The following is a 72,089-nucleotide window of genomic DNA, read 5'->3' as shown; positions in this document are numbered from 1 at the left end:
AGGCGTTTTTAGATTTCCAGAAATTGTTCGCTATAAATTCTTTTGATTGTGGACACCTGTTCCTTGATTAAACAAATATTCCTCTAACCCAATATGGCGCCAGTATTTGAAAGACGGTACCGCTTGCCTCTAGTGCAAATGGAATCAATCAAGGAGATTTACAAAAACGTGTAATCCCATGAGATTATTCAACCAGCACCTTTAAAAAACAATATTAGGAATGTTCAACATACTTCTTTTCTGGTGGATTTGATTGTCAGAACATGATGATGCTGACAGAGATACAGCTCACCCCAAAGAAGAGTCCCAGATCTTGGACATCTTGTATTTCTATTATGTACTTTTTCTGATTATTGTTTTCACAAAAGTTAAATTGCATGTGCTTTTCTGAGTTTAGGTAATTGAGGTTGCTTTCTGGTGGGGGGCCTCACTTGTGTGGCCCGTGTATCTAAGGTTGTCTCTGACTTGAGAGGCGTACCATTCTCACCATTATGAGAATGGGATGGAAAAAGGTCTAACTTGCCCTGTGCTAAGGTGGGATTTACCTACTGGAATGAATAAGGAAAGTCTGAGTCAAAGAATTCAGCCTAGGAATCTGTCTGTGTCCAAAACATATACTTACCATTGCAACTAATCTATACAATGTGTAGGGATGTCAGCAACCAAAACAACAGTGTCCAACATACATTTCAGATCTTCTTTCAGCTTGCAGATTATTTTCAGCTCCCTTCAACACATGTTTAACAATTCCAACTAAAAGCCTCAAAGTTACTTTTAAGTTCAGAATGATACAGTTTTAGCCAATACTCTTGGTTCCCTTCCCCAAGTTCGAAGCAACACAGTTCCAAACACAAAAGCATCTTGAGACTCCATCCTCAATGCAATAAATGGTTCGAGTCTCAGGGTTCCCTTCCCCAATATTTAGTTTTAATACCACAAAATATCCTTTGTCTTCTTAGGGCTCTTTTCCACACTTGCACACTCTTTTTATGTTTGGTTGTAAATATCTTGACTGAATTAGATTAAACTTCAGGGTTCCCAATGTTTATTTCTGTTATGGCTAGTTTTCACACAAGTTGATATTCAATATGCCTCTCTTGGATTCCATGTAAAAGTTCTACTCACTTTTCGAGCTCAGCATACTATGATTTTGCCTGGATTTAAAATTCATTGTTAAAGTTCCATTTTAGATTTCATCATATAGTACTAGTTTTACTTGAAATTATTATTCTGTTTTCTTTTTAAACTCAATATGTAACAGTTTTGCTTATTTGCAAAGTTTACCAATAAGTAAATAATATCATTGAGCTAATATTACAGATTTGTATAGCTTGCAACATAATGGTACAGTACTGAAGGGTGTTGTGCCCCCTGATAGCTGTACTAACTCCACTGCTATTTCTTGATGAAGACCTACAACACGTGCCTCCACATTTGTGGACTACAAATTCACACAATGTGGGACTACTTAAAGATGTGACCCTTGTGCGTATAAAATTGAAGCCAGGTGCAGTGCTACCCAGGGTAAAACAGTACCTGTTATCAAGGGAGGCAGAGGAGGGCATCAGAAATATGATACAGGCCCTACTAGATGAGGGGATCATTGTGTCATCCACGTGTAACACAGCGATATACCCTGTCAAGAAATCGACAAGGAGCAATTGGAGAATGATTTAGGACTCACGCTCCTTTAATGATGTTCTACAGAAAGAGTTTCCAGTCATTCCCAATCCTGTGACACTTCTATGCACTTTCCCCAAAGAAGCCATACACTTCACTGTAGCATTTACACATGGGCAAATGCATTTCAAACATACTAGGTTACCTCAGGGGTACTGTGAGAGCCTGAGCATCTTTAACAGAATACTGCATGCTGATTTAGGGAACATTCAGGTACCCAGCATGATTATCCCGTATGTGACAATCTGTTAGTGTGTAGTGACTATGAGCAGCACTGCGGAAGGGATTCCATTACACCCCTAAAATTGCTGGCCAATAAGGGGTACAAGGTCAACAAGGCTAAGTTGTAATACTGCCAACAGGAGGTGTTCTATCTGCGGGAAGTTCTTATCAATTAATCGTAAAATAATACTACCAGATAGGGCAGCATCAGAACACGCCACCCCCAGATCCTCCAAAGTTAAAGAAATAAAGAACCTTTTGGGCTGTGCAACTACTGTAGAGGATGTATCTTCGATTACGCGGCATACACAAGACCACTTCTGCAGACCCTTAAGGTAGCACAAAAAACAAAGGATTATACGCTACAGTGGGCTACAGATATGATCAAACAGTTTGAGGATTTAAAAGAAGTTATTTGTTCAGCACCCGTACAGACCAACCCATATTACAACCATGAATTTTACTTGTTCTCACATTCAGATGGCCAACTCATGACTGCCGTGTTCACACAGGAAAGCACTAAGGTCCATAAGCCATTGGCCTATTTCAGAAGCACACTGGATTCAGTGATGCAAGGGCAGTTTGTGTGTGAACAAGCATTAGCAGCTGCTACATTTGCAATAGAAAAAAATTTCTACTATTGTAATGGGTTGCTCAGTTACATTGTGTGTGGGACACTCTCTATTTGCCATCCTGGAGAGGTTGAAATCCACTGTAACTACACAGAGATCTGTGTACAAGATTTTTATTTCAAAGCCCCACATTCATATGGTTAGATGCAAAACAATGAATCCTGCTGCCTTCCTAACAGATATGCCCCTGCCGAAGATCTAATGGTGCACAACTGTGCCAAATATGAGGTGGAGAAGGATGACATCCCCAAAGTGAAAGATTGTGCATTGACGGAAGGGGAGGTACTGGTCGTTGATGGGTCATCCATAATTGTGGACAGAGACATAAAGGGGCAGCGGTGGTATGACTTGACGAAGGGGAGTATGAGACAGTGGTTATGAAAATATTGCCCCTGCATTCTTCTGCACAGGCAACCAAACTCATAGCGCTCATCGAAGTATTGAGAGTGTCACACAGGTGCCATGTCACAATATATTCAGACTCAGCATACATCACAACTGTGCAGGCTGATCTCTCCTGTTGGAAAAGGAGGGGTTTTTGGATAGCAGAGGGGTCTCCAGTGCAGCATGCTGCACTGCTAGAAACCCTGATAAAAGCATTATTCCAGCCAAATGTTGTGGCTGCCGACAAGGGCCCAACCCAATTTAAAAGAACAGACAAAATATCAATTGGGAACGCAGCTGCCTATGCATCAGCCAAAATGGCATTATATCTGCCAAATAAAATGTCTGCTGAGTACATCATGTCCACCCCACCAGCAATCGAACATCCAATACCTTATACAGCATTACCTATTTTATCTATTTATTTACACACCTGGATGTTTGCATGAAGGATGGAGGAGTACAGGAGAGTGACTGGTTCACCTTAACATTTAACTGGGCCCCATCTCGGTTCTGAGTGATCATGAAGATGTTGATGCCCATAATCGTTTTCACCCTAGTTATCTTCTGCACCTGCCAACTGGGCCTCCGATGTTGTGCCAATGTGGGACCCAACAGCACAAGAATTGTGGTATTTATTGGGATTTCAAAAGCACCTTGCAAGACAAAAGATCCTGTATGGAGAGGAAGTTTATCACCTATACCACACTATCATTACACCACCTCTGGATCTAGAGAACTACACAGAGGTTTGGGTAGACCAGGGGGGTGTGGGGGATGCATCTACATGACTTGCTCACTTGAGAAACAAATGCTCAGGGGGAAGAGTTTGCGATTAGGATGCATGGCTTGGATACCAATAAAGGGAACATAGCCATATGTGGAAGCAGAGAGGGGAGAACGGGAACACAGGGGTATTAAAGAGATTGTTACTGTAGAAATAATGAAAGGGGGAATGTTGGGAAGGGGGTGACCCTGTCGCACCCCCTAAGCTCTTTAGAGTAAGTTGAACAGCATTCAAAGCACTATGATGGGTCAAGGGGAGGGGGGACAGTGGTAGGACCCCACCTCAATATAATCAGGCCAAATAGTGTAGCCCGGGACACGAGCAAGACTGCATTTCTGTGTTGATGCTAGTGCATTTTGCATTGATGTTAGTAATCATAGTTAGGAGACAACGCCTGCACAGCGAATGTGGCATTTCATGCAGTAGGCCCTAATAGCAAGGCAAGGTAAATCTCCTGCCATGTCCAAGCTCCCATGAGGACAACCCACAGCCCCAACCACCATAAAGCTCATTCATTGTTCTACCAGTGTTGCAAAGAGGTTTTTCTACTCAAGAGGACTGTGCCCTACAAGGCAGCGATCAGAGACCGGCACCTGGTGTGCATGTTATCTCATACTGGCCAAAGCATGACCCGGCCCATCCCCAGGCGACGATGAGTTGGAATTCCATGGAAGCATGTGACCTTCGACCACCAACCCTACAGTAACAAGCCTTGAATGTTCAAAGAGAACGGACATTGCACGTCTTTGAGCTGCAATCATATGATGTGTATTGTGAGGTGCTGGGGGGATACATTATATGGTCAAAATGAGGGTGGAGACCATACAGCCGGATGGCGTGAAGGAGAGTGAGTGAAATGTATATGCAGAGGTCAGAGTGCTCCAGAACCTCTTGTGTGCCAGTCTTAAAGCCTGCCAGGTGCACAGTATTATGATGAAGTAGCATTGTGCTAGGAGTTTAGTTAATTTGTTCTTTGTCCTTTGTCGGTGAGAAGATGATCCCCCCAGCACCCACGTGATGGAAAACGGATGGACTGGGCTGGAACCGATGACCTAGCATCCCTTACGGAACAGTCGGATCCTGTATAGGTGCACACCAACCAGCCGTGCCGGTTTTTACTGTATGTATTGCATCACACAGATGATGTGTCTCCTCTTAAACCTCTGCTTGTACCTTTTTTTGGCAAAATATTCTTGGCAGCAGAGTTTTTTTACTGTTGCTCTCATCATGGTGTGAGATTAAAACGTGCTATCCTGACAAGATCGACTTGTGATTTCTTCACTAGCGGGTTGTATTCTCTCTGGTGTGAGCATTCTGGCGAGTTCCTTCAAGCCCTATCTCCTCCCCACAAAGTATATCGAAGCATGGTGTATGGGTTCAGAGTGACATAATTAAGTATCTGGGAATTTATATCACTATGAAGCTCAACAAGTTGTACAAAGCTAACTACCTGCCCCTGTGGGATACATTTAAAAAAAGATCTAATGACATTGTCCAGAAATAACTTTTTCCTGGGCAGCCCGCCTTACGACTATCAAAATAAATATTCTTCCATGCCCATTATTCATGTATCAGGCTCTCCCAGTAATACTACCATTCCCATTCCCTGATGTAATGATTGGGACACTCTTTTCTTTTATAGGCTTATGAAAGACCATGTATAGTGTTACCTAAGGAGGAACGAGGAGCAGGATTCCCAGAGCTATAACAATATTAATGAGCCGCCAATAGGGTTCTGGTGGACCAGTTACGTGAAAATAAATATGAAACGATCATTCAAATTAGTGAATTGCCCTGGTCACTTTGGGAGAATGGTTATGTGCCCCTTATAATTGCCTCCCTCAGCAGATCCGCTCTCACCCTATACTCTTAGTACTCTGGCATCTCTGGCGGAAGTTGAAGAATCTGGTGAGGATAACAACATGGCCATCACCACTTAGTTGAATTTGCCGCCCCCCCACCATTCAGTACAAGATAATAGACACTCCTCAATTCCAAACCTATAACGAATCTGGCCTGATAGGGGTGGGTCAAGTATGGAAGGATGGAAAACATTTTCCCATGACCGACCTGGTGGAGGCTATACATGTGACCACTATTCCTCCCTTACAATACCTATAACCTAAAGGAGTACTAACAGACCGGTGTTGGGAGAAACATCTAAAGTGCCCCAGACAGCATTTGAGCAGGTCCTCAGCATGTACTAAGATTCCAAGGGCCTTATTTCCGCTTTGTATAACACACTATTGATGACGGGTCACATGGGCACAAAGAACACTTCAAAGCTGTAATCTAGAGACTTCCGTCTCAATGACGACACAGATATCTGGCTTGCAATTCATTGAGCAGTTTGCTCATCATCAATATCAGTTCAATATAAGATGCATAATGCTAGACTACTGTTTAGATGGCATCTGACCCCTACAAGACTTTCCAAAATCTAACCTGGTGTCAGTCCCTTATGTTGGAGAAATTGTGGAAAGACTTGCACTTATTTGCACATGCAGTGGCACTGTCCCTTGGTATGTTGTTTCTGGAAAGATGTACTAGGATGGGTAAGAGATGTTGATGGCATAGCAAGGGAGTTGACCCCATTATTGGTCTTGTTTGGCATTGAACGGCAGGATGAGCAGTGTTCCCATTTACCCCATATGCAAAGAAACTTGTTTCTAGTGGCGATAGTCTGCCTAACCCTTCACTGCAAGAGGAGACACCCCGCTTCACCAGCAGAATGATTGAAGAAAGTGCTTGAAAGAAATGACATGGAAAGCCTAACAGCAATGTTGCTTGAGGCGCACACAGACATACACATTGTATGGCTTCCCTTCTTGGAATACTACTCTTTACATAAATGGCAGATAGAACACAAGATGTCAAAGGATGAGGATTAACATACCCTAGGGCCCTGCTCACTCTGACTCGATAATTGCCCTTCTACATGTCTCAACTAAACCTCCACTTGCTGGATTTGTTGCTCAACCTATGTACTTGCAGATTCCCTTTGCCTTCTGTACCCTGATATTATGTTTTCCATTGAGGGGCATGGAGTGGGGAGAGGGGTTCATTTTCGACAAGGGACACCCAAGATGCAAAATGTGGTGATTTTATTACCTTGTTTTGAACAGGATTTATGCTGCAGTGATGCCTAATGTCAAATGCAAATTTAGTTTGGAACTGTGTTGGTAACAGTGCTGTTCATTCTTTTACTGCATCGTTTGTGCTGTTGTTCTCTCATAAAACCTTTAATAAACACTACTAAAAAATACATGTTCTCCGAACGGGTTCTGTAGACTGACATGATAAGAGTCTCACCAATTGTTGAAAATCAATGATACTGTAGGTCGCTGTTCCGATTTGCTTATCGCTTGATGTGCTTTGCACCCTGAAGTAAACTGCGCTGAGAATGGGCGCATGTGGCTCATAGACCGGCTCCGTAATACCCTTGGCATCATGGACCTGGCACTGGACTGGTTGACCTCCTTTCTCTTTGACTGACCATCCAAGGTTCAACTGGGCCCTTTTCCCTCCTCCATCATACTCTCCACCTGCAGAGTCCCTCAAGGCTCCATCCTCTTGCCGTGGCTCTTCAACATCTATCTTGCCCCTGTAGCACATTTGATCTCCACCTTCTCTCCTCTCTTCCAGTGTTAAGCAGATGACATGCAGCTCTCCTTCAAGCTTCCCTCCACTACCTCCTTTTCTTTCTCTCTCATTCTCAACTGTATGACTGCTATTCAGGCATGGTGTGCTGCTAATGATCTTTGTCTTAATGCCAGTAAGACTGAGATCCTTCTAATTGGGACCCCAAGTCCCTCCTTCCCTCCTACTCTCTCGCCGCCATCCATGGGCCCCTCCCCTCACCCTCTTGTGAGGCAAAACATTGTGGGTTAATCTTCGACTCCTCTCTCTCCTTCTCTCCTCACATCACAGACCTTGCCAAGAACGCCCACTTCCAGCTACACCTCCTCAGAAACATTATCCCTTTTTTCACCTTCCAACAGAAACTCAATGTCTCCAGAGGTCTGGTCCTCTCTAGGCTGGACTACTGCAACAGCCTCTTCCTCAATCTGCCAAAATCCTCCTTTCAACCCCTTCAACTAATCCAGAATAGAACTGTGAGACTTATCTTTTACCTCAAGCCGAGGGACCGCATTTCTCCAGCACTATGATCTCGCCGCTGTCTCCCGGAAGCTGTGAGAATCAGGTTCAAGACCCTCTGCATTGTCCTCAAACATTTCTGGTGCCTGGGATCCCGCTACATCCAACTCTCTCTCCCTAAATACCTCCCTGCTAGAGCCCTTCCGTCTTCCAGCTCCAACTATCTGCAGATCAGATGATTTTTCCAAGCAGAAAGTGGGGGTAGATCTCTCTCTTTCACAGGTGCCTCCCTCTGGAATGCCTCCCTGTCTCTCTCAGACTTTAGCCATCTCTCTTGAGTACTGGAAGCTTCTCAAGTCCCTCGTTTTCTCTTCCTCATCCCTCTCCCCTATCCTGCTAATGCCCGCCTCTGCCTCTTTTTGACTGTCTGTCTGGTTCCTTCTGATTCCTACAGGGCACCATACCCTCCTCAACCACTCTACCTCTGCATTTGGTCTCCCCTGCCCTGAAGCCCCCCCAACCTGCACTTGCTGTTCCGGGCTCCATCCCCCTGCACTAGCCTGGCTGGTCCTGTACACATTGAGCCCATCAGCCTTGTCCCTCACACTTAGCACGTGGATCTTCTTTCCTTGCAATCTCTGTATTGCCCTCACACTTTTCCACCTGGCCTCCCATAGAACTCACATAATTCATGGGCCCTTTTGCACCCTGACTGGCACTTCCTCCCTCCCCTCTACCCCGCACAGCTTGTTACTGCACTTGCACGATTCAAATAACACAAGGCGCAGTAGGACAGTTTTTTGTTTTTCTTCATCCCTGTTCCCCCTGCCCCTCTTTTGCCTTCTGGCGCTTTGAAACACCTTTTTCTGTATAGGCGCATTATAAATACCCAATAAATAAATCTGTTCAGAGAACGTATACTTTTTGGTAGTAATTATCTACATTGCTGGATCTATGGGAGTGCCACACATTTTTGGTTACCCAGACGCTACAGAATAAACATAAGGATGTATGATTAGGACACTAAGCTGTAGAGGGTTATTGTAAAAAATATAAGTAATATCTTAGCAGCATTTGGACAAATTGTAATATGATTAATGGAATATATATTATGTTTTCACACCAAATGGGGGGGTGTGGCTTGATGGCTACGTGATAGGACGTTCCTTGGAGGAGCTCCCGATGATCCGATCCTGATCCTGGGAAGAAGTGACGGTTTTTGGCGGACCTTCGAGCCCACGTTGCATCCAAAGGTGTCTGAAAGTGGGGGGCACACGGTGCGTGCCCTCCCCACCAGCGAGACTGCATATCCACGGAACTAGACCCAGAAGAAGGTGGCGGTCGCGCAAAGGAAGGGAAGCACCCAAGATGGCCGCCTGTGGACAATGGGCCATAAATGGTCCGACGAGCTGAGGAAGACAAGGTTGGTCGGAACGTGGGCGAGCCCAACCAGATAGACCGGTTGCATGCGCCTCGGGCTGAAGGCAAGAACATAAGGGCGAGCCCCCACTGAAGAGGCCCTGGATCGTGGCGGGCTAGCAGAGTGAACCCGGGTTCAGCGAAACCTCGCTGTGAAGGGGCCGGCGAGCGAACCCCGCGAGGATACAGCTGGGCGCGTGGGCCCAACCGACGGAGCAGGATGTCCTCCAAGGTGGTGCGACCCCGGATCAAACAGCCCACGATGGAGACCTATGCTAGGTCGCCCTCGGGCGCGGAAGGGGGCAAGAGCAAAGAAGCCCCCGTGGCGGCGACGGACCCACCGGGTACTATCCAGGAGGTGCTGGCAGCAATTGCCGACCTGAAGGTGGCCTGGGAGACGAAGCTGGGCCTTGTCATGAGAGAGCTGCAAGAGGGCCTAAACCTTAAGATAGGAGCGGTCCGAGAAGAGGTGAACCTGTTGCGCCAGGATGTGCGAACGATCGCGGAGCGCACTGGGGAACTGGAGAAGGAGTTGGCCCCGACCGCGGAGGTGTGCAATACACACGCCAAGGAGCTTCATGCCCTCGTGCAACGAGTAGGCAATTTGGAGGACAGAGCAGAGCAGGCAGAGGGGCGCGCCAGGCGCAACAACATTCGCGTAGTGGGGGTACCGGAGGGAATGGAAGGATCGAACCCCACGGATTTCGTTGAAACCATGCTTTTGCAGGTGATTACAGGCGGAGAGCTGACCCAGGGGTTCGCGGTCAAAAGGGCGCAAAGGGCCCTGACCAGGAGACCGGCCCCAGGAGCCCCCCCGCGGCCATTGATCGCGAAGATCTTGAACTATCGTGACCGCGAGAAGATTCTCTAATTTTTCCGGAAAGGAGGCACGATAGAAAGGGGGTCAGCGAATATAACGGCGTATCCGGATTACACGCTGCTCGTACAACAGAGTCGAATGAACTTTGGAACGGTGAAGAGGAGGCTTAGAGAAGCAGGCCACCGCTACATGTTGCTTTACCCCGCCAGGTTAAAGGTGTTTTATAAGAACAGATCCCTCTTCTTTGAGACGCCGAGCGAAGCGATGGAATGGTTGGATATGAAAGTTCAACCTCAGGAATCGGATGCCCAGACAGAAGAGGCTGGTGATAAGTAGCACGTTGCAGTGGCACCCGTGAGGCTTTAACTATGACATTGGGACTGGAATACAGTTTGATATTGTGCTTGTGTGGGGGAAGTCACGGCATCTGCCGGCGGGTCCCCTTGAATTCACTTCTCCTAAATAGATGACTGGGAGCTCCTGGGGAGCAACCTCTGCACCCGATAGTAGTATATTTAGTTAGGTCACTGTTAGATTGGTGACACCCCGCGGGGTCCTTGTTCTTGGTCACGAAACGGGTCCAGACGTGGGTAGGCCTGAGATCCAGGGATGGAGCTGGGCTATTGTTGGAGGGGAGGGGGGGAGTTGTGTGGAGTGGTGTGAGGTTGGGGAAGGGGGAGGGGGGCACGGTTCGTCAATAGAAGGGAAAGAGCCATGGAACGACCCTACATGGGGAACATTATGGGAAGGGATGGGATGGAGATAGACCGACCGGATGGCATCGGGTAATCTCAGAATTGTGACCTGGAATGTACGGGGCCTCAACAGCTACCTTAAACGTAACAAAGTGATGTTGTATTTAAAGAGGATGCGTGTAGACATAGCCCTTCTGCAAGAGACCCACCTCACTAGGGAAAGGCTGGGTGGCGCCCCATGTGCCGTTTCGGGTGCTTGATACTACGGTGGACCAGGAGGGTAGAATGGTGGTGGTAACGGGTCTCTTGGAAAACAGAGAAGTGCACATCATAAATTTGTTCGCCCCCAATAAGGATAAAGCGGCTTACTTTAGGACCCTCTTCGGTAAACTTGGCCCCCTGGCAGGGGGTACGGTAGTGTGGGGGGTGACTTTAACTGTACCGTAGACCCCAAAATGGATAGGTCCAAGGACAGGGCCAGAAAAACGGCACCGGCGGCTAAAGCCCTTAGTACCTTACTGAAAGACCTAGGCCTAGTGGATGCGTGGAGAAGGCTGCATCCCACGGATAGACAGTACTCACACTACACAGCGCCACATGATTTGTACACAAGGTTAGACTACATGTTTGTAACAGCCGGGATAGTGAGAGACATAGAAGGAGCGGAATACAAGGCCTGAGTGCTGTTGGACCACTTGCCCTTGGTGGTAGACTGGAGACACCAGCCCCCATGACCGCAGATCCCTACATGGAGACTTATGACCAAGGCTCTGCAGGATGAGGGGTTTCGGAAGGGCCTGAGGGATGCCATTGAAGAATACTTTGATACAAATACGGGAAGCATAAGCTCTGTGGGCAAACTGTGGGAAGCGTTTAAGGTGGTGGTGCGTGGGGTAGCTATTTCCCAAGCTAAGGGGCTACAGGGGGGGGTCGAAAGGGAGCTCCAGGAGGTGGAAAGGGAGCTAGAGGAGCTCACGCGTTGCGTGAGCACCGCTCATGTTAACAGAACCAAAGTAGAGGAGCTACAGTTGTCCTTCAGCGCACTCTGGGATAGACTGTGCAGACTCAGCTACAGGAAATATACGGAGAGGATACACACAGGGGGCGACAAGCCGGGCAGACTGCTGGCTTGGCTGTATAAGAGTGAGACCCCCCCCGCTCGGTGATTAGTGAGATTCAGGGCGAGGGAGGTTGTATATGCAACACCCAGAAAGAGGTAAATGAGGAATTCCTTAAGTTTTACAGACACTTGTATGAGGACACGGGGGAGGATATGGGTCAAGACATACTGGACATATTGGGGGACATTGAGCTGCCCACCTTAGATGATCTAGAACGTTCTGAGTTGGACGCACCCGTCACCTCGGATGAGCTGGAGGTAGTGATTCGGAACTTGCCCACTTGCATGGCGCCGGGTTCGGATGGGCTGCCCAGCGAGTTCTACAAAACATACCAGCAAGAGTTGCTTCAGCCACTGCTTGCCACTTTCAACGAGGCCTATGAGCAGGGAGAACTCCCGTTGTCCCTCCGTGAGGCTGTAATCATCCCACTCCTGAAACCAGGCAAGCCGGCCGTGGAGCGCGGGTCTTACAGACCGTTGTCCATGCTTAACCAGGACAGCAAAATACTCACGGTGGTGCTGGCTAATAGACTGAAGAGGGTGATTAAGAAACTGATACACCCAGATCAGATGGGATATGTTCCAGGTAGGAACATCACCGATAACCACAGGAGGCTACACCATGTCATAGACCAAACTGAGGAAGACACGGGCGAGCTGGCTATAGTGTCGTTAGACGCGGTCAAGGCCTTCGACTCGGTACGATGGCCCTGGTTGAAAGCGGTCCTGAAGAGGTACGGAGTGGGACCTGGATACCTCAGATGGGTCCAGTTGTTTTATAGCACCCCGATGGCGAGGGTTAAGACAGGGTCCACAGTCTCAGATTCTTGGCAACTGTGCAGGGGGACCAGACAGGGATGCCCCTGGTCACCTATGCTATATATACTGGCATTGGAGCCGCTGGCAATATGCCTGTGACAACAATATGGGGAGGTGGGCATAAACACTGCCAGTGGAGAGCATCTGATATCATTATATGCGGATGATATGCTCCTTTATTTGCGCTACCGAGACGAAAACCTACAGTACGTCCTTGAGGTAATAGAACGGTACGCCATCCTCTCGAGAATATCGGTGAACCCTGGAAAGTCCAGTCTATTCCCTTTGGGCAGATATAGGAATGTCCCAGTGCAGAGGCTGCCTGTCCTGCCAATACCATGGCAACCCGTGACATTTAGGTTTTTGGGAATAAATATTTACCACAAGATCGAGGCAGAACACAAGCACAACACGGAAAAGGCGATAGAGGGGATCAAGAACAGCATGGTATTTTGGTCCAGATTGCCCCTGACCATGATGGGGAGGGCGGCCTTGCTCAAGATGCTGGTCCTGCCTAGACTCTTCCGAAACCCAGGAGCCTATTCGCGAAACTTCACAGCATGTGTAGGGGTTTCGTGTGGGGCAGCTCCAGGAATAGGGTGGCTCTGTGGAAGCTCCAGAACCCGTGTGACAGGGGGGGATAGGCCTGCCTAACTTCAAACTCTATTACCTGGCGGGGCAGCTGCAGTACATGGCCAGGTGGCTCTCGGCTGAAGACTCAGCGGAAGCCAGGCTCCTGCGCGGAGATACAGCCCCATACTTTCTGATGGAAGTGGTGTGGTTGGGCAGAGATAAACTGCTGGGCAAGGGGCGGCTACTGAGGCTGGGCTGGGAGTTCTGGCACAGGACATGGAAGATTGGGTGGGACTCGGAACCGTACTCCCAGCAGGCCCCTTTAGCGGCGCTGTGCGGGAGCGACCCTCAACTACTTGAAACGGTCCGCAGATACTGTGAACAGGTAGGCCTAGCCACCCTCGGGGACATATGGCAGGAAGGGGAGGCAGTGGACTTTCAGCGGTTGCAGGAAGAGACAGGAGTACATGGTGGCCAATATATAACCTACACTAGGCTGGTGAAAAAGACTAGAGAAAGATGGCCTGAGACAGTGCTAGCGGAAGACCCAGACGCCTCCCTGGAAACCATGTATGATGTATCGGAGGGCGGGCACGAAATATCGAGGATATATGAGCTCCTGCGAGTAAGGACAGGGAAGGAGTTGCTCCAATTGAGACAAGATTGGGAGGAGGAGGTGGGAGGACCCATGACGGATGGGCAGTGGGAACGGGCCCAGAGGTACCACAAAAAGGTGTCCCGGAACGCGAGATTCCAACAGCTTCAATTGTATGTTAACCACAGGGCTTATTTAACCCCCGGGAAGATTGCAAAGTTTGGGGGATCAGCTATGCAGCAATGCCCCAGGTGTGGGGAGGTGAATGCGGGACTGCTACACATGTTTTGGGCTTGCCCGGAGGTGCATAGATTTTGGGACGAGGTCAAGACGAAACTGGCTGGTGGGGGGGTGGTGCTGGATGTGGAATCAGCCTGGTCATGCATGCTTGGGCTTTTCCCTAGACCCCGGCATTTGAAACACATAAGCAAGATGAAGGACCTGGCTTATGTCTTAGCCAAACGTAGGATTGCCATGGGCTGGAAGGCGGCCCACTGACCTAGGGTGGAGCTATGGTGGACAGACCTCTTGAGGTGGGCGGAAACTGAATCCGTAGTCTGGTTTGAAGCGGTCACCAGGGGGGGGGGCGAAGAGGAAGTAGGGCCCTTGCTGGCCTGGCGGCAATTGGTGGCCTTGTTGGCAAACCCTCACCTGGGTGACAACGAAACAGAGGAACCGGATGATGGCTGCCTAAGTATTGTGCCACCCAATGATGTTCACGTAAACGACATGTGAGAACCGGCTCTAGTTTAAAGGGGGAGGGGGGAGTTGGGAAGTTTGAAAATGTGTTAGAATATGATGCTTTATATGTTTTGAAACAGTTGTAGTGTGTTTGTTTGATCTTAAAAAATATTTAAAAAAAAAAAATGTTTGCACACCAAATATCTACCCCATAACTGTTTATTGAATCTGAATTCTAGGTCTGTGTCAGACTTACCTGAGAAAAACAGATATTATTGAGATTAATTTACAGTCTGTCCTTCGTATTAATACACCATGTAGCGAGGTTGCAAAAAGGTTGCCAATTTTGAAACGTATGAGATCATATGTATTAGTTACATTGTTCAGAAAACTGTGAGCATCATTATGTTTGGCTGTACGGTAAAAAAGTGGCAGTAATTTTGTGACCGACACTTTTACCACACCATGAAATTACAAGAACAGAAAAATGGTGGTAGTACCCCAGGCGCAAATTCCACTGGTGGAATTAGTGCCGGCAGAATTACTGACAAGAAACCAGTGGTAATTTCACTAGTGCTAATTCTGCCAGCAGAATTACTTTCAAAATAAGCAACAGTAATTCCACCAAATTATAAGGTGAAATACTGTAATTTTACCACCAAAAACAGGTGGTAATTCCACCATAAATGAATTTCAATTACCTTCCCCTTAGAGATGGAGGTAAATGAATGTAGGTGTGGAAAAAAGGCCACAGGAGCACCCAATCCACTCAGGAAGGGTATGGGATACACAACCTGCTACTGTATATTGAGCTACAGCGGCATGTAGGAAACAAGAAAACATCTGGCGCAGCACCCGACCGGGTGCATCTAAAGGAACTCTGAGCAACCCGCCGACATCTAATCAACATAGCCAAGGCCTCCTGCTATCAGAATACCATAGTAAAATCTGACAACAAAAGCAGAGCCCTTTTCAAAGCGATCAAGCAGTGCATCAACCCACTACCTAATCCTGTCATACCGCACTTCATCAAAAAATCTGCCGCCATCAACACCTTTTTTATTGATAAAATCAGGCATATTCGACAGCGCAAAGATGTCAGCTCTGCAACCGCAGACCCACCTCTGCCCTTCCTCACAAAATCTCCACACCCTGGACAACATTCAAGACACTTGACAGAGGACCTGGTAGAAACCCTGGCGGCCCTCAAAGCCACATCCTATACACATGACATCCTCCCAGCATCCATCCTCAAGACCCTCGCCGCCGAAACTCTCCTTCCCTACCTGGAAATCATCAACAGTTCCCTAACTCAAGGGACCTTCCCATTGACCCTAAAAACTGGACAAATCCTCCCTCTACTAAAGGCACCCACTCTGGATCCGGACAACCTAGGTAACTATCGCCCCATCACCCATCTTCCCTCCTAGGTAACATAATTGAGAAAGCGGTAGCTGCACAACTGTGGCAATACATTGACACCAACATTTTCCTCCAAACCTACCAATCCAATTTAAGACCCAGATGCAGCACAGAGACAACAACCATACTGGTGGACGGCAATGCCCTCAACATTCTTGACAATGGCCGCCCCTGCCTCCTATTTCCACTCGACCTCTCAGCTGTTTCCAACACAGCAGACCACCAGGAACTTACGGACACCCTACATCAGCACATGGGAATCAGCAACCTTGACCTATGCTGCTTCAAGTCCTACCTCACCAACCGTAAGCAGTTTGTTCAGATGGGCTCTTCTAGATTGCCAATGCTACCAGTAACCTGTGGAGTGATGTAAGGTTTCATCCTCTACCCAGTGATCTTTAATCTATTCATGGAGCCACTGGGGACCCTCCTAGCCATATAAAACATCCACATCCAGAAATACACGAACAACACACAGCTATACCTCAAAATGGACTCAATCAAGGACATCCTTAGGCTCAAAACCTGCCTCTCACTGATCCATTCTTGTATGTCCAGTGCATACTGGAAGCTCAACCCCTCCAATACTAAATTGTTACTTTTCACAAACAACACTGAACACCCAGACATGCAGACCTGGTTATCAACCATGAACTCTGAAGACTTCAAACCTAAGCTGACTTCCTGTGCCAAGTCCCTTGGATTCCACATCGACAAACACCTCTCCTTCAAGACACACATAGCTAGGAAAACTCAGACAGCTTGGTATCAGCTCTCCTTCCAGTGAAACATTAAGCCCTTTCTCCCTCCGGACAGCTTTGGATCCACTGTTCAAGCACTGGTCATATCCCACCTGGATTGGGGCAATGCACTCCTCGAAGAACTCCCATCATCCTCCCTTTTGTCCCTGAAAAGTGTCCTACACATGGCTGCATGCCTCATCAAGGGTCTACGCAGAAATGATCACTTCACCCCAGCCCTCATCGAACTCCACTGACTCCCACAGCACACACAACTCCCTTCAAGTCTTGCTGCATCATATATAAGGCAGTCGCCCTCAAGTCATCCAGCAACGTCGCCAAGATACTCTGCATCTCTGGCAGACAGCACACCACCAGAAGCCAGACACGTGCAAACTGGAAATCCGCCACTGCCAAAAGGAAAGGACCAGAAAGCAAGCCTTCTCTGCTTATGCCTCAAGACTATGTAACCTCCTCCCCGTCTGCATCAGACTCACCCCCATGCTCCCACAAATCAGAAAAGACCTCAAGACCCATCTCTTCAAGGACTCTCTCCTCCTCCATACCTAGGCCATCATGTCGCCCCTCCTGCCACCTGACTCACTAGATGCCCTCCACCCTTCTCCTCCCCCCACCTGGTGCAGCTGTACCCCCTCCTCTGACCCCCTCTGTATCTTACCCCCGCTGTATATCTGTTCTATTGTTACCAATGAAAAATGCTCTATTTTGCATCTGTATTGTTGGACACCTATGTAAAGCGCTCTGTTAGGTTACTGTATTGGTGTATACCTCTGTCAAATGATCCGTTGCTTCTCAAAGCTAGGTCAACGCTCAATGAATACCATAATAATAATACAAAATAAAAAGAAATGGAAGGAAACAGCAGGTGAAGAGACAGGCACCACAAAGGCGTAGGAAATGTGTGCTGCGGATGCCAACCATACCATGTGTCCGCCCATCACCTTGAACACTGACTGATGATCAATTAGTTACACTCTATTGCTTGAACCAGCACACAATATCAGACCTACTGACCCTGATCAAGGCCAGCAGAACTGCCATCAGAAATATAATCTAGATACGTATGCAAACATTTGTATAATGTATATGAGATGCTGTTTTTGTAAAATAATTAAATGATTGTGAAAAGTTCTTTGAACTAAAACACTATAAAAAGTCAAAGAACTGCCCTCCCACCCTTGGTAAAGCTGCTCTCTGCCCTATACTTTTGTGCCACGAGCAGATTCCACACACTGTTGGGACACTGCATGGATTTCCTAGCCAACGTTCTCCAAAGTGCTGAAACAAGTCTTGGGTGCACTCATGAGGCATGCCCATCTGTACATCTCTCTGCCCACCATCCAGGCTCAGGTGCATGCTGCTAAAGCACATTTCAATGTGATTGCCCATTTCCCCAATATCATGGCAGTATCGTCAGAGTGTTGTATTCTGAGCCCGCTCTGCATACCCTAGAAGACACCAGGGATCAGTAAGCATGCACTGCAAACCAAGCACTGATACTTTCCGGATCTGCGCGATAATTGAAAAATGAAAAACAAAAAACAAAATTCACTGCGCTCAATTTGAACTATGAATATGACAGTGCATTCGACTAGGACACCCATTGGGTGCAAAGAGGAAATTGACTTCCCGTTGCCTTCGGGAGCAGTTGGTAATCCAACTAGTTGACCATGAGCCAGATGAAGATAGGAACTCATGTGTAGTGACCCAAGCATTACAATAAGCTGTCCTGAACACGTAGTGCTGGAAGGCCTGATGGATAAATTCCATTGTTGACACTACCCCCATCATATATATACGGGAGATATGTACCGGAAGACACTGTTCACCTAAACATTGTATAGACCAGACTAGAGTTTAAACCTGGTCTGATCCTGAAGAGGGTTGTTTAATCATAGCCACTTATACGACTGAAACATATGTAGATCTAGCAAATAAGCTGTGGAGCTATTTGGCAGGTATACACACAAAAAATGGACACTGGTGTAACAAAAAATTGTACATTGATGGATGTTATCAGGTCGACAAGAAAATTCTCCTGTAGTTGCTTTGTTGAAATCAATGAGTAAGGGTATGGAATGAAATAGTGTATGGTTGCTGAGAAGATTGAAAAGATGTCAAATATTGTTATTATTTCATATGATTTATGAGTAAGCAATATCATACATGTATCTTGAAACGAATACAATTTATTTTTTGCTATAAAGAGTGTTTATTGTTTATGGAGTAGATTTCTCTAGCCTCATACCAGGGTCCATTTGCAATTTTCCTATATTTAACTTACCTGGAGGACCTTGGCTTTACAGGTACCCTTATATTTCGCCCATCACCTTGGACACTGTCTGATGAATAATTAGTTACACTCTATAGCTTGAACCGGCACACAATATCAGACCTGCTGACCCTGATCAAGGCCAGCAGAACTGCCATCAGAAATAAAATCTAGATATGTATGCGATAATTTCTATAATGTATATGAGATGCTGTTTTTGTAAAATAATGAAATGATTGTGAAAAGTTCTTTGAACTAAAACACAATAAAAAGGTCAAAGAACTGCCCTCCCACCCCTGGTAAAGATTATCTCTGCCCTACACTTCTGTGCCATGGGCAGATTCCACACACTGTTGGGACATTGCATGGGATTTCTGTTAGTGAGAATTCTCACACTAGTGCTAAATTCCCTCTACCTTACAGCCCTTTTGCTATATTTCAGGGCTTTGAACTTTTCATTTTCAATGTGTTTTACTTTTGTGCTCTTTGGTTATGGAGTTTTAAAACAACTCAATAGCCATCATCTTTTTCTATGTGTCACACAGCACCTTCAGTGCAAGGGCACAGGGATGTCTTTCAGACTTCCCAAGGTTTAAACACCTTTTCTGGGACTGACTACTGTCTCCCAGAGCATGTAAAGTTAAATTGACTTTACTAGTCTCTTTAAATGTACTGACCCAGCACACACTATCTTCCTATAGAGTGCTGGAGGGGTTGCCGAGCTTGCCCTGCGTCAAAACATTCATGTAACAGTAGTCAAATGCTACCTTTTCCTACTTTAAATGGCTGGTGGCAGTGGTTTAGATGAACTACCATGATTTTTCCCGACCGCTAACAACGGTACCTAAAAATTGCGTCAGCCATGTTTTTCAATATGGCGACCCAGACCTATCTGTAAAAACAGACTCTGGTCATCTTTTTTCCCCATTTCTTTTAGGAAAAGTCCTTCTTGTGTTTGTCTCTGCGTGCCAAACCAGGTTTGGTCCCTTTGTGTGTTGGCATTTGGCGGGCTTCAGTGCTGAAGCCCTCCTCTGGCGCCTGAGTGTCTGAGGTGGACAGGATGTGAGGGAGGTGCCTGAAACTCCCTGTACTTAGTCCCCTAGGAGACCTGAATGCACTCTGGCGTGATTGGCTGGCTGGCTATCCGGCAAGAACAGCCATCCTGCTGTGTGAGTGACAGCAAGGCTGGAATGAATGGGGGAAAACTGTTTAAAAGCAGGTTTCTGGGATTTGGAAAGCAGAGTTGACCAATGGAACGAAAGAACCAAAGACGAGCTGAAGGAAGAGGACTGCTGCAACTCCTGGACGACCAGTGAAGCCCTGCTGCAGGTCCGACTTGCCTGAAACTCAATTGAAAGAGAAGCCCTTCAAGGTTAACTTCTTCCCTTCATTTTGGTGGGAACAACCAACTCGCAAGCTGTTAGGCAGAATTATATGCAGTACCCTTTGGGAACACCACACACAATTAAGACTACAAGTGACAGTACAAATTCACCTTTGGTACAAGCCTATACTACACAGTAAAAGTGATAGCGATGGCTGAGCAACCAGACGTATCTCAAGAGTAAGTGAGCAGTATCAAATAGTTACACAAAGGACAGCAATTACAATGATTCAAACAAACACTGACTCAAGGTTTCTGAGTAAAAGAATATACATTTATTTACACATCAGTTGTATAACTGTAAGTGATTTCAATCCAGCACTCCAACTAAGTCAATGCCTAGTATGGGATACCCAATGGAAACCCTTATTTATATATTTTTATGTCAAAGATCTTTTAATTCTGGATGATGTACCCTTATATAACGCCCCTCTCTTTTAGATTACACTTCTATGAATATGAATAATATCTGAATATCGCACTTATGAATATGAACAATGATCAGCAATGGGTCATATTACAATATCAACAATCTCTTTAATCAATTAGGAGTAGAAATAGGAAGAATACTGTGGCAGATAATACTTTGTATGGTTCAAGGAAATGCAATGATAGGAAAGAAGGCAACACAGAAATAAAACGTGATATGACTTCAATCAACAGATAATAGGATCACTCTTTCCCCCTGTTACTCACTCCCCCCAGTATGCAATATGAAGAGGTGGAAGAGGGCACACAGGTTTTAGGAATAACAACCAATAATGCAGTTCGATCCCAGTTCCCCCAGCAATCTTAAAGAGAACAGGTTTGAGTTTAAAACAGATCAATCGCTTTTAAATGAATGGGAAAAATGCTAAAAATGATTTTAATTTGCTAAATGAGATTCAGAACTAGTGAGAGTTACTTTGGATTGGTTCAGGCCAACACTAGCAATGACTATAGAATGATTATCAGATTGAAAACGAAATTCAGCAGTTGAAAACAAGAAACAGCTATTTTGACATGTGGTGAAATTGAGCTAAATTGCAAATTCAGAGCAACTTTTCCGCGGGGTTCATTTGAAAGCTGAGGATGTTAGCTTCCAGATGATCTTTAATTTGGTTCTTGGACTTATGGGCCAAAAGTTACAGAGGTTTTAATAAAGGTAAATTTTTCTGAAACAAAGTCAAGATTTCAAAATGAAAGATGCGCTGTTGAAGATTTGGAACAAAGATTTCTTAACACTACAGAGTCTATGGAGCCGCAAACAACACGACAGCCCAGCCACCTATCCAGAGGCGCCTCCGGATGGTTTCTGTCTGAACGAGACAATTGCCTTTCTCCAGAAAATATATATTAGCGCCAAGATGATTATCACTACAATTATCAAGGATTATGTGGAGGAGAGAAGAACTTAGGATAGAGAACAGAGATTCAATAATGCAGTTATGAATAGGTTGGAATGGTTAGATTTGGTTACTTAATACTAAGAGGTTGGTTATGGACAGTTCTACACTAAATACTTACAACTATGGCTTTGAAATGGAATGGGCACGTCAAAGATCTGGTCAAAAGTTTGGACTTCACTCGCCACCGGACAGGTCTCAGGCACTGGGTCCTGCTTTCGGCATGGCACTCTGGTCTGCGCGGCCTCTTGGTATGGATCTGACGGGTTCTGGCTACAGCTCTGCTCTATGGGTCTGAATCTTGGTTCTAGCACAAGGTTCTTATCTAGGACAACAAAACAGCACAGCCTGGCTGTTGAATTCGAATTTGAGCCCCTTGGAAGTTTAGGGGTTAGAATCAAGTTACAAATTATTCTGAGGCCTGCTGAAAAAGGGTTCAGCTTCTTGGGTTAGGCCTCTGTGCTTCAAAGTTCTAGAGTTTGGTTCTAGAGTCTGGTCTCTGGATCTGTGTCTGGAGCCTAGATCTTCCTGCAGGGTGCTTCGACAAGCAATCAGTTGAGGAGTGGAAAAGTGTGTGCCCCTCCTGTCCTCAGTAGTCCCTATTTATGTATTTCCAAAGTGGGTGGGGAGGCTGATTATCTATGCCCAACCCTCTAAGGATCTGATAGGTCAGAGAAGTTCCTGTCCCCTGATTTGAGAAAGGAGCAGTGAGTCATCCTGTGTCATCATGTGTCATGTTTATGGCTTAGGGAAAAACCCTCCCCTTTGTGTCTGTACAGTATATCTTATTTTTCATAAAACACATATTTACAATATGCACAACTTGTTAATATTACATATCCACATCACAAATTAATTAAGGCACGTCTCTGTTCAAGTCCCATGTTCCTACGAGCTTTGGTTCATAAATCACAACTTTTTCACACTTTTGGTGTGTTTCTCAATGTTAGTTCTGCACCAATTTTTATCCATGTATACACATCCAACCTGGGCACATTTCTGTAAGTTTTCATGTTCCTAACATAAACACAATGGCTACAATATGAATACATTTCCGGGGTTCAGCCTGAGAACATCGCACAGATTCCAACTTAGTCTTAAACTGTGAGTGAATTTTTCATTTTAACAATCTCTAAGTTTCATATTTTTGTCAGTTCTGTACAATATTTTAGAAGTATTTTCCTTAAACATATATTTAATCCAATGCCAAATCCACATTTTCAGTCTGGTCCGGCCCCAGAGCTGGGCTGAGTCAGAGTGTCACACGGCTTTCTTCCTGCCAGAGCAGTTTGTTGTCAGTCACACCCGAATTAGCATTCCTATTCAGCTCAAGGACTCCATTGTCTGCACTGAGAGCAACCGGCCAGGGGGCCCCTCACAGTTCCTTTTCACACCAGCCTGCCATTCTCTTAGCCAAGGGCAGGGGGAAGTTCCCTTTGTTGAGGGAGAAGGTGTGGAATGTGTTTGAAGCACAGTGTGGGAAACTTTAACTCTTAAACCCAATGTCTGAAATTGTCTTGTCTTAAAATATAACTCACGTTTTTCACAAATACCTTAACCAATTTCTTACTTCAAGCCTTTTCAGAATATAGTTTTGAATTGTATCCACCTCTTAGGCTTCTGATAGCAAGTCTTTCTTTGGCATAGTTTGAGTTTAGTGTTCAACTCTATACAAGATAGGTTTTACACCAATTTTTGACAGGTTTCTTCCAGCAAGCAATCCTCAAAAGTGGACTTTGTTCAGATAACATATACTTCTGTGGACATTATATTTATGTGGATTCTTGAAGTAGAATGATATTCACCACCCAACAAGGAGGTTGGATCTTTTTGGGTGGTTTGTGAGCCCTGATTTTTGCCAATCAAGAAAATGGATTCCCAAACAGCTCTGTGTTTCTTTTTGGCAATCAGCATTGCTTTTTCAAGTGATTTCAGGCTACTTTGTGGGTAGCTCGTTGGTGGGTTTTGGCAGTGATCTCCTGTGCTCACTAAGATAGGCAAAATTGGATGGCAGCCTATTTTTCAGATATTTTTACTGTGCAATTTTGGGTGGTTTTTAGCGACCAGCATGCTTTCCAGTGGCCATTTCTGAGGTTTCTGCTGCCAGCAATGCACAGTAATGTTGCAGGGCCTGGACCAGTGGGTTGAGACATCCCACATAACATTTCACTAAAGTAAAGCAGTTGAAAAATCATGTTACCAATACACCACACCATTCCCAATAGTTTCCAGACACGTTAAGCTCACAAAAATGAAGTGGGAGCAAAATGGCACTCTAGTAAGTATAAAAGGGAGGGAAAGACAAAGTTAGGGAGAAATTGAGCGGCACCAACAGGCAAGTAAGTCAGGGCAATCTAGAAAGAAGAACTACCGTAATGGAATAAAATCAAATAGGCTTAGAGCCAAAGTCAAAATGACAAAAGTCTTTTGCTCAACATCACACAATTCAGGGTAGTTCGTGGTTAAGTCTTTGCCAAGAGTTCCGGATGAAGTTGGTCAGCAGAAAAGTTATTTTAAAGAGAAAAGAAGCACAAGCCCTCGAATTGGTGAAATGTCTCACAAAGCTTCGCCAAGGCTGAACAAAACGCACAACCGGATTTGCACAGTACCTTTGAATGGAGAAGAAGCTGTAGCTGAGGCAGACGTTCCTGGTAATTCCTGCGGCTCACAGTTCCTGAAGTGACTGTCGGACTGACACGAAGTAGGAAGACTGGAGGGTCCTGCACTACACAGGGAAGAAACCAGCAGCAGAGTAAAGCAACAAATAAAAGGTGCGCTCCTTAAAACCCAAGCAGGATCCGACCTTCCTGGCTAGCCGGCCCAATGTAGCTCTGTACAGTGAATTCGACCAGAGGAGGGAGTCCTGGCTTGCAGTTTGGGTGAACTGGTCAGTCCCACCAGCTCAGGGAAAGACGATTCCTGGAGGATCTTCTCTGTTGTTGGAGTTCGAGGATTTGGACCTGCAGCAGGGCTTCACCGGGCGGTTCAGTCATGGTAGGGGTCCTCTTCCATCAGGTCCTCATCAGTTCTTTCGTTCCAGTGGTGAGTCTACCTTTCCAGACCCAGAGACCTGCTTTTTATGCAGTTTTCCCCCATTCACACAGCCTGGCTGTCAATCACACAGCAGGGTGGCTGTCCCGCCGGGACAGTCACCACAGCCAATCATTTCAGAGTGCAACATGGATCTCCCAGGAGACCCTGTGCAGGGAGTCCTAAACCCCTCCCTCACATCCTGTCCCCCCAGTCATACAGGTGCCTAAGGAGGGCTTCTGCATAGAAGCCCGCAAAAAGAGGGTGAACAAAGGAATCAAACCAGGTTTGGCGCGCAGAGTAAAACACGAGAAAGACTTTTACAAAAAGAAATGGCGAATAAACCCAGCCAGAACCGTAATAAAACATATATGGTCTAGCACATTTAAGTCCGAGGCTACCAAGATAGCCTAAACAATACCAAGGTTATTTAAGATAACCGTGGTAGGAAAAATAGGGTAGTTACCACTGCCACCAGCCAAGTCTTGATGAAAAGGGAGCGAAACAATGCTCCAAGAGAAACAGACAAAAAGGGATAAGTATTAGCCCTTTCCAGTACTCCATGGAAGATGGTTTGTACTGCATCTGTGGTTTTACAGAGGCTAATAAAGTTAATGGCAACTTTATATGTTCTGGGAGACAGTAGTCAGTCCCAGAAAAATTGAGTCTGAGTTGGGAAGTCTAAAGGACAACCCTGTGTCACTGCGCTGAAGTAAAAAGATGATGCCTGTGGAGTAGGTGAGGCTCCACAGTCTGTGAACACAAAAAATGTTAAACACACACAGCAAAAACACAGTTAAGAGTGGGAAAAAAGGCTCACACTCTTACTTGGTGAAAAAAATAAATCCTATAAATACAGCAAAGCTGCTGAGGTAAGGGAAATTAGCCATTCTGGAGAATTCTCCCTAACACAGGTGACCTGGACACCGTCCCCATCTGGTCGAATTTTCATTAGAGTGCTGTTGAAAACCGGTTAGCCAGAGGGAAGGAAACCAGCTTGTGTAGTTTAAGGCACTCACACCTTAAACTGACGTCTTGCTAAAGCTTTTGGCCTCATCCTTGGGCAGTGCAGGAACCTCCCGACGTCCTCCTTCTTGTCCCCACGGCTGAAGTCCAGGAACAGCAGAATCTGCTCGAACTGTCAGGAATGACTGCCTCAACTACAGCTCTTCTTCTTTAACAAGCTACTGTGCAAACGCGGTCTGAAAGTTTGTGGAACTTTCCTCAACTTCGAAGGCTTGTCCTTCCCTAAACATTCATCAAACTTTTTGCCTAGCCTAATTATTCTAAACTCTGTGGCAAAGACGTAACCGTTATCTACCAGAACTGTGCTATCCTGTACAAAGATTCTGAACCATTGATTTTGGCCCAGGCCTATGAGAAGAATTGCTGGTTGTAGTTAACTGAAACTCTTTTCCCTGCCTATGAATGTATTTGGGCTGTCTATTCTTATTACCTTGTCTTTTCACCCCTTCAATAAGTATCTGAAGTGCCATTTTGCTACCATTCCAGGGGCGCTAAACTTGTTGATTTACTTACCGGTTGTATTTGTGTCGTTTATTATTCTGTGATATTGAGCTGCTTATGCTAGTGTAATGTTTTCTAACTGACTGAGTAAATAAATGTATATTCTTTTATCAAGAAACCTTGAGTAAGTGTTTGTTTGAATCACTGTATTAGTTGGTCCTTTGTGTAACTTGTTCTACTGCTCACTTAAACTCTTGAGATAAGTCTGGCTGCTCAGCCATCGCTACCACTTTACTGTGTAGGACAGGCTTGTACCAAAGGTGAAATTGTGCTTACACTTGTAGTCTTAATTGAATGTAGTGTTCCCAAAGGGTACTGCAGGTGATTCTGCCTAACAATTTCCTAGCCAACATTCTCCAAAGTGCTGGAGCAAGTCTTGGGTGCGCTCATGAGGCATGCTCATCTGTACATCTCTCTGCCCACCACCCAGGCTCAGGTGCACGCTGCTAAAGCACATTTCTGTGCCATTGCCCATTTGCCCAATATCATTGTGGTACTGGATTGCGCACATGTGGCATTGGTGCCCCCCAGGCAATGGAACAGGCAAATCGGAACTGGAAACAGTATCATTCTTTGAACATTTAGATGATATGTGATGCAGACCTCACCATCAGCCACTGCTGTGCCCGATTCCCAGGTGCCACCCACGACTCCATGATACTGAGGAACAGCAGCCTACCAGCTTACATGAACGTACACAGAGGACAGAGTACCTGTCTTGTGGGTAAGTAGACAATCTGACAATGATGTAGCACAGAGACACACATGGAGACCGGATTGAGAACATATGTGAGCAAACTGTATTGTTCAACAGTGCACTTTAAATTTGTTATAAGTGACTCATGCTTAGAGCATTGTCCTTAGCCCACACACTCAATACAGTTCACATGGAGAAGGGTGTGGGTGTTTCACATGTAATACCAGGGACTTGCTGTCTTTGTACCATGCAACTATTGAATGCATATTGACTTCCTGAATGCAGTAATTTGTGTGGCCCTGAAGGGATTATGTAGTGGACACAGGGTGATCATGGCAGTGAGGCTGGTTGCAGCGTTTCATTGTGTAGGCTTTCGCAGATGTGTGTAACACCCCTACAGCCCCTCATGTGACTTGTTTGTGTGTGGATAGGTGATATATGTCCCACAAATGTCTTTTTGCTAAATAATCTTACATATTCCCTCCTTTTTTTTCTGAGAATTTGGCAGTCCAAGCCATAATTAGAGGAAAATCAACTTACTCCCTTCCTTCTTTTAAAATGTAGCAATCCAACAAAATGAATATTCACATTCAAAAACGAAAAAGTTGAAAAACCACTGTCCAATCAACTTAATATCAAAATTCATCTTTGGGTCCATATGTTCCTTCCCAATGAAAGTGTCCATAGTCCAGTGCTTCAATTTTATACTTGAAGTCAATCAAAAACAATAAGATGAAACAAATAACTAAAACAAAGAATTAACATAACAGATTAAAATAATTAATTAAAATAATAAATATGTGGAACTCCATAGGCCAGGACACTTGTCTGCCTCTGATATGTCCCGACCAGCGATGTCACATCATTTGGTTCATTCGGGTGTTCTTCCATCTTGGTACTCTTGGATCCTTTTTTATAGAAGTAATCTTTTCTTTGGCATTCCGGTTATTTTGTCTTCACCTCCACCCGGAGGCAGGCATCATTCGATCTTCATCCAGGGGACTCCAGGACTTCATCGTCTCCCGTGACCTCCGTTACAAATATGTTAATATTCTAAATCAAATAGAAAAGAAACAGATTAAGTATATAGCACAATACTAACTTCACCCTTTTACCAAAAATAAAACATGCTTTGTAAAACAATTCGCCCTTTTTCTTTCGCCTTCTGAAATTAAGCACAGGTTAAAAAGAAAACAATCATACATAACACAGCATTCAGTATTTAATACATTTTCATTTTGCACACCAACTCCATAAACTTCAGCTTCTATTTTTTTTATATTATATATATATTTACATATATTACAGTGTTTATGTGTCATTATAATCAACCATCTTTATTTAACTTCTCTGTCACTGCCTCCTGACTGTACCCATTTATTTTACCTTTTTGTGTTCAAGGGACCTTATCTGTTTCTACACGCTCCAGATTTTTTATCTCATGTCTTGGATGATTTGGTTTACATGCACAAACTGTTCTGTTGCTGTTTCACCTTCAGTCTTTAAAATTTTGTAAACTACAGGAGAGACTTTATCTATAATTCGGAATGGCCCCTGCCAGGCCGCTAGGAATTTGGAATTTTTCTGTTTACTTTTTCCAAAATGAAATTTATACACCTGATCCCCCACACAATATTCCTTTACTGTTGACTTTTTATCATAATATGTTTTAGCACTGTCAGCAGCCCTTTCCAGATTTCTCTGTACAAAAGCAAATGCATGTTGTAAATGCTTCCTCAGCCCATCAATGAATTCATGAACTATAGATGCGCTTACAAGTGTATGCTCATGTGTTCTGTATAGCAGGTGTTGCGGCAACACCATTTTCCTACCTGTCAAGACCTCATGTGGGCTAATAGCTGTTGCTTTGGCAGGAGTTGATCTGATTACCATCAAAACCAACGATAACCTAAATCCCAGCTGGAACCTGCTTCAGCTACAAATTTCTTTAAAATGTCCACAACAGACCTATTACCCCGTTCAACTCCACCTAAAGAAGCCGCCCGATATGTGATATGTAGTTTCCTTTTCACACCCAGTATTTGCCATACCTTGCTCATTAGAGCACTTGTGAAATGACTTCCTCTGTCTGACTCAATTCTTTGTGGCAACCCAAACCTTGAAAACACATGATTCACTAGCAATGTGGCTGCTGTTTGCGCACTACAATCTGGTGCAGGAATACATTCAAGCCACTTCGACATCAAACATACCACACTCAAAATATAACGGTTTTCTCTGCTTGACCTTTTTAAAGGCCCTACATAGGCTATTTGCAAATCTGACCATGGGAGGGTTAGGCCTCTTTTCATTAGTGGAGCTCTGTGCATTGGTGAAGCAGGTTTAAATTGGGCACAGACTAGACATCCTCAAGTATACAATTCCACATCTTGGGACATATGTGGCCAATAAGCATAATCTTTTAGTATTTCCAATGTTTTTTATGAACCTCTGCGGCCTGCAGTTATGGCATCATGTGCATGGTGTAGCATTAGCCCTCTAAATGAAAGGGGTACCACCCATTGTATCTGTCCTGTTATGGACTCTCTAACCATGAGTCCATCCTGTAGTCTAATTCGTTTTTTATTCTTTAATAGCACCCTCAATTCCTCTTTTCCCACACAATCATCTTCTGTTAAAGGGTTTTGTCCAGGATCTATCAAATGGTTATAATAGATTCCCAAAATGTGATCATTCGTTTGTGCCTCAATCAAATCTTGGTCTGGGGTGTTGTAACTCCATTGTACCACTGATTGTTCTGTCTCCTTTGGTGCTTTAGAACGTGTTACTGCATCAATCTGTATTTCACCCAGTAAATGTTCAATAGGCAGCAATTCTCCCATTACAGCCCCAATTTTAGCCAGGTGGTCTGCCTTATCATTCCCCTCCTTATCCTCTCCTGGAGTTTTTAAATGCCCACACATTTTTCTCCAGTATATTGTCAAATTATTTTCTGACACCAATTTGTCTATGGCTTGTATCATTTTTCCATGTTTAAGTGGCTTTTTGTTGTATGTAATCATGCCTCTCGCTTTCCAGCCAGGTAAATATTCCACAAAGCTGTTTTGTGCATAGTCAGAATCAGTCAACAGGACAATTTCACTGAATTTATTATCAATTGCAGTAGCAATTGCTTTATAAATGGCTACCAATTCCGCTACTTGACTGCTCCTAGCTCCAATTCTCATCCCTATGCTGGGGATACCTTCACATTTCAACCAGACATTTCCTATTCCTGACACTAATTGTTTATTACTGTCATTTTCAATGTGAAAAGCACAACCATCAACATATACAGTTGGCAAGTCCTTGCATGTTTTTTCATCAAAAGCTTTGTGTGGTGATTGTTCAAACTCCTGTAAATTAGGTTCTATTTCCATTTCGTTTGTTGCTTTTTCAGCTGCACAGTCATGTAAATCTGCTAAACCTTGAACAATTGGGCTATTTTTATTTTGGCCATATCTCACTTCTACAGGAAAACCTTGTAATGCTAGCGTCCATGAAGTGATTCTGGACTGCGCTAGATTACCTGACCTAATTCTTTTACTCTCTAAGAATTGCAAAGGTTGATGATTTGTTTCAATAATCACCTTTTCTCCCTGAACAATGGGGCGGAAATGTTGTAGCGCCCACACAGTTTCATTTCAACTTGGGAAAATGCTTTACTTGCATAGGCAATGGTTTTGTGATTCACATCATGTTTTTGTGATAACACTGCTGACGTACAATGTTCAGAGAAACCTATTTCTATAAAGAAATCCCTATCCTTTATGGGGTATGCTAAACATGGTGCCTTTACAAGACATTCCTTCAATTTGGCTACTGCCTCAGACTGCTCTTTCTCCCATTTCCAGAGCGTATTTAGTTTTAGCAGTTTAGTCAATGGTTGAGTGATTTAGAATAATTTTCAATGAACTTTCTGTTATAGCCTGTCATTCCTAATAAACTTTTCACCCCTTTCACATTTTTAGGGTCTTTTAGTTTTTTTATGGCCTCTATTTTCTTCTTTTGTGGATTTAGTCCATGTTCAGTTACTTCATGGCCTAGAAAATTCAACTTTTTCTTGCACCATTGTGCTTTTTGTAAAGATACTTTGGCGCCTGCTTTCTGCAATTGTCCAAGAACATGTCTTATTTCATCAAAATGATTTTTAAGCTTTCATTTTTTATCAGGACATCATCCACATAAACTATGGTTCCTCTTGCCGCTGCATCAGGCATGGCCTTCCTCAAAAATATTCCAAATTCACCCCCACTATTAACGTACCCGAACGGAGTTCTAACCCATGCGTATTGAGTCCTGTCAAATGTAAAGGAAAACAAATTCCGTATCTCCTCTGCCATTGGCACGCACCAATATCCAGAGGTGAGATCTAATGTGGTAAACACTTTTGAACCATGTACCTGAACTAGGCCCTGATCAATGAATGGCAGTGGCCATCTGGACACTGGTACTCTTTTATTTAACTCCCTCAAATCTGCACAGAGCCGCCATTGACCATTTGGCTTTAACACACCTAAAATGGGCGTGTTGGATGTGCTATGGATAGGCCTGATGATTGCTCGCGATTCTAAATTTTTAATAATCACTGCCAATGATTCTAAACATGCCAGCGGTGGTCTATACTGGCATACAAATACTGGACGTCTGCTACACCCTTCCGGAAGTGTGGCCACATGTAAATTAGTTAGCCCGCAATCATAAGCGTCTTTTGCAAATACATCTTTAAATTCCATAAATATCTTCCTCAATTCGTTTCTATCCTCATCGTTGTCACACGCATCCGCTAAGGAGATCTGCTCTTCTACCATTTTGGAAAATTCTGGAAAATGTTCTGGTAGTGGAATCTCGTTGCTTTCCTCTAGCTGTGTGGCTGTGTCTCTTTGTAAATCTGCCACTTTTAAATGTTTTGGCATGTCAGCTTCCATTTCAATGGGCTGATTTTCCATTTCATTTTCACTTAAATCAAATGTTATACAACTCTCTTGATAACAGCACACTGTCTCACTTGAATCATAAGGGTATACAGAATTAATTTTAAATATTCGTTTGGGCTGAGAGTCCAGGTATTCTGCCAACTCACCGTTGGCATCTACATACTTTTCAGGGATATTTCCAATCACCATGTTATTTAGATCTGCAGTATAATGTGATTTTTGTATGGCCATTCCTAATGGGGAGTTTTCCTCTAAGTGAATATCTTGACAACCCTTATTATTTACCATAATTCTTACAGGCCCTTCACCAATATCTACCAATGGAATGTATTCATAATCCAGGCCTTGCTGTTTTATGGATTCATTCAGGCACACAAATGCATCAGAGTCTTTAATCTGCTGTCCATTTTTGCATTTCAATGTTATTGCAAACTGCTTGTAAATGCAGGATTAATAGTATCTTTCCTCATTTGTAGTTTGGTTGCATAAGGAACCAGTTGTGCACAATGATAAGCCCTTCTTTTGTCTTCAAATTCAGGTGCCGGCCCACCTAAGCATGACCATATTTTTTGATTAAGGAAATCTAACATCATACACATTCTGTGCATGATGTCATTGCCCATGTGAAAATCATTTTGTGCTCCACTCACTATCCATACATTATGATAAATTGTTTTCTGCCCAATGCTAATTTTGAGCATGCATCTGCCTACAATTCGGTTTTCAAAATCTGGACTGTCCAACCCAGAAACATATTGGTTTTTAATCCTAAACTTCAGGATTTCCTCCTTCTCGATTATTTTTTGCAACAATTTCTCATTAATGAAGCTCCTCTCCTGCTCAAGCGCTAAAGTGGCTTTTATTGTTTTAAAACAGTCCTTTATACCAACATGAACCCATGGTTGCTCATCTTCCATGTGTCTTTCAGCAAGAGTGGTAATGTGTTTTTCTGAATCTGCTTTAGGAGTAATATTTTGTTTGCATATCTTTTCTTTTAAATAAAAACGTAATGTGTGCTCTTCTATGGCGGTCTGCCAATTTTTCCTTGGGTCCAAGTATATTGTACAGGTAGTTTTTCATTGTCGCTCTGCATTTTGTCTTGACACATTAATATAACAGTGACACTAGGTATGCAACTATTCTGGAGATATACCTCCACAGCATCATTTGTTTTGGCAACGGTGTGGCATTCATTTATGTTGCTGTTTTGTGATTTTAGTTTCTTAGGTCTCAATAGTTTTTTGGTTAAGGACCACAGCACTCCATTCACCCCATCTATGAGAGGAGATAATCTTTTCAGGCAATCTGTCCCCATCAGAAATGGAATTTCACAAATAGATGTGATCAATACCTCTTGTTTCATTCTGTGTTTTCCTATTTTTATATCAACCTCAGTTAAACCTATATTGGCCACCTCCTCCCCATTAAAGTTATGCACTGGACCTTGATTTTCCTTAACTGTGATTTGATTCTGTGGGGATCTCCCTTCATTGATACTCTTTACCAGCTCCTTGGATATAATTGTGGCCTGTGCGCCAGTGTCAATCATTGCAAATGTTTGGCATTTTTTCTTCTACAGTGATGGGAGCATAATACCTGTCATCAACTTCCTCTAATACACATAAGAAGTGTGAATTCTTACTGATTTCAGGACTCACCTTTCTCAGGCCTTTTTCACTTTAGGCTAAGCACATTGGTAAATGGAAAGACATTTTTCCCTCCTTTTTACCCATTTCTGCGTGAGAGACTTTATTCATTTCTCCATGTTCAGAGGTTTTTTGGAGTGTGGCCACTGTCCGCCTATCCATCTAGGTATCGTCAGGGGCCACATTACAACCCTCCAACTGAACATGTGTAACAAAATCATTCAGCAATCTGTCATTGTTTAATTCTGTGCATTTGTGATCATGTATTGTGGTAACAGCCATTTCAGCCTCTTCAAAGATATGTGGCTAAAATAATTCTTCAGGTGATTGACCTGTACCCTCCTTTTGAGTATTTCCTTTTTCTGCCTGTGTTTGGTCATTGTTCTGAGTGTCCAGGGAAGAAATTATAGCATCCCCACTTACTCCCTGTTTACTGGTATTCCCCATGCATGAGTCATTTTTCTTAAATCTGTCTCTTTGTTCTCTTGGAGTTTCAGGTTTTCTTATTTCATTTGTACAAATCTTCAATGTATGATTTAGCTCTAGGTTAAACCATACCTCTCTTTTAGAAGTATTTGCACTTTCTGTTACATGTTCATTTACTGGCATTTTCACTTTTAAATCATTAAACATCTCAGAGTCATTATGCAAAATTACATCAGAGCAATCTGTCTTTTCGGCGCTGTCTGTATCCTGAGTACTTAGTCACTTTTCAGAAGCTCCCCGGTCATTGCTAAGGCCATCTGCCCCCTCCTTTGATGACTGTTTTTGTGTTGTACAAAGCCTTCCTATTTGTTCAGCCAACATTTTCACTTGGGCCTCAAGGCACTGGAACCTTTTCATCTCTCTAGAATCCACCCTCTGTGGCCCAGATCGATATTGGTTGTTTCTCCCTGATTGGATCTATTCTGATACCTCTCAGGTGAGTGATTTCTATTGAGAAAGTTTCTGAACTCTTGATTCATTTGTGGAGGGGAGCGGGGTGCACCCATCCTTTGGTTGTAGTCCCCTGGTGGGGAATCATTGTACTGACGTGGAGTGTAATTCATGTTCTGTCTCATGTCCTGTCTCTCATGTTGTGGGTACTGGCCACTATGTTGACTCCCATTATCAGCAAATCGATCCACATATCAGGGTCTATCCTGATTACCATATATCATGGGGTTGGGATTAAATTTGGTCTGTGTCTCCAATGTCTGGTAGGGACCATAATTTCTTTGATCTTGATTTTGTCTCTGGTTATGATTCATACCTGACATATCAGGCCGATAGCCTGCCGGGGCCTATCTCCTAAATACCTAGGACTGATGTAGCTCTCCCTATTACTAGGATCATGTGATTGAAACATTGGTGGAGAGTATGATGATCTTTGTTGATTAACCCTTTGTTCAGTTGCCGAATTATTTTTACCTGGACTTTGAGCAGATTCATGGGACATCTTGGCTGACCAGATTTCCATCACTGTTGCTGAGGGTTCTTTAGATTTAGGTCTAGTATCTTTCATTTTATCACTTTCTCTACCCTGACCATAAAGTACCTCATATAGTTTTGTGCTTTGATGCACAATCCACTCAAGGGACTTGTCACGATCAAATTCACGAACCAATTGGGATATGATGTCTTCCTGTAGCCCATAGAAGTAGGCGGTTTTAAATTCATTAGAATTGGGGTCAAAAGATACATCAAAGCGAGAAAATGCTCTTTTTAAGTCTTGTAAAAACTGGCGAGGGGATGTATTAGGCCCAGCAGTAAGTGTGTAAGCAACTTTCTTTGCCTCCTGTAATGACTGGAAAGGAGAAAAATGAAGCCTAATTTCTTTTTCAAACTCCACCCATGTCATATTCTGCTGTTCATTTAATCCCCTTATGATGCTGGCCATCGGAGCATCTAAAGTTAAATGAAAATATTGTCTGTACTGTTCCTTAGGTATCTGGAGTGCTTTAAAAATGTCATGCAATTGCTTCTAAGTGATCCTCAATGCAGCATTCCCCTCCTTTTTTAAATGGTTTGATCAGAGCTTTAATAGATTTCATTATTTTTATGGGGCTACTTGTTGCAATGCATGGAATTGCACTACTTGGTGACTCAATCTCGGTTCCAGGTGTATGGGATTGGTGTAGGCCCCCAATGGGAGTATCAAATCCCCCAAGGGTGCTGAAACCAAGTTCAGTCACCGGCCCAGTCACTGGAGCACTAGCTCTTTGGGTCGAAATAGAATTCACCTCCACTCCATTGAATGTAGTACCCTGCCGCCTCTCCTGGGACCTGGGAATGCACATTTGCTGTTCTAAGTCCTTGCACTTTTTAAGGAGCCTGTCTGCTTCATTTTGCAGATAGTTGTTTTCATCAGTCATTTTATTTATTACCTCCTGCATGTCGCACATTTGCATTTGGCATTCATTGAATTCTTTGTTTCTCTTGTCTCTTTCTTGAATAATTTTAACCATTTCTTGCTCTGCACCTTGGAGATCACATTCTTTTTCACAATGTTCTTTTTGTAAAATCTGCATTTCTGAAACAATCTCATCTTTATCCTGTCTAATGTGATCCACTAAGGCTTTTAAGTGTACCAATTCTTGCTCACTGTCTTCAAACTGTTTCTTGCTTTTGGACAACTGAATATCAAAATCTTTGCATTTTAATTGCATGTCTTTCTGACATCCTTCTAATTCTGTTCTTAACATCTCCTCTTTTTTATTTGCCCCATCTATTTCAGTCTTTAACCTGTTAATTAGCTGGGTATCATGTTCTTGCATTCGCAGGGACCTACTCAAAATAAACCATATTTTGGCGCATAGCCGTATTAAACAGTCTTTCTCTGCACTTTTATCGGCTACGTTCAATAACCTTGTCGGGCTGACCTGAATTATGCTGCCTTCTGCAAAAATATTGTCTAGTTTTTCTTTCTGCACCTCACCCTAAATGCGGTCATGTCATTCTGAGGTACTGTTTGATGACCACGTCCCATGTGCAAACAACTTTGCCTCTAAATATTGCACTAGGTCTGAGAATGTGGTTTCCCTTTGTGACATTCTGAAATTCGTTTTTGGTGACACACTGTTATTATGAAATGGGTTCCCTTTAATGTACAGATGGCAGTGTGAGACACACTTGCCACTCCCAGTAGGTGCTCTATGATCACTTTCCTGGCCTGCAACGCACCATAAATATGTTGGGTATTTTGTATAGATTTGGGGCCTAGCAGTATTTTCTTACCGCCAAAATGAAAATAATTCAGTAATAATCACTCTTTGCATTCAGATACATTATTTCAGCACACAGATACATTTAGTGGTATACTTTATGTTGGTAGGCGTTATTGGTGGTATTTCTGGTGAGCATAATTCCTTTGTTTTATATGTGGCCCCAATATCCAGAACCCCTTATTTTTGTTTAGTTTGTTCGTGTGATCATTAGAGAGGCCTCAGGCTTACATTTCAGGAACACAACATTTTCATTTGGAGTGCCACCACGGGCTGTCCTCACTGACTTATCTACGACAGCGAGCTAACATGTGGTATTCATCACCAACTTTTCTTAATCAGTGAACTATGTCCAGGGCCTCTCTTTCTGCTGACTCATGTACCTCCAGCAGCAGGCTATTTCATTATGTTATTATTATGTTCCGTTCAGAAAACACACACTTATATACTGAATGGAATCGTGCACACAGCTACCGCCAAATCTTTTTTTTAGCTACCTTAAAAATGACAATTGGACTGTCTAAACATCTCCCCATGTTATCAGTACCTTAATGGTAGATGCACAAAGAAAAGAGAAAAATAAAACACACTAACTCTCTGCTTTCAGATATTTTTGAGTATTATAAAAAATTGCATTTCAACACGATCTTACTCTTTTTACAGAAATAAATGGAAATTGCACAGTAACAACATTATCTGTAACAAAATGAGAAGAGAGCGGCGAGAACATATTCAATTTGCAACATTAAACATGTTGATAAAACACTGGAATTCCCTCTTCTACTCTGACTGAATAGTTTTGCACACATACACACTGCCCCCACACTCTGTAATATAATTACCAAGCCTGTCCAGCAAATTGAAATTCTTCGGCTGGTTGCCTTCTGGAAGTGGCTTAATGTTCCCTCTTAAATCACCCCAGCAAGGACGAGCATCTGCCGTCACTCAAACCGGGGCTTATTGACTGGAATTCCCAGTCTCTGCAGCAGTGCACTGGGATCTGCTTTTTTAATCAGGAAACTCCCCAGCCACCAGCCAGGTCTTTCTCCGAGCTGTGTAAAAATGTCTTCTAACTCTCTTCTTCCCCGAGGTTCATTAGAAAAGCTCTGTTACAGCCTACCAAATGAGTTCAACCAATGAAATTCAATAATGTCCTACCCTCCTTCTCTTGAACAATGGCTTGGCTTATACAGTTGCAACTGTAACAAAACTGATTTCCTGCTTATTTGAGTCTTTACTTCCTGCAAATACTGTGGACAGAGCACAGATAGAAGCAAAGAGAAAAAAATCTGGATGCACGTTTATAATGACTTTCAGAGCCTGTCATTTTCCATCTCATTTTGCACTGGAGAACACATTATATTATTAATGAGTTAGAATCATGTTAGTATTGTTAATGAGGTTAGTTCATTAATCCACAAATGTGTCTCCTGCAACAGAGGAATTTCAGGTGATAAAAAAATATGTGCTTTTAACTGTGAAAAAATGATTTGCATTTTAGATGTAGAAATCGTTTTTGACTGAATAGCCTGTTTTCATTTACATGTCCATGTCACACTGGCAACACATGGCTTGCTGTACCGCATTATAGCAATGCACCAAACCCATGCAGTGGTGCTGCATGAAAAAAAAATTGCTAAATAATCTTACAGACCCCATGAAAAGCACTAGCATTAGCCACCACCTTCTTGGCCAGGGCTCCAAGCTCTGTCTCCATGCATCTGGGCATACTCTGTCTCATTTCCAGGACACAGCTTTTAGTTTTCTCCCCTGACATGGCAGGTATCTTCATTTCCTTTAGATCTCTGCTATAACTTGATATTCAGTGGATTGTTTTTTTTCAAAATGGCTGCCGATCAGCTTTCCCTTTTCAAAGGGAGACTGTTTCCGCCTGGTGGTAATTCCGCCAATTTCTGGCGGGATTGCCATTTGGTAATTCCGCCATTCTTGATGGCAGTAGCCGTAATTCTGTGGATTCTGGATGGAATTACGGAAGAGAACCCATTAACGGTGGTAATTCCACCAACCGGAATTAATGTTACAGCCATTGTTGTGTATGCCCTCTTGGCGACTTGTGATATGGCATTATTTCTAACGAACACCACAGCAGTAACAGTAATTCAATTTGGGGAACTCATAATGAGGCCTGCATTTTTATAGTGGATGTTCTTTGAGGATTGACTAGATAGGATTTTCCACAACTGGCTACATATTCCACATTTGTACAAATTATTAACCTGCATGTTTTGTGGTCTACAGAAATTGTCAGTCTCTCTCCTTGTCTTAGACTGGACACTTTCCAAGTCCTTCACTAATGCTTCAGAAAGGTCCTTTTTAGCCTTCTCAGGCACTCACCACTTAAAACCCTCTAAAATTCCTCCCTTTTGAGGACTTTGTCCACTAATCAGCCAATATTCTTTCAGGGAATCTTCCTAGGGTTACTAATATGGTCCACACTTGGCATACTACCGAACCGCTCCTTAGCAGGTATCACTTCAAGTCTCAATCTCTAAAGGCCACAACAAGCTTGCTTTTGACCTTTAGCATCAAATGTAAGGTTTGATCCTTTTCATGAGCAGATTCTTTGAGATAACATAACCCATGAATCTTGCTAAAAAATAAAAACATCTACATTTAAGGCACATGTGCTTCAAATCTATTCAGCAATCCCCATAAAAGACCCAGAACATGAAGTCAGGATTAGCCACTAAAAAAATTAAACATTTATGCAATCACAGTTCTACTTGTGAAACCATAAGAAAACTTTCATGTAATGACATCTAAAAATATGGATGGAGGAGATTGAATCATTGCCAATGCCCCATTGCAAATACCTCCAAAGTCACCATAAGCTTCCAGGCAAATAACCTGATAATGATTCATTCAGGGCCAAACAACTAATGAAGTTTGACCAAGCCTATTTATCATTACAAAACTTAGTTCTTAAAAGTCCTATCCTTGCACCTATGAGTGAGATTAGTACTTTAACCAGGAAGTCTAACTACTAGTTCCCCCTTTACCAGAAAGGTATTGATTCCTTCAAACACATCAAAGAGGAGCTAACACATCATACATGGTGCCCAGGATTAAGAGGCTTATTTTATTAACAGCCAGCAGAAGAAGTGAGGGTGACATCAGTAGCAGGACAATTAATACCCCTGCAAAATGTGTCAATCCCACCCAGTTGTTTGAAGCATTTTCATTCTTATAAGTTCAACAATACCGCCATACCAAAATTCAAGTCCCACTCTCTCACTAACCTTATAATTGGAAACAAATGTGCCAGATCTGCAAAAAAGAAGTTCCCACATATCCACATCCTGGTCAAAAGCCTCAATTTAGACTTTCTTAGTATTACACAGACTTGGCTGACATCAAACTATACCATTGACTATGGCAATCTGGCCCAGGAGGATAGAAAACCCTGGTATAAATTATAGTTAACAAAATGGGTGGAGGATTTGCCATAAAATACTATTGGATATGTTTTTGGGGGATTAAACCAATCACTTTGTGGTAAATGTATAGTGGTAATATATTCTTTTAACTCTGGGTATTTTTGTGGTGGTGAGACTAATTTTAGAATATTGCCTAATAATTGCTTTTACCATGGTCACTCAACAAACAAAATACTGAACTTAGTACACTCTGGACGAGTAATCCTTGCTTCCTCAGGGTATTTTATGTACTATACAACAATAGACCCTTTTAGCTGAGTTTCAACAATTGCAAAGCAGGTAATTTGACAAACCAGACATTCATTCAGACTCTTTAGCTAAATAGCTACTTTATTTTTAGATATCTCTTGTTACACTTCTGTCTCTTTATGCATGTCAAATAAAAAGACTAACGCAGCAATATGGGAAGTGTCCTGTTTCTTTATCATAAAGTACAAATATGCAAGTTACTTATGATAACAGCTTTGCTCACATTATATTTTAGCAGTATGAACACATTCCATTATCTGTCATTACCTTGTCTGTGCCAAGTCTTCTCGAATGCCCTTGGCACAGAGAACCTGGAAACAGAAAGACACTTTGAAAGAAAGAAATAAAACACAGCATTTCACATACATGTGGAATTACATGCACGTTTGAACACAGACAGCACTGAAAATGAAGTGACCTATTTCCCGACTAACTGACCAACAGTCAACCCAGCAATTCCTCACTTAAACTTCCATATAGATTAATTTGCACTAAATGTTATTAAGGGATTCAGCTACCTCTTACTGGGATTGGATTAGTATGTTAATTCATGTCAGTATTAGGTTTAGTACAACTCAGTCAATTGAAATATCATCCTGAACCAATATGCAATTATAAGCATGTGCTCCGTGCATTTTCAATCATGTGCCTTGTGCACTGGCAATCATGTGCCTTGTGCTCTGTCTGAGACTTACACTATTGAGTCCAAAAATTAGTTTCACCTCCTAATCCCCTATTGTAGTTCAAACCCACGCTGCCATGTGTAAGCTAAAACGACGAGCTACATGTGCATGCTGAAATAATGAGCTACATGTGCATTCAGAGCCCCTACTCCTATAATACCCAGACATGCTCTAATGCCCAAACCTCAAAATGAATTGATTTACCTTTTTCAAGCCAACATCAATGCATGCAGTCTTATCAACAGTATTGCATAGTATACCATCCTCCAAGCAGCTGCAGAACATTCTTAGACTAATGCACACATTTAATGAGAACTGTCCAATATTTCAAAACAGTTGCTGTGGAGGCCTTAATCTATGGTTAGAGTGTCGTGTGTAAATGAAGGAGTCCAATAGTTCCTACCTGCCAAGCTTGCATACGTAAAATCATACTGCCCAACTTCAGCAAACCATTCTGAAGAGATCCATATCTGATAATGACTGAAATATTACAAACGTGCAACATTAAAAGAACTACAGACAAGAACCCATCTGCAGATATCCCTGGAAATCCCTTCATGCCATAATAAAAGAAGGCTCGAGCCAAACCATTTCCATCTAGCCTGCTATCATTGCACCTGCTCATTGTCCTACCACTGTTTTGGCCTCCTTACATGACAGGACTAAGATGGGCCCTGTACACTTTAGGTCCAATATTATTCAAAAATATAAATAACACATTCTAATAACGCAAACATATTTCCGTCTAGAGCTAAAAATCCACTCTATCAAACTATCCATTTACGGTCTGCCAACACAGCCACCAATCAAACATACCACTACAGATGACCTCATGATTCTTATCCTTCACACCTATGAAGAGATTGACCATCATTGATTTGGCAATATATAAAATGAATGCAATCTGTGCCAAGCTTCTATAATCAATGCAAACACTGGAAAATTAGCTCCAGAAATTACTCATCTCTGCAATTCTTCTCTCCTGACAGGGACAGTACTTGCATGTCTTGTATGTCTTCTTTTCTGACAGGGATGTGTTACTCAGTTCCATATGATAATTTCAATGAAATAAATACACTTTTTGGAATGTGTCATATTCATGCTAGGATAAAATGACACAGTAGTTGTTGGGTGCAGGATATCAAACCTATTGCAGTAACATGCAGGCATCTGGAAGGATGGAGGTACTGGAATGGGGTGAAGCCATAGGCAGGACGATGATGTGAGGGGATTCGGGAGTAAGGGGATACATGAAAGAAAGAGGTTGAGAAGGAGGAGGCTGAGGTGTGCATAACATTTTAAAAATAAAATTTTACTTTCTGAATGCATCTTTAGTGTGTCCTTTCAAAAGGCAAATAACGACACAATTTGGCGAGAAATTTGTAAGGATCCTTGCACGAACTGCCCAGGTAGCTATGGTCAGTCTGCCTTTAGAGAATAATAAAAGAGCACAGCTTGACTAAAACCTTAAAGAAAAATAGCACAATTTGTTAGTCACAAGAAAGAAAAACTGAACAATAAGCTTTAGAAATTGTAATTGAATGATACAGCAAATGGACCCTCTACCGAAATCTCTTCATAATCCATATCTTGATGCATGTGATGGTTTAAGATTAATGCACGAGGTATACAGGCATCTTCCATCAATACTAAATGGATATAAAGGTGAGGGCTTGATTGCCTATGAAGAACTAATAGCCAGAATGGAGAAACAATACAAAAGGGATAGCCTGATATATGAGAATCATACCTTTTACGAGAGAGAAAGAAAGAGAGAGAGAGAGAGAGAGAGAGAGAGAGAGAGAAAGAGAGGGAGAGAAATAGAAGAAGAAGTTGCCTGGAGAATCAACAGCTGCTTTCAGAGGCATAGTGGGCGACTGCAATTTCGTGTGATTTTTAAACGATGCACTAAAGGATCAACTCATGTTGCACACAAATAATGATCAACTCAGGGAGAGGCTTGCAGAAGAATCTGAGCCCACGTTAGAAGAAGTGATTAGGACAGCTAAGAGCATAGATTCGCCAACCAATGTATGCTGAAAGATAGCGCAAGAAAGAAGGGAGAAAAAACGCAAATATGTGCACTGAGCAACAGACCACTGAAGGGAGGGAAGGCAGTTCCAGAGAAACAGTGCTTTCGGTGTGGAGAAACTGACCATGTAGCCAGCCACCTCGACAGCATGCCTGCCTATTGGTTATGAATGCAACGTATGTGGCAAGATTGGTCGCTGTGAAGTTATGCAGAAACAGAATTAATAACAAAACAAGACAACGGGAAACACCAACTTTGCTCAATTCGAGACAATCTTGAATTGGAAAATAATGAGGATTCAGGGACGTCATTTTACCAAGATGCCTGGAAGTGACATCACACGAGCCTTGACCCCCTGATGACATCACAGGAAGTGATGTCATTTGACCCCACCCCAAAGTGATATTGCGGAAAGTGATGGAACACGACCTTTCACCCATTGACAAAACAGGAAGTGGCATCACAAAGCATTGTACACTACGAAAAAAATATGGTTACGATATCACTATAATGTGATGTACATTTCATACAAGAATGTATCGCCATATGTTTCGTTAAAATCATTGTGTATAGGCCCACATTACCAAATTACTGTGAATGCAAGCAGACGACCATGACCATATGATAATGATGTGTTATTATATAGCACTTAGGCTTGAGCGCTTTATATAGAAAAAATATGCATCCAATATCACCCAACCTGTGTTGGTGCTCATTTATTGACCTCAGAAGGATGAAAGGCTGAGTTGAGGTGTTTCAAAACAGACTGAATCAGTGACTCACCCCCTGAAGTGTGCCTGAAATAAACCTTTACTGAGTCTAGAAATTATTGTATAGAATTCCAGAAAGACACATTATTTTGTGTTCCTATTCCTTCTTATTTAGGGTCAGTGCTGAAAGTGTTAAGACTTGTGGCACTCATGTTCTTATTGTCTTCTTTTTTTAAAGGGCCTGAACAAGAAAGCCAGCCACTCCACAAGTAGAGCCATGTGGTGCTGGCCAAGGCCGTGGAGCTTACATTAAGAAAAAACAAAAAACAAAAAAAAAGATGTTCTTTTTTTAGAGTTTGCAAGGGAGACCTCTGGCGACCTCTAAATGACGTCCCTGTGAGGATTTGGAGAATACCCTGCCAACTCAAAGTTCAATTTATTAAATCGAATTTCTGCATTAACAGTAAAAAAATACATTACAAAGATTACTCATTTACAAAACACAGATTAAAAAGAAAAAATCGTTTTAAAATCACCCTTTCGCAGCAATAGTAAAACCAAAGTATTCAACACACAATGCGCCGGATACAAGCATACTGCAGATGAACTAAAAGAAAACAACCCAGTCTTTTAGATATCTTGTGTGGTGAATAAAAGCAACCCTAACTTATTCACACAGGTTATAAACACAATCTAAATCATTGCAATACATAATATATCTCAGACCCACCACGCATCCCTGGATGTGGTTCTTAATAAAATATGTTTTTAATATTTCCTTACAAAAATCCGTGAATCACTTGCAGATCAATAGAAAATGGCATAAATCCTCCGGAATAGCCATTTTGCAATAACAAAGATGAGTCAATTGTCCCTTTCCTCATTTAATACGAGCATTTAAGGGGAGCACATTTAAACAAGTCATCAGAACAAATGTCCGACATACAGGTGAAATGATATTACACACCTCCACACCTATCACTGTATCGCTTCTGAAGGTGGCAAACAATCTCATCGAATCCAAAGTCCATACCGCTCTCTCTCCTGTCCTCCACCCGACACATAGTGCTCTTTGTCTGAACACAGTAGTTTGAGATATATAGTTGGTTTGCTTCAATAGACTCCCATCAACTAGCCCCGACTTCTTTAGCAGTTTGCACCCTTCATCATACCATCCAAACCCAAGGCAGGTATGAGGCCTTGCAAAATCCCCATATGCATTTTGGATGTTCAGGTTAACAGCTTCCCCCATACAAATGTTCATAAATATGGAACCAAACATAATCCGTGCCAGTGTTTCAAATGTAGGGACCCCCACCCCTCTTCCAATTCAAGACAGAAAGTGTTGTTTGTTGTACCCAATGAGAGGCCAGTTAACTTTTTAAAAATGTTATTCTGTATGACCTCAAGTTTGGTGCATTTCGAATGTCCCCAAATTTCACTCCCACATAACAGAACAGTGCCCACCTTAATAGAATAAACCCATCAACACTTATGCAAGATAAACCCTGCAAATCTATGATAACATCTTAAAAGTCCCCCCATCCTCATCTGGGCTTTCTCACTTAACAAAACATCTACTGGCAACTCAAAGGAAATGTATACTAATGGTGTGGGACCCAGGTGAGGACAGAAAGAGTTTTCCAAAACCTTGGGTCCATTGTGCAGGAATCGAAACTGAACTAATAGCAGACTCTGTGTCACTGTTTACAATTATACGTGAAGCTACATATGAAGGTGCATTGGAATCTCAGGCTAAACACCAAACCCTTTATGGATCCAATAGGACTGTTGGAATGCTTTCTTGCAAAAATAGGATTCGTAGCTAGAGAAATAGTGGAAAAGTGAACATGGTGGACACAACACGAAGCAGAATTTGGTATGGAGGTAAAGCCTGGTGTGAAGGAACAAGCAATGATGTTGGAAGAAGGAACCAAACATCTACAGTTGCCAAATTTCCAGACCTGTTTACGGATGCTATTGATATGTTGAAAGGGTACCAACATGACATTAAATTAAAAAAGGAGCAGAACCAGTGAAAAGCAAACTTAAGAAGGAACCAGTGAAATTGCCTTGTCCTCTGAAAACAATGCTGCAAGACATGACAAGATAGGGCAGGGTGGGAAGGGCAGGCTGAAAAAAAGTGTTCAGAATGGGAACCCCAGTGGTGTTGGAGATTAAGCCACATTGAACCAATGGTCTCTGTGTAGACCTCAAAGGCACAAATGAAAACATATTCATCCACCCGCTGGCTGCACTTGTGAGTTAACTGCACTTCCACCTTCGCATCCCCCCTGGCACTTCCCCCCTTCCGTCTTCCCTGCACTTGCATGATCTGAATGACACAAGGCCTAGTAAGATCGTTGTTTTATCCTCCCTTTGTTTTCCCCTCCTTGTCTTGTCGTGTCTAGACACACTTGTGTACAGGTGCATTAAAAATGCCACATCATATCATATCATAGTGACTGAGATGCATCCATTGCAGGACATAACAGAAATGTTACAAATAATTCAGGGTGCTACCATATTTTACACCATTGACGTGCAGAGCGAATATCATCAAGCAGAGTTGTCAGAGGAATATAACCATTTGACTACTTATAACACAACGTGGGTTGTTCACTTTTAAATGGATAATGTGGGTGTGGTAGATTACGTGTTCCCACCCTTTTGGTTCAAAAGGAATATTCTACAAATGTAATTTCTAAATAAGTTTTTATTGGTTGTAAACCAAGGTAGATTTTAAATATTTTAGAAAAGTGCCAACATACTCCAGTTAGAGGCACGTACAATTTTTACTCCCTTGCCCAGGCTTTCTAAAGGGACAGTTAGGATTAGGTATACTGTATTATGTCTGTTATATGGTATTGTGAATTACTGTTGTCAACATAATCCTGTAAATAGTTTACACAAAATACATTGTTCATTCACAGTTAACTGTTGTTTTACAGTAGTCATGCATACATACTTCATACATAAAAGTACATTATATACTGTGCAACTGATATTTGATCTGGTCAACCATAAAATACTATGCCATCACTTATTATCTGCCGCCAACCTTTCACAAGACGCCACAATGTGGGTAGCATCCTTCCTCATGAACAGCACATGCAGAGTGTCCTATGAAACAGCTTGTGGCCCCCCTACTCCCATCTCATGTGGAATGACCCAAGGCACCTGTGTCTCCCCTACCCTCTACAATATATTCCCCAAATTCTTTGTCAACCTCCTGGACTCCATCGGCATCTCATACACCAATTATGCCGATGACACCCAACTCCTCTTACCCCTCTCCGGCAAGCACTCTGAAGACTCAATCGCACTAAACACTATCTACTCCACCATCCAAGCCTGGATGGCTACTAATGGCTTCTGTATTAATGATGAAAAGAGAGAGATTCTGATGGTGGGACCACCAGCAGTAATCAAGAACCGTAACTCCACATACTCCACCTTCATCATTTACCGCCTTCAGATCCCATTATCCGACATGGTGAAGACACTGGACGTCTAAGTCGATGCAATGCTGTCCCTGACTCGCCAGGTGAATGCTATTGCCTCCTCCACACCTTACACCACTAAGCTAATCAATGCCTCCAGGCCTTTCCTATCCCCTGAAAACTCTCTCACCATTGCCACAGCGGTCATCGGGTCTCAGCTCGATTATTGCAGCACGTTGTTTGCAGGAACCTCGGCTCACAACAACTGAAACTGCAGGTGATCCAAAACTGTGCCATCCGTGCTGCACTCAACAATTGTACATTTCTATATATATATATATATATATATATATATATATATATATATATATATATATATATATATATATATATACACATGCACCGTAAAGTGCTGTAGCCAAGGGTGTCACCCCCTTATTTAAATTTTTCTGCCACTTCTGGTGATTGATACCCAAATAACCTGTTGGAGCCTAATTTTACATCACATTTCTGGGTTAGGCCCTGTCTTACGATATGTACATTCCCATTCTAGTTCTCTATAAACGTAGTCCCTAAATATACAGAGTTTCTTACACATTCAAAACCTGAACTGTTAAGGCAGTATTGAACAGAGTTGATGTATTTTGCTGCTCCAACTGCCAGGCTTTTAAATTTGGAGCTAGTAATTACTAATTGTTATGATTGCATTACTTACGAATAGATGTCCTTCTGGCAAGCAGGACAACATCATCAGTATGACTTAGCAGTGGTATAGGCTCACCTTCTATTTTGGGTACATCAGCTTTTAAAGCTTAAATACAGATTCCTGAGCATTTGTATTGAGGTTAAACAAGAGGGATACCAGTACATACCCTTGGCGCTCCCCTCTTGTGACCTCAAAGTGCTTTGCAGATTCATCGTCCAAGCCAAAGTGGATTTTGGTCACAGTTCTTTGGTGAAGTGCTTTAACAATACATGAAAAATGATACAGCATTCACTTCTGTTCAAGGACCTCTCACATAGATGACTTATTGACCAGCTCAACGGTTCCGGTTATGTCCATGAAAGCAAAATAATCTGGTGCTCTGAGAAGAAAGTAATATTAGGACACAATAAAATATACATTTAAGGTCTGCTCTTTATGGCAATTCCTCTCCTAAAATCATCTTGCATTTTGTCCAATATGTACTCAGATTCTACCCAATCTGTCAGCCTCGAAAACAATAATCTACCAAATATTTTACTACTAGTCTCTAGGAGTGATATTGGGTGATAAGATTTACAGTCAGTGCAATATACCTTTTATTAAAACCGGCACGGTCACGAATCTGTGCCAACTGTCCAATCTGTGCCATTATACGGGCACATGGTATATGCCATGTGCCCATATAATGTTTAATACTCTTGTAACTAGGGTACCCGCAGATTTACAGTTGACTTCAATTAGCCTAACAGTATTGCATCTGGTCCTGGACTTTCCATGTGCCTGTTGAGTGCCTTTCACTTGCAGAACATCTGGAACTGAAAAAAGTGTCAGTGCACAGACCTCGGCATACCTCGAAGTCTGTTAAATTAGAGTTGTTAGTGCCCGCTAGATTGTAATTGTCTGAGAAACGAGTAATCCACACTGTTGGCATTGAAGTATACCTGAATTATGACCCCTGTCTACATGTTGCTAGAATGACCTACTGCCCTTACTCTTGGCTGAGTCATCAAGTTGGAGCTACATAGCCAGAGTCCAGTCATGTTTGGCTTCATTGCAGATATTTCTGAAGATGAATTCACAACATCCACATTGTTTTTAATTCTTAGAGCTAGAATTAGATTCTGTAACTCTTTTGCTACCCTACGATTAAATTCATCTGCAATAAAAGTCTCCTTCTTCAAAGTTCTCATCTTACCACTTTGTCTGCCGGTAACCAAAATGTAATATTTTGTTTCAAGGGTGAGTGTCTGTGGACCCGACTCAATTAAATGGTTTAGGGGATTGTAGTCACTTTCAGATTTCTTTTCCACTATAAAATCAATGTAGACTTTTCCACCGGCAGCCAATGATAATACATTCGTCAATAATAGAGTTGTGCCTCAAATTTTGAAAAGTGTATTTGATGGGATCATTAGACGTTGACCTCCCATGTACATCCATGAGTAACATGATGACATTTTAAGCCCAGAGGATGAAGAGGGTTACTTATTTGTTACTGGAAACTGTCAGTTGTTATCCTGTTATTTATCGAAGAGCCTTGCAGAGGCCCACTCTGCCGCATTATAAAATCACTCCCTATAAATAGTAGATCAGTGCTATTAATGCAAAAAGATGGTCAACAATAATTTTTTCCAAGACAGTGATGTTAATTTCTTTGTGCAATGAATAGGGGTATAACAATTCATGCTCCTCAAAGGATACATGTGCGTAGCAGTTAGCCTGCGAGACAGTAGATTTGGTGGGGCTGATCAATTGTACACACCCTACAGTCTAAATTTAATGAGAGCCAAACCCTCAGGCATCCAGAATGAAAGTATCCAACTCTTGCTTCTTTTTACCATCTTGGCAAATGTCCCATCAATCTAGGGGTCTATGAGAGACAATTTTCCTTGCAAAATAGTGGTTTCAAAGTTGGAGAGAAATACCATAGGATCTGGCAGTTGCAATTTGGTGCAAGACACCATTTTACATTTGCAGTTCAAATTGCCAGATGATTTATAGCAGTTCACCTATACTAGGTAGCATATAGATGTTGTTTTTTTTGCCATTTTTAATTTAGATTTGTTTATTTAAGTTTAATGTTAATTCCATGCTGTGTTTCAGTAAGAACAATTACAGATTCTGTATCTGTGGCTCCAGTCAGATATCCAGTAGTACAAATCAGCTGCAAATAACACATACTGACCGAAAGAGGTTGAGCAAGAGAAAGAGTAGGAGAGGATCAAGAAAGGAAATTTGAACACGCATGCAGGCCTTTCAATGCCACCTTCAATGCTAACCTGCTTGGAGGGGGGGAAAGAAAAGGAAGGTAAGAATGAATAGCAACAGACTCTCCAACACCCACCAGGACCAGGTTTAAGCAACATTTTTGCAGAGTTTGGAAACCCTTTTTACAGCAAACCCACTAAAACACTCAAAAATAGCCCCCCAAATTGAAGCTCTATACACCACTCATTTTAAACAATGGTATGAAATTCAGTTTAGACAATTAAACAAAGAAAACCCTCCAGCAGAAGTTTGTACAGTGTGACTGATTCCAGCTCCTCTATGGTCTAATGAATATCACTCATAATAAGCATTTCTAACAGTTTTTGCGCTGGATGCACCAAGATAATTAATAATGCTGAAAAAGACTCTCTACAGTCTCAGCTAGTGTCTTAAAGAACCTTTGTTAGATGTCTGGCGGCAAGGAAATCAACAGGCATTCACTCTTGCCTTTAAGAATTCTTTAACTGTGTAAAGAAATTCCCAGAGAACCAGTGTAAAAGTCAAATCTGGCGGTCTTCAGAGTGAGACAGTTGCTTTCCGTTGTGTATAAAAACGTTATTGGAGCTAGAAGAGCATCCTGGAAAATAATCAGCAGCATCGAACAGAAAGAAGAGAACAAAGGTGGGCATGAGAAAGTCCCCAAGATGAAAGAGTACCGATATACAGTTGAGGGAGAGTTGAGGGATATCTGTAAAGACATTCTGGGTGTACTGGACAAGCATCTCATCCCATCTCCGAACACTGGCGAGACAAAGGTTTTCTATTACAAAATGAAAGGAGACTACCACCGGTATCTTGCAGAATTTGCCACATCAAATGATAGGAAAAAAGCTGCAGAGAATAGCCTGGTGGCTTACAAGGCTGCAAGTGACATTGCAATGACTGAGCTTCCACCAACGCACCCCATCCGTCTTGGCCAGGCGCTGAACTTCTCTGTATTCTATTATGAAATTCTAAATTCCCCGTACCATGCCTGCAGGTTGGCAAAAGCAGCTTTTGACGATGCCATTGCAGAACTGGATACACTGAACAAAGAAAGTTACAAGGACTCCACGCTTATCATGTAATTGTTATGTGATAACCTGACACTATGGACTTCAGGCATGCAGGGGGATGGTGATGAACACAATAAGGAATGCCTGCAAGATGTAGAAGATGACAACCAGTGAGACATTGAAGCCAAGAAGAGAACCAATATTTGTCTCCCCCGCATATAGAATGTTGTAAGTAAGGTCGGCAACCAAACATCAGTCAACATCCTCCATTGATGTCAGGATGTTGTATCCTCATACAATGTGGACAATGTAGAATACTTCAATCTATGTGCAGGAAACATGCAAGTACTTTTCAACGCACATGCCAATGAGTGTGAAAATCATTACCCAGATATTGCAATGCCTCCCAAAAATCCAGAACTGGACAGCCTTGAACACGTCTGTCTAAACTCTTACAAAAACAGAAGTAATCATCTGTCAAATACTAGAGCTCATATTCCATTTGAATAGCCTTTCCACTTGGACTCCCCATCCACTCTTACAACAATTGAGAGAACCTGGGGATCTTGTTTGAGTCATCAATCTCACTATCTCATCAGATCAATTCCCTGTTCAAAATGGCTCACCTTTATCTCCATGTCCACATTTGCACAGCAGAAACCCCAAGATGGAACTCATCCAAGTAGCATAGTAGGTGAGACTATTGCAATAGCCTCTACTTGAGCTACCCAAATTCCAGTTAAACCAGAACCAATTGATCATTAACACTACAGCCAAACTCGCCTCCAGGCTGAAGAAAATTACTATATGTTGGCAGCCCTTAAATCTCTCCACTGGCAACCATTCATCCAAAGAGTTGAACTCTTAGGAAAGAAAGGTTGTGAAAGTGAATGAAATTAGTTGCTGGAGAAATCCCTTGACCGGGTCCTTTTCATAGGGTAAAATGGATGCATACATAATAGGGATATGAACCAGGGACATGACTGACAAACTACTTAAGTGTGATAAAAGGATATACAAAGATATTTACAGTATTTGCTGAATGGGCAGGGGGAGCTTAAATGGATGCACTGTAGGGAGGAAGCAACTTACACACTCAGCAAGGTAAGGAAGGGTAGGCAATGAATACCTGTAAATGCAACAACTCCAACAATTGCAATCCCCAATCGCTATCATGAATGAGGTTCAGTGGGTTACCCACACGTGTGGGGAAAGGGTATGCCCACACTGATCCATTCAGTGTAGTGCATGTGCAGCCCGGGACATCTAAGGGCATCACAGACCTGTTATTGCTCTATCTTGTGTGGCTGAACGCCACTGGTCTTTTGAAGAAGTTGAATGAAGATCACTGGGGGTTGCGTAACTAGTTAGCATGGAGGAGTCTCATTCATTATCGGAATTAAACAGACAAATCGCTCCACCAACTAAGAACAGCCATGCACCACCACCCACAGAATTGAGAAAGAGCTATCAATCTGTCAATCCTTTCTATGTCCGGGGCGGGGAGGTTTCCAACAATATATAACAATGTCTAACCTCCAATGCTACTTCTGCCCAACTAAACCATCTTAACATCTGAAAATCTGCCACCTAACCTCTACATTGTTGGTGGTGTGGGTGTCAAAGGGGACTCAAATACCCCAGGCCTTGTTCTTGGAAACATTTGATATTAGGAAGAAAAGTGTAATTCAGCGATTAATAGATGGGTGACAGAGAAGCATCAGGAGAGGCTGGCTGAGAACATGGGAAAGGAGAACATGTGGGTATCATTGGTGACCAAGTAGTAGTGCTAGTCAATGGATGACATGAGTTTGCTGATAAAGAAAACATAGATGGGGAAAAGGAATGGGTGGGTCTAAGACAGAGCCATGCAGGGGATCCCAATCTGGGGGAGTAAATCAGAGGTATCAGAGTTACAGAAAATAGAGAATGATTGATTAGAAAGATAAAAGGCAATCCAGTTAAGGTAGTCCAGAAGCATCCTACAAATGTGGTGACAGGTTCATTAGGTGGCAGACTATTACCCAAAGATTACCAGAATGACAGAGGAGCTGTTAGCTTTCAGAAAGTGAAGTGCGGGAGACTGGATATATACCAGGAAGATGAGTTACTAAATTCTTTCATAGTGAAGGGAAAGCGACAGAAACACTGACTGAAGTAGTTGTAGATGTTCTTAGATAGGAGTATACCATGGAACTATCACAGAATAACCGTTCAGGGCTGCTGGTACTAGAGCCCAATGGTACGACTTTGAGCAGCAGATAGGAAGCCTGGTGATAGGTGAACATGGATTTTTCTATGGGATTTGCTCTCCAGTAGTGGGATTCAGGATCTCTGGGCAGTTGAAGGTTTAGACGAAACAGTAGCAAGGAGCAGTTCAGGTGGAATGGGTGCCTGCAGCCAGCTTCACACATACAAGCCACTCTATAAAAATACTTTATGTTTGGGTGTGCACACAAATGCATGCAAGGGGATACCAGTCAGGCCAGAGGATTGGGGGCACAAGCATGCCACAAGTGGTTTGGTAAGGGGGAGTTGCGTCTGAGATGACACTCATATTTGAACTGTCAGTGGTCTAGGGGGGACCCCTGAAAAAGGTTCAGTGCCTATCTGCATAGAGTTGCTGCACTGGGACTGAGGGAGGATATACATGCAAAGATCCCTGTAAAAGACAGTGGGGACAGGCTCAGAGCGTGTGGATTAAGCACAGCCATCATTGCTGCTAATGCTGACCCAACAGCACTCTGAAGAGGGCTTCATTTTAAGTGAATCATTTGTTGAGCTGCATTTAGTGAGATACATTTGGAGCAAAAAGCAAAAATGTAGGCATTAACATGGTGAACCAGCAGAGAGATTAACAAATACTGGGGTAGACTCTTGACTTAAACATGGGTGGTTTTGTGTTTGAACCCAGGCTTACCTATCAGACTCGACAAGCCAAAAGAGATATCTTCAAAGATAATTGAATGAGCAACTTGTTCATTCTCCAAGCACGTCTGTGTGATTGTTTGAAAGGATTCTCAGAGATTTTAGGCCTCTGTTGTCCCTTTGCAGTTCAGAGGTGCTCCACAGATCGTATTATCTGAGAAAAAGATTGCACAACTTCCAGGCAATTAAATAATGTATATAGTTATGCTACAGCCCTTAGTGAGTATTCTAAAAAGCAAATGCTAAATAGAATAAGTACACTTTCATTCACATCCTCTGGGGTATGATGCGTGTTTAGTTTCCAGGGTATCAATCAATGATAATAATTAAGCATTCCAGTGTTCCTATGCCCTTGAACCTTACCAAGGGAATGTTGGGGACAATGCCACACACAACTAGAACGGAAGATACAGTGTCTGCTGGCAAGTAGTGATTAGTATGAGGAAAGGTATCTGGTAGGTTCCCCATCTACCCACTCCTGCATTCACTGTAATGTAGTGGCACAATACATTCTAATACAAAGTGGTTCACACGTGTGCACGCCATTAAACCCCTATGGTGCTCACAGATGATTTGTGTGTGTGGCCATGGAGGTGGGATCATTCAGGGTGCACTCCAAGAGTGGCCATTAGCAGGCGGGGAGGGAGGACCCAGGACCCTCTGTGGCAATGACATAGTGAGAGGAATGTACAGACTGCACCTGTCCCAGGAGAGGAGGGGTGCTACTATCCTAAACGGCACCCCATTTATCAAACCTATCAATACAGCACCAGCTGTTCTGACATTTCATTATTCTTGAACTTCACCCTCAATTGCCAGGGTTCAACCCCACGCCCCCAAATGTGAATGGGGTATCCACATACAATGATTGTGGTTGAGAATGGCACATGTGTGCGTGTGGTGAATGTGCACCCTCTATATTAGCAGAGCCTAGGTGCAAGTCTCAGTTATCAAGCCATTTCAATCTCGAATTTCTGTATCAAGATAACATCCTCTGTGGCACGTTGTTGCAAAGGTTGTGACTTTATAAGGGTGTACATTTCCAAAGTGTATAGTTTCATCAAGACATTAAGGCGCAGATTGTTGGTCCTTTGTATACACGTTGCATGGTTAGATGCAGGTAGGAGTGACAAGCAGAAACAGTGACATGGAAGACAGGAAGGAAATGTATAGGGGGCATTGTCAAAGCATCGCAAAAACAAGCTGCAATACATGTCTGCAGAGGTGCTGTGCAGGGCAGATGCTCATTTTACGTGCACCCCACATCCAAGAGCCGAGAGTGCTAGTAAGCATTAAAAGTAAGCAATCAGTCAAACTTCTGTAGCACTAATCTGCAGAGGGCCGTGAAAAACCTTTAAATAAAACATACCAGCAGCCTTCAGCTGAGTACATTGAGACAAATGCCATGGATGTGAAAGGTGTCGCTGGGATTACCAATGACGCGCTAACGGTTGTTCAAGCAATCTCGATGCTTCCTTCTCTCTGACTCACCAGCTCCCTTTGGGGGCTTCTCCCACGTCATTGAGGGACTGAGGGTTATTCACAGATCACTGAAGAAAGGCAAGGTTTAGCACTCTGTCTGGATCCCACCGGCCATATAAAAGGGACTGAGGTCATTGACAAGAAGCATTTGAGCTTTTTACCAATTGCCCTGATGAAATAAACAAACCCTTTTCCTTTTTTTTACCGTTGTTTTGCAAATCAGAATTTTCCCTCTCACTGCCTGTTTTTTTTTTTTTCTTTTCTTCTTCTTTTCAAGCTCTCCCACTCGGTCCATCAAGGTCAGTTTGTTACACTGGGTGGGCACTAATGAATGCTATTTGTAGACTTTCTGAGTTTGACGGCTAAAAAAAGGAGTATATTAAAATGAAAGTTATTTTTCTACTTTGCAGAAGGACACTTGGGTGCAGGTTACACAGGAACGCACAAGAAAGAAACCTTTCATATTTGTCCACTGTTTTGCGGCAGCCTGCCACCAGTTTTTGGCTATAGATAGTGAAGGATATGAGTGAGATCACATGCATTCATATACATACTTTAGACATGCTCCAAGCATCTGCTCACCCAACCTCTTCAATTCCGAACGTCTCTGCGATGCATCATTCATTTAACCACACTTATACATTTTTTTTTCTTCACTACAGATCCTTTAAAAGAAAGCTGAGCTGAAATGACAAGTCATCTGCTCTCTGTACGTGTTTGGTGGTTCCTCATTCTGCATTATTTGTGCTGTGCTTGGGGTGTGCAAACTCCACCAAAAAAACATCCAACAACTTTGGTGATCACTGGTTCAAAGCTTTGGTGACCTGCGAAATTTCTCAGGTGCAGTTTGGGAGTTCGAATTAGCAAAACCAGTGCTAAATTTGTAAAAACAAGAAGTGCTGGTGCTCAAATATTTTGTAACATGCCCATGACACGTCAGGATGTGCACTGCAGCAGAAGTGTGATTTACAAATGGCAATGCCAATGCCAATCAACATAAAATACTCGTCGTGTCTTGCATCAGACACATGCTTCAGTGTGTCTTTAAACTCAATCAACATTTCCATTTTCCTCTGATTCTATAGGTGTTTATTATGTGACTGGCAGTTAAAATTATAGAGTTACCAAAATACCACATCACAATCAAACTGCATCTGAGACAATAAGTGTCAGGGCTCGTAAATACGTCCCGCTAGGGCTGAGCCCTGGCAAGCACCCCACAAATTAAGCACTGAGACGATCTAAACTCTGGCAGTGCTCCCCATATCCGCACTTATCGCCCCTATCACAGCAAGAAAGGTGTACTGGCTAATGTGTGGGCTTCACCTGATGGTGTGGCTAGCAAATATTCCTCTGTCTGCTGCAAGAGCTGGCTCCACATACATTAGCACACCTGCCCTCCACTGGCATCTTCTCCGGCACCGACTTACTCTCACTCAGCTACTTAGTGAACAGAGGATAGCACAGGAGCAACGTGCTGGTCTTGGAAGCAAGACCACGCAGAGCAACAGAGGTTCAAATCCCGGATCTACGCTTAGAAACCAAACTTAGGTACGGTATTAGGTGCGTTATAAAAAAAAACAATAAAATAAATACTCATCCAGGTTTGCTTGTTTGTGCATTTATATAGCGCAATGAACCCTTGGGTATCTGAGCGCTGCTTTTTCCTGACCTTGGAAGGAGGAGTATAGCCCTGTCGGGATTCAAAACTGCATCAGCAGGCTCTAAAAGGATGTCAAAGCAAGCACTATACTTGCTTAGCTATCTGGCCCTGCTCCTCATGCTCCAGATCAGGGGTGCACAACTGCTTTAGCTGGAGGGTTGAATGTGCCACACAATTCTCATACACTGGGCCGAACGGTTCATAGGCATGAGTAGGCGATGTAGGTCTGGGGGAGTCGTCAGTGAATTTGAGAACAAAAAAAGTTTATTGCACTAGTTTATAAGTACAACCTGTCTGATGCATTGGGCCTCATTCCGAGTTCGGAGGTAACCACGCCGCTATTTGCGGCATGGCTGCCTCCGAACTCGGGCCTGGTGAATGGAGTAATTACCGGTCCATTCCGAGGTCGGAGGGACCGGTAATTCCCCATTCACCAGGGCCATTCCCCATTCCCATTTGAGCCCCCATAGGGCTCAATGGGAAGGGGGAAGGTGGCAATAACGGTACTGTAAATTACGGTACCGTTATTGACCTCTGAGTCCCGTTGCGGGTCCCATCCTTAACACCTGCTAAAAGCAGGCATTAAGGAAGGACCCGCAAAGGGAAATCGTAGTAGGGCGGTAAGGGTTTAACGGCACCGGTCTCGTTACCGGTGACCGTTAACCCTTACCGCTCTACTCGGAATGAGGCCCATTGTCTTTTAGAGGCATTACAATACAACTTTGATGAATTTGTATTGTGGGACTGAAATCATGTTTTTAAACTGTATGTATGAGATAGAAAAGACAATACCTTAACCAAAAAGGCTTCCAAACCTGGTGTGTGAGAGGAGGAGAGAGAGAGCAACAAAGAGGGGGAGCAAGAACGAGTGAGAGAGAGAGCAAGAAAGAGAACGATAAAGAGAGAGAGAGAGAGAGCAAGAGAGAGATAGCGAGAAAAAGAGAGAGAGAGCAACAAAGAGAGAGCCAAAGAGAGAGAGAGAGCAAGAGAGAGGTAGCGAGAGAAAAAGAGAGAGAGAGAGTGAGATAGAGGTAGGTATATATAGAAAGAGAAAGAGAGAGGAAGACTGCCTTGAGGCCAGGTGGCATTTTATCATAAAACTAATTTTACCTGAAGGGCCTACTCAACCTCTTTTCCTCTCATTCAGCAGTGAGTGATTTGTACCAGTGGTTGTTTGAAACTCTTGACCAATTTAGTGAGATTATGAGCAAAGTGAGAAAGAAGTGGGCAATGCCTGCTCTCAGCTGATTCAAAAAAATGATGTGAACAAAAAAGAATGTACAAAAATACGAGTGCCGCCAGGACCAAAAGACCACAAACACTACCATGTAAAGGGATAGGTAGATGCCATCGCAGGTTTCCCCATCAAGGGCGAAGTCATCACATTTCTTTTAACTAATTTTGCTGCAAATGTATGTGTGAGGTGTGGATTAGGGTTATACAAATAGTAGATGGGTTGGGTGACTGCGGGTACTCTCCCTCTGCATACCTTTGCGGTACAATGTCCTACAAAAAGAAAATAATTTCAATGAGTTCTCCCTCGTGAAAAAATCAAATAGAACCCAATTGATGTCTTCATTGCTATGTCATTATATAATATGTCACTTTTTTGTTATATGCTACAACATAGGTCGCAAATTATAACTTAATTTACTTAATTTGCTAGAATTATAAGAAGATCATTCCGAGCATGTCAGAAAAACTGGCTAAACTATGCAACACTAGTCAACATGCAACTTTTGCAGATGTACATTTTGAGTTTGTTGCAGACTTCTTGGCCTTGTACTTTCCTGGCTGTGCCGTACATGGATGTAAATAAAAAGCAAAGGCAGTACAACAGGCCCCTCTTAAGAACAACTACTCATCACCTACTGCTTTATCGTCTTCTTTGAATCATTCACATTTCGGCAGAGTTCCTAGCATAAGATCCTTTTACCACAGGGATACATTCTGTTGACTCATCACAAAATGGAATGCAAAGTAATATAGGGCCTCAATACGAGTTTGGCGGTGGGGGGAAAAAGTAAAGGTAATTCTGTTACCTCAATTCTTTCCTGACTGCCAACTTTGGGTGAATTTACCACCAGCAGAATTACCGAGTGGAGGAGAATCCTCCACTTTGCCTCTACACATTTCTACACATTCTACCCTGCATCTCATCAACCTTAAAAACTTCATTCAGGGATTTAGTAGTATTCTGGGGTGCGAGGCACATAGCATCTTGTCTCTGACATTTGAGTGAAGCGATTGGCAGCCTGGACATTTCTTGAAGTGTGTCCTTTATCCCTGCAAAGCTAAGGGATGCTTTACATTCTTTGAGGTTCAGCCCTTAGCACAATAATTCTCCTTTCCTGTTTGGAAGGACACTTTCACACTGGAACACACTGTCAAAGTTCATCCTATTCTCCTTAATCAGAAATTGCTAATGGGCTAGTGTTTGTAAAGATCTGCAACGACAGTATTAAGGGGAACCATTGCAAATGTGAGTGGGATTTAAGTCATGTGGGGGACTGAAAGGAGAGGGAAAGAGAGAAAGAGAGTGAGAGAGAGAGAGAGAGAGAGAGAGAGAGAGAGAGAGAGAGAGAGAGAGAGCAAGAGAGAACGAATTGACATCAAAGTGGGAAAGTAAAACTGTCTGCAGAGCCTGTTGGTAGGAGTGTGGGGAGTAGGTCATGTTCTGCATTGATAGGGCCCTTCTTGTCTTACTTTGATTTGAAATGCTTTGTTACATCCTCCATTCCTTCTGATGTTTTTCTCGCCCTGTAGTATCGTATTATGCATAGGTAAACATTATTGAGCCTTATTAGGTATACTATGTCACACTGCCTGGTCACGCTATGCCAGGGTGAACACGCAGTGGCTGTAAATTATACTCAATCTAATCTCACAATTAGGACCAGTCATTCTGACCACTTTATCCTCCTCTTCCGTTTCACTGTTCCACCTCAATCACTCCCCATCTCATCATAACTAAACATACATGTATACCAGACTCCTTTCCCTCCCCCCACACCTAGCTGAAGTTAGGTCCACTCCAATCTCGTGTTCCTGCCCTTGCCACATTTATCGAAAAAGCTTTGTCAGATTGTATTTTTGCACTCTGCTCCCCCTTTGAGCACAAATATCCATCTCACACCTTCGCCCCCTTCTTCTGATCACCCGAGCATTGGATCACGTTCCAAATCTTCCTCATCAAAACAATCTTGCAATGGCACCTCGAAAGCGGCATAAGGAATGGTCCGCCCCTCTTCTCTCATCTATGGAAATGCCTTCATTGCAGCCCGTCCTCTGTCAAATACTTCTACCAAACCTACCTCCATATTACTAGCCATGCTACCTTCTACTTGCCTGTGGTCCATCTCTCCATCCTAATCTGCTAATGACTTTATATATTATTTCTCATGAAAATTTGAAAATAATTGTGACACCCTTGCCATTCTCCTTTCCCACCCACACACGCTTCCTTCTATAGCCACAACATATCTCCACCACCTCCACCCTACAGATTGTAAAGGAACTAGCACTTTTCACTTGCTCCTACCTCGCCTTAGGCTTCAGCGTATCTGTTTCCTTGGGAATCTTTCCACCCTGCATCAACGTGGCAACAGACTTAGGAATCCTTAAGAAGCCATTGACTGAACGCATACTTTCTGCCAACTACCAATATTTGAACAAATTATTTATAATAGGATCTCCTCCCACCTGCACACCAGTGGCCACTGGGATCCTCTCAGAACTGGGTTTCTCAGCAGCCAATCCATTATATCTGCCCTCAGGCTTGTCACCAACCTTCTGACAACTGCTCTCTTGCACACTATCCTCTATCTTAACCCTGCTGGACACCCCGGCCACTTTGAACACAGTGAAACACCGCTCACTTTTTCAAACCTTGTTCGACTTTGGAATCTTTGGCTCTGCTCTTGCTTGGGTAGCTTTGTATGTTTCTCCTCTGTACTTCTCCCTTGCATGGAAAATGAGTACATCTGGTGTAACCTCTCTCCCTGTCAGGGCCCTCAAGGGCGTCAGTTGTGTTCCTCTAATATTCCCCCATTTTACCTCCCCCTTAGTCAGCTGGTCTCCTCCTTTGGGTGCCCCAATCACAGCCTTGTAGGCACAGCATACATATTCTTCACCTTCCCTACTTTTACTCCTGACCTCTCCACTCCCATAGCATCTTGGCTCTCTGTAATCTGGCAATGGATGGAATTTTGATGTCTAATGCATAATGCCTTGAAGAACAAAGTAATCTACATTCCTTCCTCTAATGTCCCTTTCTCCTTTCTTCACCCATCCCTTTTTGCCCTGACTTTCTCTCATCCGCCCCAAAGACATAAATGCGTGCGGTTGTGTTTGATAGTGACCTTAATCTTCATCACCTTATTACATTGACATTGACTGACTAGTACGAATTACTTGCTAACATCTTCCCCCTTCTCATCTACAATGCCACCAAAACCTGTATTCTGACTCAGGCAACCTGACCACTGTGAAAGTCTCCTCATTGGCTCCCTACTCTTCACTTTTCCTTTGCTGGGTAAAGTACTCATCTTCACCGCCCATATCAACTATAATCTTCCTGTGTGTCTGGTCAAAACAGTCGTCTTTACGAACACATTTTCAAATTCACCACTGTATAGTCAATGACTCTAAACTCTTTTTGATAACTGAATTTTCTCCCAGAAATGAGAAATCAATATTTCCTTGTTCATACATTTTAAATGACTGTTCATACCATTTTGAATACCATGATGTTATTATATCTATTAGCATCAATTGGCAATAGTGTTAAGTAAATTAGTAGACTAATGAACTAAAAAACAGCAGGGGTGGAGCCATTCAGGCGTGCCAGCTTAAATCTTCCTGCCGAGCTCTGGGTGGGTTACACTTTCGGAACCTTCTTCATCAGCCTCAGATAAAGTTTACAGCAGAGGAAATTGGGGGTGGTGGTACTTTTGGAAACTGCCATTGGGGGGCATGTTCGTCATCGCTTTGCAGAGACTCGCTCCCTCTCTTTTTGCAGAGTCACAGGGAGAAGATGACACTCATAATATGGGGACACATCACACATATACTGTAGATCCAGACTCTGTGAGCTGATTGGTGGAATGCAAATTGATCTGAATCAAGGAGTAGGAATTAGAAATATCTTTGGAGGGCTGCAGCATAACCAGAGCCATACAGCTAGGTTCTGGGGACACGTGAGGCGTGCTGGCAATGAGGGAAATTGGGGTGGAGACAGCCTACGGGAATCACAGCAGGGGTGCGATCCTGATAGTGCACAGTTGGCACACAAACCTGTTTGAACGATGGCTGAGACCCCTTTAGTCAAAGCAGAACATGCACAGGCCGTCAATGGGCCAGTACCGATAAGTTTGTAGGATCCTTATCACTGTTTTTGAAGATTTGAACTGTAGCTGCCTTCTTTGCCCTGTGTTTTATTGTGTGCATGGTCATGGAGCGAATGGAGTCTTACGTGTCGTGTGCCTTGAACCCAAAGAGTTTACAAAGTAATCCTTGAGACTTTGGTAGATCTGGTCATACCTTGGATTAGTCGCTTGTTTTGAAATCCCTGGCAGGCCTGCTTGGCCACTGAACTGTTTTCCTGCTTGTGCGTATAGGGAGGAAGAACGGGCAAGTGTGAAGAGGAGTTTATTTGGAAGAGAGGTATTGAGGCACCAAATCAGAGTGCAGATCCCTCATGTGGGACCTAGTTGAGTCACAATACACTCGAAATGATGCTTTCAATAAAAGGTTGCAAGAGTGATGATTTTATCAACAGGTATGAGGAGTTCAGCCAAGGTGAACTTATTTCCTTGGTGGGTCTAGGAGAGGAAATGCCTGTAGAAGTCCCTCGGAGGATCTGGCTGTCACTGTGGGCTGGTGATAGGGAGGATGCCCTGAGTTACATGGACTGGAGGATGAATATGGACCTTATGCTCTGGAGTCGAGTTTTGTACAATGACAGCCGTTTATTTGACCTAATGTGCATTTTTAGTGCACGTTTTGGAGGGTAATATTGGGGTTTTGTGACAAGAGAGGTGGTTTTCAGGAAGTTTGTATTGTGTTTTCTGTGGCCCTTTCGCCTCTTTTTCCTCCAACCCCGAAGCCTATCTCGCTGACGCAAGGGATAGCTTACAATGGATTGCGCTAGATGGTTTGAGTAATATAAGCATGCTGGAAACAATACAACTGTTTTAATATATATAGGGGTGGGAAGGAACCCTTTCACTAAATGGGGCTGAGGAATTGCGATATGGTTGATATTACGTTCCCTATTATTGATATTTCAACAAAAACTAGTTAGACATAAACATCTATAAACAGTGTGAAAGCTTCATCAGAGACATACGAAATAATTTATATGGTGGCTGGAAAATCCAACATTTTATAGCTGTAAGAACGGTTATAACATTGATGTTGTGTATGGAAAGCCAGTAACTTTAAAGGCGATGGTGGCTACGACCGAGCATGAGGGCATGGAATCTAAAGTGCGTCATTGAAGTAAGACATTTAGAGAAGGTACATGGAATGTGCAGATTTCCCCTTCCCTTCATGTCATTCATTTTAATTGAAATTCACATGTTGGGTAGCTTTGAGATTATTAATTTGTGACTTTACCCCACATTCCAAAAAAACGTTTTCAGAGCATTGTTAAAAATGGCGAAAAGGTCTGCGGGTGAGACCGGACACATTCGTTTTAATATTCCACCAGGACACCTTTCACAGTTTCTGAGATATACTGTAATGATCGTTGGATGACGAAGTAGAATATGCCTGGTTGGAGCCTGGATGCCGACTAAAAATGCTTTTGTATTCATTTTAAAACATTGAGATGAGGATTTATTCTAACATTGTTTCCCAAGGGGATAGTTTCACAACAAATTAAGGTTGAAAGTGACAAATCGATTTTGATAGCATTTTTGGTTTCATTACTTTACCTGGTGGATACAAGATTGCTTATTGCATGCTTCTGCTGATCTGCTTGCTGGCCCTATTTTTGACAATGTGCCATGCATAATCATAGAGTTCAAATTTGACTATGTGGCCCATACATTTGAAACTGCTTTTATTTTGGGGCTCAGGTAGTTTTTTGTATTCACATTTTTTATTTGAACATTTACCATAACAATTCAATACAAACAAAATGTCCAGACAAACTAAAATCAACATGTGTATCTGTCAGATCCAGAAATCTACCCCAAATCTCCTTGTACAGACCACTCTTCTTCTGTCTGTGCAGGATGACCCGCTCAAACAGCAGCATCTTCCGCAGGTCCTCAACCCATGCTACCAATGTTGGAGAAGTCGTAACCTTCCAGTCCCTCAATACAATCTTCTTCTTAGAGAGAGAGGCACTTAAGAACGAGCACTTTTTATGTAAAGTCAGGTCCTCCAAGTGCTCATCCTCTCCCAGGATAATGGTCTCAAAATCTAGTTCCGTTCTTAGGACATTGTTCATTGTCTCCATGACTCCACTCCAGAACACACATACTCTACAGCATTCCCACATCATGTGCTCAAATGAGCCCGATCTATGACCACACCCCAACAGATGTCAGAATCAATCATAGCCCTCACAGTAAGCATTGTTCAGTATCTTATGTGCCACACTCTCTCCCCCCAGATTCAATGAGATCAGGGATATGTTTCTGCATAGGTTCTCCCACCTACGCTGCAACATTTATGCACCAATTGCATCTGACCATGTCCTGAGTAATTGTCCATTTAATTTCTTCCTGCTCATCAACAGCTTGTACATGTTCGATGCAAAATGTATTTTTTCATCAAAGTTCAATATCTGTTCCTTGAGTGTGTCTTTTTCGCTCACCATGACATTTCCTATCGCTGCCCTCAATTTTCTGTATTCCCCAAATGTAGTCATAGAGGCCCATCAACCTCGAAAACCTGCTAAAGAGGATGCAATCATTATCCTTAAATAGGTCTCCAAGCCATTGCACTCCACGCAAAAACCAGTGAGGCCAGAAAATGTTTTTCCTGTTTAACTGCAACCTTTATTCTGCCACATCGATGTTCGAGGGAACAATCCTGTCTCCTCTATGAACCTTCCCTCAAGCGTGCACTAGGCTCTCCTCAGAAAGTCTGTCACAGGCGAGTGGGCATTGACCCTGGAAGTATAAATTGTCAAAAGGGCCGCAGGGACCAGCGGTGTGCTCATACTTGGTTCTGCCTGCATCCAAATACCAGGTGTTTCCTCTAATAATTGTATAAAATGATGTGCTGAAAAAGTCAGGTGATAAAATTCAAAGTCTTGCACTCACGGGCCCCACATTCACATGGCAGCTGTTGTTTCCATAGTTTCAGGCGTGGCGGTTTCTGCTCCCATACAAAACTCTGCAACTGTCTCTCAAACTCCAAAAACCTTGACGTCTTCAAATGAAGAGGCAACATACTTAGTACATAATTGATTTGAGGTGCCAAAGTCATCTTGATAGCATTGACTTTCCCCTGAAGGGAAAGGTTCAACTCTGACCACCTTGCCAGAATCAATTTCATGTTCACCATCAAATGCCTCATGTTTTCCTTCATCAAAGATCCAACCTCCTTTGTCAACCGCACTCCAAGGTATCTCATCTTTTCTGGGCACCAACTGAAACCAAACCTGGCAACATGCGTACTTCTGTCTGCATGATGAGGACATTGGCATGGCTTCCGAGTGGGATCGGTATGCCCAGACATGGGTCCCGTGCCTGCTGGGCCTAGAGACCCAAGCTACACCTCATTGATGACGGTCAAGAACGCTGAAACATGTCTGGGGATGCTTGTGGTCTCGTGCAGGAGGGATGTGACCTAACAGTTCGGGTTGGACTACCCCTTTCGGGGTGGGACCAAGCCTGATTTGCATATGGTCTTTCCCCTTCTGTAATGACTTGGCAGGCGAAGAACGATGGTCTGGAGGGTTGCCCAGAGCAATGCCAGAGGTTAAGATTCATTTTAAACCTTCCAGCCATCACCTCTTTTGTTTTGCTATGGCTTCCAACTTTGACCAGTTGATCTTGTAACCTGAGAATGAAGCAAAGGTCTCTATTTGTTCCATCTTTGCTGGCAAGGTCGAATCTAGACCCTTTGTCACAAGCAGCATGTCATCAGCGTAGAGAAATACTTTCTGTAATGCTTCCCCACACTGTACAGCCTTTATTCTTTCATCTAACCTGATCCTCGCTGCTAGGGGTTCCATCACCAACACAAAAAGTAAGGGTGACAGTGGGTAACCTTGCATAGTGCCCCTCTTCAGTTCAAATTTACCGAAAGCCATGCCATTCGTGTTAACCGATGCTGTTGGCAAATTATAAAGTAACAACATCCAGTCTATCTTTTGTCCAAATCTTGTGCATTCCAGCAATGTAAAAAGGAAGCTCCATTCTATCCTGTGAAACGCCTTTTCAGCATCAGGCGAAGATTGCTTATGACCTTCCTGTACGTCAATATTAGTTTCCGCATGTTGGTTGAAGGACTCCTACCTCTCACTTCCCCTGACTGTTTCTCATCCACAATATGCTGCAAACTCGCCTCAATCTTCATCGATCGTGCTTTGCAAAAATGTTACTGTTGGTGTTGATTAGACTTATAGGCCTGTAGCTTGACATGGCTGTAGAAGGTTTGCCTTTCTTCAGTAGCAATGACATGGATGCATGCTGCGTCGATTGAGGGACCCATTTTAACCTTGATGCCTGCAACATCTTCAACAACAGCTAAAAAATGTTATTCAGCATGATCATATAGAACTCTGCTGGAAGACCATCTGGACGAAGACACTTTCCCCCTTCAAGTGATTTGCCATCCTTTTCAGTTCATCCACTGTGAGAGCCATTGGTTCAGGTAGTTGTGAGAGTTCAATGCTTTTGTTTCAATACTTCGAGTAAACAAGATAGATAGATAGATAGATAGATAGATAGATAGATAGATAGATAGATAGATAGATAGATAGATAGATAGATAGATATGGTGACAGTACAGCAGAAACAGGTTTGATGGAAGCAAAGCAGCAGAAGTTTGATGTACTGGCAAAAGCAGCACTGGCCGATCCCTCTGCTCTGGGTACATTGTTGTTCGACAGGTTTGATGTGGCAGAACAGGGATCATGGCTGATCTTTATTATTATAGTTCTTTTATAATGCACTTAATACCAGAGATTGGTTTCTAAGTGAGGGATTGGGATTAAAACCTGTGTTGTGCTGCATTATCTTTCTTCCAAGACAAACGCCTTGCCCCTGAGCTATCCCCCCTCATCTAGCCCTTCAGATGCTGCAAAGCTCTATGACAGGGTGTGTGCTTGCAAGTTCTGCTCTCCCTGCCTAGGGAGGTTTGGTGCAGAGAGGCAGGTCCTGGTCCTCAGCAAGAGTCACCCCTAATGTGCCATGTGAGTGTGTAGGGAGCAAAGTTTTCCTATGTTTTAGAACAATCCTTCTTCACATCAATGGCTGTGGTCTTTGGAAAGATCATCTCTCCCAAAAGATGTTGAAATTAATTATTCTCAAGTCCTGGATGGTCCAAAAGTGAATCAAATGAGTGGCCTACCCCCCTTTTATAGACAAAACTCCACAGTTGATTGGACAAAAGCAATCCTGATGTAAGGTGTCCAATCCTTGTGATGGTTACACATTGTCCTTGCCGTCTTGCAGTCTTTCGAAAGTGATTTGAGCTAAATGAAGTGGAGGAGTCAGGCAGGAAAGTGAGGTACAGAGAGAAACAATATGGTAAAATATTTACCCAACTGTGCTGAGCTCCCTCCAGCTACACTCACTCTCGGACCTATAGGATCAATGGACCTTTGGTATGCAACACCCTTGTGTGCAGCTAGTCCTTTTGTGTTTTATGCATGCTTCGCTGTACTGCTCCTGCCGAGGAGCTGTTTTGCTGTAGAGAGGTGTTACCCAACCTTACAAAGAATCAAAATAGAGGCATTCTTCACTGGCTATGGTCTGGCTGGGTGCAGAAGAGCAGTCTGGGGAGAATACATACAGCCTGTCCATGGTTGGCCTGGTTCACAGTGTTGACACATGTATGATACAGATTCAGGTGTGGCATTAATACCTCTATTAAATACCACCCACCACACCCAAACAGAGGTATGGGCTGTGTTTAAAGATTAAACCGCCAGGCCAGGATGATGTGATTTCCCATAATTCTGATGTTTGGGAACAGAGATGCATCCTTTAAATGAAGCATATGTGCTGATGTGTCCGTCACGCCAGCTCAATAAGAGGGCACCTGTAACCTCTAACCTGCTCTGTGCTTGGGAGAGTAGGCACTGCAGATCAGGATACTGATGCAGCAGGCCATGGGTGTACACAATGTTTTGGCACAGAGTTTGCTAAATGCAGAGTCCGGTGAGCAAACCACCTTTACCCACATCATTGTATTATTAATCCAAATAAATATCAGGGCTTCTACACCCTTGCCAGATGGCAATCCTTCACAGGCAGTGGCAGTCAATGTTCAACTGTGTGCTACTGAAGCTGGAGTTAATGGCAATTTAGTGTCTGACAGTGCTTTAGTGTAATCAGAGTCTTACAACCAATTTGGGAGAGCATGACGGGCATAGACAACCTGCCCTTGTGGATATTTCATTGGTCTTTGAAGGAAAACTAAAATTAAGCACTTGCCACATTCTCAGAATCGTCCAAGGCCACAGGTTCCTCCTTGTCAAGTTAGTACATACCTAAGCTTATTTCAGGGTCATGTTCCCATCTATGAGGCATTCACCATGCCCGTAGGTTTCATCTTTCTACTAGATTTGACTTGAACTGGTGAGAATGCCTATTGTTGTAAGAGAAGGGAGTCCTTTGCACTGACCATTGCCTTGTTAAATCCCCCACCACACAGAAAATGTACCTATAAGGCCTCATTTATAGGTGCAATGCATCTCTTACAATGGGTGGGGTGCACTAAGCCAGGGATCTCCTTTATTTTAAGAGTTGGCGAAATTACCGACACTACCAGAAAAGGGCCATGCCACTTTGGTGCTAACACTGTCTTCCACCAGAACTGAAGCAACATTACAAATTTTCTGGCTCGAGTGAGTGGAAGGACTCTTCAGGCTCCTTGAATAGGGCTTCCTGCACCTGCATATGAACATGCTCAACAGTAGAAATACGTTTTTGCCGTAATTAAGAAGCATATTGTCAGTGAGATGAATATTAACAAATGCATTCTCCTTTGGCAGTGAGGAAGGTAAGTGCATTGGTCATTCATAAAGTATTCTGTGGGGTGTCAGTTCTGTCTTTTTGCAGTGCTCTGCATGCTGGTTAATGCTAGTGAAAGCACCTCCAGCCACTTGAGGCTGCTCTCAGAGCACAACTTGGCCTACGTATTCTTGATAATCCCATTCTGACTCTCTACTGCCACGGCTGGCTGTAGATGGTACGGGCAGGGGAGATTGTGTTGTGTGTTTAACGCTGTGCAAAGCTCCACAATGAGCTGGTTAAAACAATGGGTACCCCTATCACTGTTTATACTGATGGGAACAAACTACTAACACATACTACAGATTTTTGCATCAGGAGAGCTGAATAAAGTCAGCCTGCAGATTAACTAAATGTCCTACGTAAGGTGGTAGATGCACTCTTTATGTTGTGCGAACACTTTTCCAATTATTGTTCTGCTGGAACATAACACGCTCTGTACAGTAGGTCTGAAGCATGGCTGGGAAGACTTATGTGTACAAGTCCTGGTTTAAAGTGGTGATCATATTCCTATTTCCACATATGTAAGTCTGTAGTATATTCTAGCCAAGTAGATTAGAGAATTGTTTTTGGAGGAGGGCTGCAAGCCAGCCATGCCCATTCCACCACAAGGTGACCCCATGTATTCAACAACTCTTTCTTGGCCAAGAGTATTTGTCTATTGTGGGAGCTGTTTCCTGAATATGGCCTAATTTGTCAACTGGTTGAAATGGAGGTAACTCTAATATTCTTTTCATTCTTAACACATAGTGACCCTGTAAATTGGATATGGCTCCCAATTAAGCATTTGAGTCCGCTAAATAATTTCTGCAAGTGATCTCACTATTCAATAATTACTGTGCTGCACATTTGATTATGGCTCTCTGCTTGAAAAACATGATAGCTTCCAACAAAGTATGATTCTTTATGGATGAACGAGTCGAGGCCAGGATGCCTTGTTTCTCCCACAATTAACCAAAATTGTGTGCAATTCCAAATGCATATTTAGAATTTGAGTACATGTGTACTGTCTGCTGTTCTTACAAAATATATGGGGGAAAAGGGTAAGGTTGACAGGGAATGCCCTTATTGAAGCAATTTATAAGACGAAAGGTAAGGACAATTACCAACTGTATTCCAATTTAAGTGAAAAACCAGAGTATAGTCTATTTTCCAAAGTCAGGTAAACGACCTGTTCATCAGAATAAACCACTGTGGTTGAGGGCACAATTAGTTGCTACTGAGGGAGGAACTACTGTGGGTTTTAAGACCCACAGGGGCAAGGCTGTGTGGGAAGACAGAAAAGGATAGAATGAGATTCTAAGTATCCCTTCCTAGTCAGCTATTCTGTCCCTGTGTAGCGCTGCTGGACCGCCTACAAAAAACAGGGGATAGAATAAGAGGAAAAACTAGCTTCTTCTAAATGTAATACACCATTCAGCCTTGCAGCAAATGTGCCCTACAACCACGCTCTCCCCCTATGTGTTTGCATGGGGAGAGACACATACCAGATCTAAAAACAGTGTTATTGTGATGGGGAGCAACAGCATCCTATGGGATATATACACATTTATTTACCCAAGGATTGTTGGTCACAACTCATCCACTGTTTTAAAACAAGGAATATCACAAAGTCAGGTTGAAATCACTCTGAGCTAGTGTTTAGACCAACAACAAAAAAGACCACAATTACAACATTCTCCACTCCGCCTTCTTCTAGAACCTCTGATTGATCTAGCGAGTGGAGGTTGGTAAACAATTGCTCATAAATAGAAAGTGAATGTGGTTGCTATCTTATGTAGCAATTATTCTCTACCAGTTTCAGTGGCTCATGTTTATTAAGGTCGCTTTCTTCAAGACAGTCTTTTTCTATGTGTTTAACACCACTGGGGAAGAGAGATGAGTGCTATGCCCCATGTGTGATTTCTGGAATGGAAAGTGGATAGTAAATACTTTACCACTTCCTTGCTATGGTACGGCTGGACCAGACAGGTGACCTTGGTATGGGTCTCTTCATGTGCCTCAGATGTGTTCACAAGTAGCGAATGCTTGGTCTCACCCTGGATCACCTGTGTTGTCGTATTCCGTACTCCGATATCAGCTCCAGTCCGTAAGTGCCCTTTCTCTACCGCGTACTGCTGTTCTCCCAATTTGCAGGCACGTGTCTGTGTGACCAGTTCTGGTGCTTGTGCAGATGTTACAATGGGCAGTTACCTACTTTCAACCACATCTCCGAAAGTACATACTGCATACCCTGCCAGCAACTGACTGTCTCTATCACTATAACAAGATACTAAATCAAGAGTTCTGTATTGGTGTATCACATATATCCTTCATAGGTGTCAAAATGTATTAAGTAATGGCAACACAGTCATGCAGTTCACAGCCATGTGGTTCTCCATCCATGAGAATTGGTAACAAAGATGCCAGGTTCAGTTCAGGACATTGGGTTAAGGATATATTGTAGGAGCTTAGGAGCAATGGCTCACACTTGTTCAATG

This window comes from Ambystoma mexicanum, chromosome 11 (assembly GCF_040938575.1).
Source record: "Ambystoma mexicanum isolate Mex_15411 chromosome 11, UKY_AmexF1_1, whole genome shotgun sequence".
In the NCBI taxonomy this organism is placed as follows: domain Eukaryota; kingdom Metazoa; phylum Chordata; class Amphibia; order Caudata; family Ambystomatidae; genus Ambystoma; species Ambystoma mexicanum.
This window is presented reverse-complemented; position numbering follows the sequence as displayed.